The sequence below is a fragment of the Cucumis melo genome, chromosome 1, assembly GCF_025177605.1.
Source record: "Cucumis melo cultivar AY chromosome 1, USDA_Cmelo_AY_1.0, whole genome shotgun sequence".
Taxonomy (NCBI): domain Eukaryota; kingdom Viridiplantae; phylum Streptophyta; class Magnoliopsida; order Cucurbitales; family Cucurbitaceae; genus Cucumis; species Cucumis melo.
Genome location: NC_066857.1, coordinates 32,653,334 through 32,715,217, shown reverse-complemented (window position 1 = coordinate 32,715,217; position 61,884 = coordinate 32,653,334). Strand labels below are relative to the sequence as shown.

General features: G+C 32.5%; 9 protein-coding genes and 2 long non-coding RNA genes across 12 annotated transcripts; 5 read left to right on the top strand and 6 right to left on the bottom strand.

Moving 5' to 3' along the window:
• Positions 1-1,991: 1,991 nt before the first annotated feature.
• LOC103492832 (dol-P-Man:Man(5)GlcNAc(2)-PP-Dol alpha-1,3-mannosyltransferase) lies at positions 1,992-7,063 on the top strand. Its single transcript, XM_008453379.3, has 13 exons — positions 1,992-2,212; positions 2,297-2,331; positions 2,604-2,741; positions 3,438-3,506; positions 4,272-4,429; positions 4,504-4,570; positions 4,672-4,725; positions 5,012-5,100; positions 5,279-5,395; positions 5,831-5,964; positions 6,095-6,173; positions 6,493-6,549; positions 6,652-7,063. The coding sequence occupies exons 1-13, from the start codon at positions 2,071-2,073 to the stop codon at positions 6,818-6,820; spliced, it is 1,308 nt and encodes a 435-aa protein (XP_008451601.1). The 5' UTR covers positions 1,992-2,070; the 3' UTR covers positions 6,821-7,063.
• A 1,185-nt stretch (positions 7,064-8,248) lies between these two features.
• On the top strand, positions 8,249-12,029 carry LOC103492833 (heat shock factor-binding protein). Of its 2 annotated transcripts, XM_008453380.3 has the most exons (5): positions 8,249-8,468; positions 10,816-10,869; positions 11,083-11,106; positions 11,173-11,215; positions 11,707-12,029. In XM_008453380.3, the coding sequence occupies exons 1-5, from the start codon at positions 8,466-8,468 to the stop codon at positions 11,850-11,852; spliced, it is 270 nt and encodes an 89-aa protein (XP_008451602.1). In that variant the 5' UTR covers positions 8,249-8,465; the 3' UTR covers positions 11,853-12,029. The 2 variants fall into 2 exon arrangements, with proteins under 2 accessions (XP_008451602.1, XP_050943150.1); XM_051087193.1 differs by lacking the exon at positions 11,083-11,106 and having other exon boundaries at positions 8,315-8,468; positions 10,816-10,893.
• A 59-nt stretch (positions 12,030-12,088) lies between these two features.
• On the bottom strand, positions 12,089-12,427 carry LOC103492893 (rapid alkalinization factor). Its single transcript, XM_008453438.2, has one exon. The coding sequence runs from the start codon at positions 12,425-12,427 to the stop codon at positions 12,089-12,091; it is 339 nt and encodes a 112-aa protein (XP_008451660.1).
• A 2,318-nt stretch (positions 12,428-14,745) lies between these two features.
• On the bottom strand, positions 14,746-16,101 carry LOC103492834 (desiccation-related protein PCC13-62-like). The gene is made up of 3 exons (XM_008453381.3): positions 15,881-16,101; positions 15,509-15,740; positions 14,746-15,147 (listed from the first exon to the last, which is right to left on the bottom strand). The coding sequence occupies exons 1-3, from the start codon at positions 16,099-16,101 to the stop codon at positions 14,746-14,748; spliced, it is 855 nt and encodes a 284-aa protein (XP_008451603.3).
• Positions 16,102-19,709: 3,608 nt separating this feature from the next.
• LOC107991160 (desiccation-related protein PCC13-62-like) lies at positions 19,710-21,359 on the bottom strand. Its single transcript, XM_017045561.2, has 3 exons — positions 21,055-21,359; positions 20,613-20,847; positions 19,710-20,207 (listed from the first exon to the last, which is right to left on the bottom strand). Exons 1-3 carry the CDS (start codon positions 21,357-21,359, stop codon positions 19,824-19,826), a joined length of 924 nt encoding a protein of 307 aa, XP_016901050.2. The 3' UTR covers positions 19,710-19,823.
• A 2,570-nt stretch (positions 21,360-23,929) lies between these two features.
• On the bottom strand, positions 23,930-24,989 carry LOC127148574 (desiccation-related protein PCC13-62-like). The gene is made up of 3 exons (XM_051082656.1): positions 24,841-24,989; positions 24,447-24,639; positions 23,930-24,304 (listed from the first exon to the last, which is right to left on the bottom strand). Exons 1-3 carry the CDS (start codon positions 24,987-24,989, stop codon positions 23,930-23,932), a joined length of 717 nt encoding a protein of 238 aa, XP_050938613.1.
• Positions 24,990-28,231: 3,242 nt separating this feature from the next.
• Positions 28,232-31,608, bottom strand: LOC127148571 (uncharacterized). Its single transcript, XM_051082655.1, has 5 exons — positions 30,953-31,608; positions 30,369-30,642; positions 29,805-29,888; positions 28,777-29,373; positions 28,232-28,576 (listed from the first exon to the last, which is right to left on the bottom strand). The coding sequence occupies exons 1-5, from the start codon at positions 31,606-31,608 to the stop codon at positions 28,232-28,234; spliced, it is 1,956 nt and encodes a 651-aa protein (XP_050938612.1).
• A 3,447-nt stretch (positions 31,609-35,055) lies between these two features.
• On the bottom strand, positions 35,056-36,567 carry LOC103492894 (desiccation-related protein PCC13-62-like). The gene is made up of 3 exons (XM_051082654.1): positions 36,263-36,567; positions 35,870-36,101; positions 35,056-35,441 (listed from the first exon to the last, which is right to left on the bottom strand). The coding sequence occupies exons 1-3, from the start codon at positions 36,565-36,567 to the stop codon at positions 35,376-35,378; spliced, it is 603 nt and encodes a 200-aa protein (XP_050938611.1). The 3' UTR covers positions 35,056-35,375.
• A 1,092-nt stretch (positions 36,568-37,659) lies between these two features.
• LOC127150170 (uncharacterized) lies at positions 37,660-38,225 on the top strand. The gene is made up of 3 exons (XR_007822203.1): positions 37,660-37,775; positions 37,865-37,921; positions 38,161-38,225. It is a non-coding gene; the product is annotated as an uncharacterized LOC127150170 (long non-coding RNA).
• Positions 38,226-39,042: 817 nt separating this feature from the next.
• LOC127150169 (uncharacterized) lies at positions 39,043-40,756 on the top strand. Its single transcript, XR_007822202.1, has 3 exons — positions 39,043-39,135; positions 39,603-39,650; positions 40,706-40,756. It is a non-coding gene; the product is annotated as an uncharacterized LOC127150169 (long non-coding RNA).
• A 14,902-nt stretch (positions 40,757-55,658) lies between these two features.
• Positions 55,659-57,444, top strand: LOC127148562 (uncharacterized). Its single transcript, XM_051082646.1, has 5 exons — positions 55,659-55,745; positions 55,997-56,083; positions 56,143-56,514; positions 56,620-56,985; positions 57,049-57,444. The coding sequence occupies exons 1-5, from the start codon at positions 55,659-55,661 to the stop codon at positions 57,442-57,444; spliced, it is 1,308 nt and encodes a 435-aa protein (XP_050938603.1).
• Positions 57,445-61,884: the final 4,440 nt, after the last annotated feature.

Sequence of the window (61,884 nt, the reverse complement as noted above, 5' to 3'; positions counted from 1 at the left end):
AACTAAAAATGAACCATGATATATACGATATATTTATAATTTCTACTATATTAGCTATATATTTAACTTATACTGGGTCGCATAGATCATCAATTTTCATCTAGAGAAAATATAACAAAATAAAAAATTAAAAAAATTAGAATTATGAAAAAAAAAATGTATTTAAAAAATTATTATTGTGATTAAATTAAAAATGCATTTGGAATCACTTAGAAACAATGTCTTTTCTTTTTATTAATTATCTTGAGGTCGAGTTATTGACTTATAATGTCATCCCGAAAGTGTGTTATGAGTTTAAATATTATTTACTTCAAAACGAAAAGAGTTAAAGGCTTCCTATACTTTTGTCTAAATAAAATAAAGCTTAGGATGGTGAACACATTCAATCCCAACCTCAAAACAAGTACTCTGGTGAGCAATCGATGGTTTATAGAATAAAATTAAACAAAGAATTGAGATCCAAAAACCAAACATTTTATTTATATATTTGGGTAGAAACATGTGTCTATCATATATAAGATTTAATATAAAAGGCATCATAAATAATTTTGGTAGCAACATGTGTCTATCACATAAAATAAAGTTGCTAGATTAGTATGAAGATAATATTTGATTGATCATTAGTCTATTCTTTTTTTGGACTGTCATGGACCGCTATTCCAATGTTTATCTACACTTTGGACACCCTACCTTAACTTAGGGGCTAAGATATCTTAAAAGGATGTACTTCAAATCTTCACACTCTTCCTTCCTTTTTTTAATTCTTTTTTTTGACACGTGAATTGACATAATTCTGTGTTAATTTGATAATTAACCGTTTGTCGAACTATGTTTATTTGATTATAGTGGATGTTTTGTTGCAGTTATTTTCAAGGAATTGAGTTGAAAATTATTATAAGTAACAGTAATAATATTATGAAAGACAAAAAAATCTTTTATAGGTACATCTAAAACATATCAAATTATAATTCATTGTTTTCAACACGAAAATTAATACATATAAGACCTATAACTTAGTTTGAGAGACTTTGATTATTAATTTAAATAGTCTTCCTATTTACATCAATATCATCTACATCAATATATATTTTATGACGTGAAATATAGGTGTCTTAATCTTTGGATTTGACAAATGTTGTATGTTGATAACTCTATATTTGACACTTTTTTATATTTATGTAGTAAAGGGAAATACATATAGAAAAGGTTTACTTTTTATTAAAAAAATTATATTATTTATCTAATTCGATCATGTCAATTTTATCATATTACTCGATTTTAATTTTTAATATTTAAATACAAATTTAAAAGTTATGTATAGCTCGAATAAATAAAAATCAACCTTAAACGTATAAAATACAAAACACTAAATTAAAAATGTCAACGTGATTATAGTCTAATCGATAAAATTGTAAGTCCCATTTAGAGCACTAAATCATTATTTATGGATTATGATAAATTTCATACTATTCAGTGGTGTTTATAACATTACATTTGATTTCTTTTCTGTTTTTATTTTAGAGTAAATTTTAATAGAATTAATTAAATAGAATAAACTATTACAAAAATATCCAATTGATATTTTACTAATTATTCAAATAACTACACAACGACTATTTAGCATTTTAATTAATAAATTAAAATTAGGAGTTTGAGTAAATTTGAATTTAATAATTTATAATTTAAATTTTCAAAATTTTATCAAATTAATTACGAATTTTTATTTGATCATAACAACTTTATTCTAACTTTGAAAACGGTGGAAAGAAAATTCTTTTAACTTTTTATAAAGAATAGGGATTAAATTTATAGTTAAAACATTTATTTTATTTTTGTTTTCACTTTCATTTGAGAATGGATCAAAATTATCGTCATAAAGTAGTTGAAGAATTAGGGTTACGGCTCAAAACAAATGCGATTTAGATTTAAAACCCACATTGGGTAAAAAGCCCAATTTGCAGCCCAATCCAAAAATGGCAATTTCCATCGGCCTGCTTCTCGGACCAGCGCCGTCTCTGTCAACGGAATCCCAGGTCAGTGGACGGAGGGCTTTGGACGACGGGGAGCGCCATGGCTACCAAATCGGCGAAACCTCCGAGGAAATTAGCGATTTCCAGCTACAAATATTGTCGAAATCCAAAGCTTGCATTTTCGTTATTTTTGTTACTGGCTGATGCCATCCTTGTCGCCCTTATCATCGCATTTGTCCCCTGTGAGATTAAATTCCTTCTCATTTCTGTTCTTTAAAATGAATTTTCGATATGCCCTTTTGACGCCATTGATTGTTTGGTTCCAGATACTAAAATTGATTGGGACGCTTACATGTCACAAGTAAGTCGTCTTACTTGTAGTAGATATTTTGATCGACCCCAATTCCCGAGATAGTTAGCAAGAATTATGAAATTACTGATTGTGATTATAGCAAAAGATGTTGAAGTTACAAATTAAGTGTTTGGGAATTATGCCATCATTTTGCTGCAAGTCAAGGATTTCTTGGACATTAGTGGCTGTTCGTTTGATCTTGTACCATTAGTTTCAATATAGCTTTACCCCTCCCTGGGAGGGTTTAATGGGTTTTTCATCATGGTATTATTTTCAAGCAGGTAAGTGGATTTTTGGGAGGGGAGAGGGATTACAGCAATTTGCAAGGAGACACTGGACCTCTAGTTTATCCAGCTGGGTTTTTGTATATTTATTCTGCTATACAGTATGTCACTGGAGGAGAGGTATATCCAGCACAGGTAATAGTTTGCACTTATATAGATCATGGAACTGTCATTTACATTTGGGGAAAGAGAAACTGATATTTAGTTTCTTTTCAAAGTTGTTTGTAAGAACTATAGTTTATGAATTGGGAAAATTAATGATACTATGTAAAAAATTACCATACTCTCTCACATGCAGAGAGGGATAAGTCGAGGTTATCATCCAAGAGTATTACTGCCATTTTCCAATGTACAACTGTAGTCATAGGCAAGATAAAACACTAGAACGAAGACATACATTTATTCATATTGGCCATCTAAAATCTCATGTTCTAGTTGAAATTTTTCCTTATTCGTTTAAAAAATTACTTTATCCATTAGAATATTAAATATAGGATACATATATTCTAATGTATCCATTAATGAACTAGGTGCTCAATTGATATTATTATAAACCAAAACGGTCTTTTAATAACTTGGTCGATATGTTGGCAATGCAGATACAACAGACATTTTATAGAAAGTATTTCAAACATTTCTTCGCTACTTTTTGTTCTAAAAAAATGCAATAATCTTTTTAAGTTGTTTCACCTTTTATTTGCTGGAGAGGTTGCTCTCAAATCTCAGCATCTTCACGGATATAAAAAAAAAGTGGGTTTCCTTCACTTGTGCCATATGTACTCGGAGAATATTGTTTTTGTTCCAGGTTGTAATAATCTTCTATTAAAGCAGATTCTTTTCGGTGCCTTGTACATTATAAATCTGGGAATTGTCTTATTCATCTATGCAAAGACCGATGCGGTAAGCATTTATCTTCCCTTCTTTTTCTTGTTCTACTTCTTTTTTGCTGCAGAATATAAACTACGTGCCTTAGTACAACTTAGTGGGCAACACATGATTTGTTACAGCCTCGACCTTATCTTTGGCTAACACTAATTATGAGAAGAAAGTAGTAGTATATGTCCAAGTAGTAATTTTAGATGGCAAACGAGTAGTTTAATCTATTTGAAGTTGTTCCATGCCAATTTCCTACATGGTCTTGCTTCATTGATCGCTTTAGCATGTATTTTATGGTTTCTTGTCAAGTACTTAGTATGAGCTTTATTATACGTTTCTTCTTTGCACTTATTCGGATGTTGACAAAAGACATTCTTCCTTGTGCTTTGTGGTTAAAACTGGATTTTTGTAAGCCATCATGGGTTGGTCTAGTGGTAAAAAGGGAGATATAGTCTCAATAACTAACTAAGAGGTCATGGGTTCAATCCATGGTGGCCACATACCTAGGAATTAATTTTCTACGAGTTTCCTTTCCTTGACACCCAAATGTTGTAGGGTCAGGCGGGCTGTCTCGTGAGATTAGTCGAGGTGCGCGTAAGCTAATCTTGAGTCTCACAGATATAAAAGAAAAAGTGGGTTTTCGTAAAATCATTCAACACTGGCCTTTGCCTTGTCATTGGAATCTTTACTCCCTCTTCATCTTGGCCTGCTTGTTTGGATTGGAGATGTAGAATGTCTTTGCTATTTTTTTTAATATTTTCAAATCCTTTCAAATTGACTGTCTCCCAGCTTCCGTTCTGGTCTTTTTGCTTACTCTCCCTCTCCAAACGAGTGCACTCCATCTTTATGCTCCGTCTATTCAATGATTGCTTTGCCATGACTCTTCTTCATGCTGCATTGGCCTTAGTTCTTTTACGAAGGTGGAACCTTGGATTAATCATCTTCAGGTATCAATATCTACGTTGTATCCTTTTAATTTTTATGTTACTGATTTTAACTGTTTAATTATCTATTTATGCAGTTTTGCGGTTTCTATAAAGATGAACATTCTTTTGTATGCTCCACCTTTATTACTTCTGATGTTAAAGGTAGTTTTTGTTATCATTTTATGGTTTCTTACCTTAATTTCCAAATTTATTCTTGTTCGAATTATTTGTTAATTGTTAAGATACTTCAATCTACGTGACAGGCTTTAGATATCGGTGGAGTGATAACAGCTTTAGCTGGGGCTGCTCTTGTGCAGGTGCTTTGTTTCCTATTTTAATTTTAAATGTCAGCAGCTGACTGTCTTCTGGGTTAAAAGGGATCTTAATCTTGGACTTGTTTATGACATTTCTCGACATTTATTATTATTAGTTTCACCTTCAAATTTGTTTTATAGTGCTCTCATGTTTGCCATGAGTTGCTACTAGCTTGATGTACAGAGTTTGTATTTCTATAAGGGGCGAGTTTTATTTTTTAAATCACTATTTCCATCATTGAGGATGCTTTGTCATCTATTTACACTTGTTTGTTCATTGGTTTTGCAGATTCTTTTGGCACTTCCTTTTATAGTTTCACATCCATTTGCATACGTATCAAGAGCTTTTAATCTTGGGCGTGTCTTCATCCACTTTTGGTACATCTAACTGTACTTCAAAGCCCTGCTAATTTCGAAGAACATCTTATACCTGTATTTATTAGCTATTTTCTAAATGGTACAATATAGTTGATTTAAGAGAAACTTCTCTTATTGTATTGTCTTCTTTTGTAATTTTGTTTCTTCAATTCAAAGTGCTTGTGCTTTGGTGTATCAGGTCCGTTAACTTCAAGTTCGTCCCTGAACCAATATTTGTGTCGAAGCAGTTTGCTGCTTTGTTGCTGATTACTCATCTGATATTGTTGGCAGTTTTTGCTCATTACAAGTGGTGCAAGTGAGTGCTTTACCTTTAACTAACTGACAGTAAAGTAGAGACTGATGTTACTAAGCTGATAATATTCTATTATGAGACTGATAGGAGGGGAAGATTTTCTGAGGAAACACTGGTCATGAATTTTATGAGAATCTCGTTTTTGGAAATTTGATGTCTAATTGCAAAGGCAAAAATATCCCTCTTTTTTGTTTTTTCTCTTTAGGTTTATATATATATTTATCTTTTTTAGTAGAGAGAGAATTTGTATCACAAATGTGCTGATCTTTAAGACATACTTTATGCTAGTTGAGTTATTCGCATATTTTATTGGTCGGTAAATGTTGTCAATATATCAGTTGGCCGTTCGGTGGGTTATGAGTCTTATTGACTACACTAGTTTATCTTCTGGATTATGTGCAGCACCGGTAATATTTGATATTGTTCACTTTCTTCCAGGCATGAAGGTGGGCTTTTCAATTTCATCCATTCACAATTTCTCTCCATCAAACATAGATTGGCTCTTGTCAGTTCCTTTCCCAAGCCGACGTCTAAGAACTACAAGCCATCGATCAAGTTACTCATGGAAGAACGTAAGTTGGCAGTAAAACGATATTTGATGTAAATTGTAATATGATGATTTGTCTTATAAATTTCATATAATCTTTTTTTGGTGTCTAATACCCTTCTCTTCATTTTCTCTGATCGATTTCTTTGGCTCAGATGTTGTAACAACAATGTTTGTTGGGAATTTCATCGGTATTTTGTGTGCTAGATCATTGCATTATCAGTTCTACTCATGGTAAGCTCAAGTAGCTCCAGTTCTTAGCAATTAATGGAAAAGGATGAATCATATCAAACCACTTTTTGATGGCTACATCTCATATTCTAATTTCTCTGTTTGGGCACGATCCATGACTAAGCTTTTAGACATTACTTGTTCAGGATTTTTTCTATTAGATTATCTCATACTCTCACGAACACACCGTATTATCCTCAAGCAATGTTGTCCAAACTCCAAAATTTCATCCGTATAATATCTAGTTATCATGATCATATAACTCATCAGACCTGAAGTAGTGTGGTATTGGCTCTAAACGTCAGATTCCATTATGCTGCAGGTACTTCTTTTCGATTCCATATCTGTTGTGGAGGACGTCGTTCCCTACTTTATTACGGTACCTTGCTGAATACCTCATCTTTCTCGTCCGAATTAATTTGAGCACATTATTACGGTATCTGGTTTTTATTTTGTTGTTTTTGGTTTCTTTCTTTTGCAGTTTGCTTATGTTTGCAGGGATAGAGTTTTGTTGGAATGTCTATCCCTCTAATATGTACTCCTCCATCTTGCTTCTAAGTCTTCACCTACTTTTGCTTTGGGGTTTGTGGTCTGGTCCAGCAGAGTATCCTTATGTTCACAGTGAAGCATTAGACAGAAAACAAAAATGAAAAACACGCACTTCCTTCTTCCTCTTGCAGATGGGTCTTGGATAATATCGTATGACTACGGGTCAACTTCAGGTTGTCGAGCATCAAACTTGAGCCTGATTTAGCAAACTTGAGCCTGATTTAGGTTAAGTCTTTGGACACACCCTTGAAAGCTGCTGTTGTCTTTACTCTTGTTTTCTGTAGGTTCACTCTATATTATTAATCATAGTGCTGCTAAATGAAAGAAAAATCATAATTTACACAGTTGTGCTTGGGGTTTTTGAGTTCAATATTGCAATTTGAATTTGAAAGTTCTAAGATTCCAAGAATTTTGATATCTTAAGCGAGTGATATCGTCCAACATAATGTTGGTTTTGGAGACATTATGTACAAAAATAGACCCTAACAAACTGAAATTAATAACCAATCATATTGTCTATAGTTTGAACTTTGCTTCCCCACACCAAAAGGAGAGGCCAAGGAAAAGTGAACTTTGAACCCAACTGCCTGTGTGCTTTCCCTTCACCCTTCATGACATAGCAAAAAGGTTTATAGCAATGTCAAAATGTTTTCAAATTTTGAAAATTTGAATATCATACCTCCAAAACTTTGCATAGTCTAAGGACTAAAATACCCTTTGAATATCCATTGCTTATGTATTCTTTGGGAAATATGTTGGATTATAAACTTCCTCCATTTACTTTAAGCATTATTACCTACCAAAAAATTGTTGAACTTTAAATCTTCATGGTCTTTAAGAATTGTGTTTGTTTTTTGATTATCATTTTTCATCAAATAAATTAATTAAAGTAATTCTTTTAAAACTGAATTTTAAATGATGTATATATTTTTAGTTTTCAAAACATGATTTAGATTTTGAAAACACCCTGGCAAAATAAATAGCAAAATTAGAAATTCTTACAACTAATGTTTATAACCTTTTTAAAAACAATAAATAAAACGACTATCAAATGTTCAAAAGAATTTCAATTCCATCTAAAAAAATCTTGAATCATATTATAGTCATGCTACTTACTAAAAAATTACTACTAGATTGGTTGCATTATTTAGCAAGATTGTCAGAATAATGATTAAATTACGAATTTAGTCTTTAAAATTTCAATAATCTAATTTTCATCTATTTGGTCCACAAACTTTAAATATTACGAACTCATTTCCCGAGCTTCTAAAAAATTCTAAAACTTAGCATTATCATGAAACACAAAATCAAAAGCTCATACTACATTAGACATAAAATTTAAAATCATATTTGCAAAATAAATTAATTTATAACAATTGAAATTTTCTTAAAGAGTTACAGTTTACAAGATCAAAATTTTATGGATACAAAAATAAAAAATTTAAAAGATCTATCAAACAATTAAAAAGATTCAAAAGCTAAATTGATGAAAACTTCAAAGTAAAGTTGGGAGGTTAAACTAATAATTTAACATTAAACATTATTACATAATGGCCAATGGCAAAATGGTAACTTTGCAAAAAAGTGTGGGGGCAAAATGGACATCCAACCCTTAAGCACAAGCAAGGCAGCCATTCCCCATATTCTCAATCCTCATTCATCACCCGCTCGTTAACTTGACGATTGGGCACCGCGAATCTTACAATAAACTCCCGATTGTTTCTTGAAGATCCAGTTTTTGCAGCAATGGTGAGCATTTTTCCTTCTTTAACCCATTCCCATTTAATTACGCTTTTTCACTGTTGAATGTGAATGCCATTGCTCTCGTGTTTCCATTTCGCTAGCTTAGATTTGAAACTTTTGAAACAACTTACACTTCTTTATTGATTTCTGCTTTGAATTTTTATTCATGTGGTTGTTTAATGATTCTGTTTCAGCTTTAGTTGCTCAATCGTCTTGTAACTTTTTGCTCACTTTGAACAATGCCTCATTAGATCACTTTAGGTTTTAGACACTATGACGTTGGTTTGGGGTTCGGTTACTCGTGACTCTCTTGTGGGGTTCATGTTTCTATTGATGTTTGTAAGATTCGTCTTCTTGGTCGTGTGGTTAAATTTAGAGATTTGAATTTTTTTAAAAAATTTATTTATTTGGTTGATGTCTGAATGCCATGTGATATGTTGTAGTTTTTTTTTGCTCAGTGGCTGAAATGAATCACTCACTGCTGAGGAAGTTACTGGAGATTTAGCATTTTTATAAGATGGAAGAGGTTATTTTTAAGATTGATTTTTAAAACTCTTACGAGTTGATTGGGTATTCTTTTTGGTACAAGTTTGTGTAAGGAGGGTTTTGGGTTTAAATTGAGATCTTTTATTTGGTCAATTGTCTCTGGTTGATACGCTTCTGTACTTGGATTAATGGAATGGGTATAAGTAAAACATTTGCTGCTGGTGGTTTAGGTGCCATCGTTCTTTTTCCTGGTGGAGGTTGCTTTATAGGTTGGTGTTTAGAGGGGTAGATGGGGACTTAGTTGAAGATTTCCACGTGAGAAAGTATAGAGGTCAATTCACCCGTGTTTAGTTTGTAGATGATAGATGATACTGTTCTTGTTAACTTGAACCAAGCCTGCATATCTTTGATGTCAATATTTGGCATAGAGGTGTCTCGGAGAAGTATTTTTTTTGGAGTTTAAAGTTTCTTATTTGCTCTATCACTACCTGGGTTTTTTGATGAGTTCACAATCCTCAGTCTTTTTTTGTTTTGGCTTTGTCGTGGGAAAGGTTGAAATGATTTTATTATATTTTAATATTTTAATTTTATATAAGAAACCTTTATTTTCTGAAGTAGGGAGGTTAAATTTCGTTCAATATGTTTTTGTTTTAGTCCTCCTCTATTTCTTATCCTATTCTAGTTTAGAATTGATTCTTTCATCTGTAGGAGGGTGGAGAAATGGATTTTTTATGGAAGGGTTAGAGGGACTGAGTGTGTTGGGTACTTAATCACCTTGGAGAACCACAGCCCAAAAGCGAATTGATTCTTTCATCTGTAAGAGGGTGGAGAAATGGATTTTTTGTGGAAGGGTTAGGGGGACTGGGTGGGTATGTTAGGTACTTAATAACCTTGGAGAACCACACCCCAAAAGCCAGCTACCGAAGTGAGAGAGCCAAGCAACTTAAGAACCACATTCATGCTTTGATAATCAATAGTGTTTACTTGTGGATCCTCTCGTTTTCATATGATTGTCCTTTCCCTTTTATCAAATCCCTTACTTTTCTCATGGGTGGATTATCACCATTGACTATATCCAAGATTGTCTTCTGTCCTTCTAGGCCCTTATGGTGCAAAGTGTGGATCATTTTCTTTGGTGTTTTTAGTTTTTGGAAGCACTTTGGGACACATTTGGGGAGGTTTTTGGTGTCCAAGTGACCCGTAGGAGTTTGGATAAGGCTGTGATGGAGTAGATCACTAGGTCTTATACCACCCTCTGTTCTGAAATTGAAGGATGGCTCTTTAGCATGTTGCTCTCTCTGTGATCTTATGAAATATTTTATGAAGTATCTAGCCTGAAAGAACTAGTAGGATAGTTAGGTACGGAGAGTTTTTTGGGAGGAGATTTGGACCTTGTTTAGGTTTGCCTCCATTTAGGTCCTGGTTATGAAGGATTTTTGAGCTTATGCTTTATCACTTTTTTTTTTTTTTTTTTTTTTTTTTTTTTTTTGTAGTTATTAGCTTTCTTTGTATCCCTTTGTATATTCTTTTAGTTGTGGCTATGGCTGATTTCTTTTGGGAGGATAAAGGACATTTGATTTCCAGTGGCCAAGACATCAGTTTTCAAGGTTGTTTTAATCATTATTTATCTTTGGAGTGCTACTGATTTCTGTTCCCTCATGGTTTTACAACTGCCGATCTGATTGTTAAATGTAATTGTCACAACTGAAGATGTTTGCTGCTTGATCTTAATTCTTTTTCAGGATTGTCACCCTCCACCTCAGTGATTCTTATTTGTTTGACTTGTTATTATTGATCGTTTTATTTGGCTGGTTTGTTTCATTGTATGAGATTGTGAAGTGCACATTCTTACTTTTTTATCTTGCAGGATGGGCATGACTCTGAAGATGCAAAGCAAAGCACGGCTGACATGACCATTTTTGTGAGTTCATTTTCTTTTCTTTCGGTGCATTCTTTTTGTTCTTCCCCATTTGATCGTCAACCTAACTTATTGGAAGGTTGGTTCCATGACGTCTATCATTTTCCCCTTGACGAATGCTCTTGTTCTGTCTAAAATTCAACCCTTAAGGCACTTTAATTGTTTTATGATGGTTTATCTTTAAATTGGTGTTAACCTTTTTTTTTTTCTCTCCAGGTGCAAAATCTTCTTCAACAAATGGTGAGTTTTAGTTAGTGTAAGTTTCTGTCAGAGAAATTTATGTCTAACAATATCTTTTTTATGCAGCAATCTAGGTTCCAAACCATGTCCGACTCCATTATCACAAAGAATATCCTTTCAAAATACTTGTATTTATTTTTAGCATTTCCCTAAAGTTGGAGTTATCATGAGTAATTTTTTCTGATAGGCTTGCATACATTTTGAGTTGTAACTGCTGCAAAATAGATCATATAATTATTTATTTGTTAATATAGACTAGATAGGGCAATTTTCTGAGTATTATCATTTTTCTTTTCACTCTAGCTAACAATGATCTAGTAAAAGTTACATGTAGTTGAAACATTCTTATAGGGGAACAATATTAATGATTTTGAAATGCATTCATTGAATATTTATGAACCTTATTTTTTCTAATGAGGCATTTGAAATCAGTACAATCTGAGATCCTCTATATAATTCACCTTGGTTGCTATTTAGAATGTTTTGACTTTCTAATACAACTTTGGGTTTCAGATACATTGGAAGAGAAGTAGATTGTAGGATAGCTTTATTGTAATTAGTTAACTTATAGTAAATAAGCTTTCTTTAACTTGAATATACTCGATGAGATGGGGAGCCGCATAAATGAATTGGAGCAGAGCATCAATGATCTAAAGGCCGAGATGGGTGTCGAGGGCTCTCCGTCACCACTACCTCCATCAAAGTCAGTTGCAGATGAAGTGAAGAAAGATGAAGGTTCTGCCTAGAAATAGTTGAGAGTGTTCATTTTATTGATGAGTTTGTTGCAATATTCTCTTTTTGCTATTGCCTTTGTGAAGTTGAAACCAATGCTTAGAATGAAACAGAAAAGAGCAATATGATATAAACTTGGACTTGCTGTTTCTGCATGATTTCTTATTGATAATATAGTGATGATTATACTCTATGATGACTTCATACAACTACTACTACCCATATCTGGTGAAACAGTAAACACAGCTAGTTAGCTTCGACAACGAGAAATAGCATTACAGCCACGGTCATAGGGGTTTGCCTCGGCACCTGGCTGACAGTTGTAGTAAGATGCTCCTTTGCGTGAGCATGGCACTGAGTTGGCCCTGAGTGCATCGTAGCTTATGTAGTTTAAATCTGCTAATATGCGTCTGTTGATCTCAGAGTCCATCTCAAATTCAATATCTTCCTTCATGCACTCTGCCATGGATCCGTGACAACGAGCATGAGCTCCACCTAGGACCCAGCTCGGGGTCGTGGCCGTGGAGGAGACCGTCAGGATAGCAACTAGTAAGAAAATTGGAAGAAGAAAAGAAACCTTGGCGGCCATTGTTGCTTTCTCTCTTGCTCTTCCCGGTATGTCTATACAATCCACTTCTTTAATCATTTATATTGAAATACAAGCAAGTTACTTGGAATTGGTAAACAGGATCTGGTAGCTACTTCTATTTTTATTACTTTTTTATTTTTTCTATTTGTTATATTTGTTTTGTTTTATTCTATAAGAATGTGCTCTTGACTTCTTATTTAGGTTTGCAGTTTGGAATTGTCTTATTAATTTGGCAATATCCATATAATGAAATGAGTTCAAATTAGTTTTATTTACACTTTATTTAATATCAAAGCAAAGACTTGTAATGGATGGGTGTTGAGAACAATCAATTTGGGGAGTTTTTCATTTATATTATTGTTTCAAAAGTCTAAAGACAGGCTGGAAGCTTTGATTTAAATTATAAAATGCTAATAAACTCAATAAAAAGTAGAATCAAGGATTATATATATAAGTATAAAAAACATAATAAACTTGTGTCTTTTCATGGGTATATCAGTCCTTACTTTTTAGTGTTTATTTAATCTTGAAAATATAGAAAGTTTCAATTATGTTATTGCCTTTTGCCATACCTAATTAATATTTAATATTAATATTGGTTGATGGGCATTAACGTAACAATTTAAATTAAATATTATTTTAGTTTGTGTACTTTTTAAAACTTTGAATTGTTTGTGCTATTGTACTTTTGATATGTGTAATCACCATCAACATCTCATTTTTAGTGATCAAAATTTTATCATGACACTTCATTCACTAAAATTTTGAATTGTAACAATATGTTTGTGATGAAATGGGTTTTCATTGTGCATATAAGTTAAATTTTTTTTTGGTCCTGTTTAGTTAAAATTTTAGAGTATTTTTACCTCATTAAGAAACACTTCAGAAATTATAGACATAAATGAAAAAAAAAAACACTTAAAAAAGTGATTTTAAGAAAAATCATTTTATTAGTTTTCTCTAGGAAACACATTTTTAATTTTATTTTTGGTAGTAGGTTTGTTAGTTTAATAAAATTCATTAAGACGGTTTAATATTGGCTTTTTCATCAACAACTGCAAGAATTATATAAATTGATATTTCATTTTGACTTCCCATTTGGTAGGCTTAAATTTTAATTTCAAACTGCATTATTATAATCCATTCATATTAAACCACAACAATTCTTCCATTTTATCAAGGTGGCCAACAGTTAATTAATAATTAGTGAAAATGAAGAAATACGTTGAGTTTTGAAGAAAAGATGCAACTTTGAGTTATTTATGGTATGTATTTAAGTTATAAATTATTTTAGTTTGGACAGAAAATAGTAAGAAACGTGGTGGTAAAGAATAGAAAGAGGATGAACGTAAAATTATAAAAACTGTAACAAATAGTGAATAAATAATGAAGTAAAGAAAGCTTCGGAATAATTATGTTGATTGTTGCTAATTGAGAATTACGAAGTAACATTTGCTGTAGTGCTCGGTGGTTTTGATAGAATGGTTGGAGCCCCATACGTGGAGTTAGCTATTATATCCCACCTGTCAACATGTAATTTGGAGCCTAAACTAACCCTATATATTGGTACTTTACTAACAAAACCATTAAACTTAACCATAAAATTGATTAGATGACAGACTAGTAAAAAATTACTTTGGAAAAAAAAAAAATCAAATATTAAGAGGACTACCAATCCCTAGATTTAGGGCATAGTTTTCCGTGGTTTTTAAGTTTCAAAATGTTGCACTTTTATCGTTACTCAAGCTTTGAATTTTAATTTTAATTTAGTACACATATTTAGAAAATGTTACAATTTTATCTTTGAGGATTGGATTTTATTTTAATTTAATTCTTAAACTTCAAGATTTATATTTCTAGCCTCAAATTTTCGGTAAATTCTCTATTTCAATTACTAGCATTAATGCTATTAATTAATTCAAAAGAATTAAAAAAAGTATAGTTAACTAAGTTTTACTATTTTTTTAAAAAATTAATTATAAAATTTTACTTCATAGTTGCTTTAAATTAAATCCCCAGATATTAAGGGCAATATGACAAACAAAACGAAATTATACGGTAAATCTTAAAACATTAATTAGGATTAAAAGGCAAGTATTCATGCATTCCTTCAAAATTGTTCCATCATAATTTGTACGTAAGAATTTTTTTGGAATATTTTAATATTTTTATGAGAGTGATGAAAAGAGATGCTAGATGATATTCAATATATAATTTTCATTTATATATTTCTTTCAAAAGTCAAATTTCCATCTTAATTTATTACGTATAATATATATTATTTATAGATTTGTTTCACATTATTGGATCTTCAACTTTTAGTTACGTTGCTTCCAATTAGGAAGCTTCTTGCTATGGAAGCTTCTTGCAATCAAACCATTAGCACCTTTTGGAAAGAAGGCCCCAACCTTACTTTCACTACCACTTGCATATAGTATCCGTAAGAGCTCTCGTACTGTTTGAGAATATGAACGAGAGTAAACGTCTGCAGCAAGAATGTTGCTCTCGGTTCGATTCTCTGCCCCGAGCGACCGAGGTACGATAATTCCTTCATCTTTGAGTCCGCAATTCGCCAACTTGTTTGCCAGCGTCGAGGTGCGATTGGTGAACTCTGCCACTGTTATATTATATGGATGTACTGTCTCATTGGCCCTCTGGTAGAGTAACGTTCGTATAACGGCATTCTGCCCGGACTCTGCACCGAGCAACGAGGCTGCTAGCTGCAAAAAAAAATACTACTAATTATTGTATGGTTCTTCTACGTCTAGTTTCTAATGTTTAAAACTCTCATTTTTTGGTATGCATGTTTAGGTTAAAGAGGAATAGAAAGAACGTGAAGGACTAACCTCTCTATGATATCTAAATTATAAAAATATTTTTAATATAATGAACCAACTCGCTGATCAAACCAATGCAAATATGGCTCGTACGTCTTTCCAAAAGAGTGATCGACATTCAAAACTTTGACTTTGAATTGCCTTTTATCATATTAGGTTAGGATCTTGGTACGACAACTAAACTAAAAACAAAATGGTTATCAAACACATCCATGATTTTAAACTTTTCTATTGCCAACTTTACCTTGCGAGATTGGGGAAGGAGAAGCAAAGGGGTTGCTCCAACAAGTCCAACAAGTCCAGTGTAAGGGAACAAATTGGCAGCAAGTAGAAAATTGATGGAATTTGAATATGGATCAAATCTTGGTTTCAACTTAAACCCTATTGCTTTGTCAAATATATCTGAAAATACTTCTTTACTTAGATTCAACAATGGCCTTTTAATTCCTCTTCCACCAGCTGCCTCAATTACAGCCCTGAAATTCACATTTAAAAGCAAAAAAAAAAAAAAAAAAAAAAAAAAAAACTCTCTCATAATTAATATATATTGGTCTTTATATATAAAACCCTATATATATGTGTGTATGTGTGTCCACAAATTAATTTAATTAATTACCTTAGTTGCCCAATTTCTTGATTTCCAAATTCCTCGGCCATCTTAGCAGTAACATGATCTAAATTGGCCTTTTGAGCACCAATTGGTGGTGGTCCTCCAAATGCTAAATTTGGATTAATGGAGTCGATCCCTTTCCCAAGTGCAGAATGCAAGAAGAACTCACCTTCAAGGTACTCGAAATTCGAAGCAAATCGAACAACTTCAATGTCTGGTGCTACCATCGGTTGACATTGATCGATGATATTATTACATACTACGACTCGACTACTCGAGTAAACCATGAAGAAAAACCATGGCCAAAAGATAATTGATGCATTTTTCATTCTCATATTGTGTTTTGAAACTCTGATCTCTCAATACTACTCTTCCCTTATGTTTTGCATTTGCTTTATATCTCTCTCTCTCTCTCTTTTATAACCATCTTTGGTGTCCCTTTTCATCCATTCTTTCAAGTATTTAACTATGGGTGAGCTAAAATTAAACTAAAGTTTTGGAATAATTACATTGATAATTGTGTGTGCATGAAGAAAGTAAAAATATTGTTACATTGTAGAATAAAAATTAAAATGCCAAAGTTATACATGAGAGTATAAGTACATCCCAACCTGTTTAAATTTTTAGTTAAAATATCATTTTAGTTCCAACACTATTTATAAATTTTGAGGTTTATTTAATTGTACTCTATGTATTTTTAAATGTTCAATTTTCATCTCTATATATATTTATTAAATATTAAATTTAGTCTTTTAAAATTAAATAATATATTTGACAATACTTTTTTTTTTAAAATTTTAAAATTTTGAAACAACTATAAATAAGTAAATAAAACTAAATTTAAAATTTATCGAGAGTATATCAACTAAAATTATTATACCTCATAGTAACACTAAAGAAAAAAAAAAAAAAAGACAAGAACGATATTCTAATTCTAACGAAGGAAAGAAAAAGATAGAAAGGCTATTCATGTGATTATCTTTCCAAGGATGGATATCATAATTAAAAGGACAGCCTAACATACATACTAAATTCATGTTCTCTACCACAATAATGACAAATTTTGTTCACAAAAGAAATGTAGTCATTAAAATTGATCTTGAGTATTTTTTGTTTGTTTCTTTTAGTTTAATAATTGTTGGGTAAAATCAAAATGTTTTGTGTTTTAGGGTTAGCGTTCACGGAAAAACAAAATTTGCTACATGATAAATTATGGTTGAATAATTTTTTGGTGAGATGCATAAAGATAATGTCAGATGCACCAAAGTATTTTTCTTTGTCTCAATCTACTTGACTTAAAGGGGTAGTTTGACCCATGGATTTGGAATTGGGGAGCCGTTTGATATTTTGTTTGGACACTTGGAATAAAATTATCGAGATTAAGAAACCAAACTCATGATTTTGGGATATGTTTTTTTTATTGAATATTAGGTTTTAGAAAAAAATTTACTTCAACCTCATCAATGATCATTGATGACCGTTGGCAACAAACATTCGTTGACTTCATGATCAACCAATGATGATCGATCATGATCAATCAACGATCACGAAGACCAGTCGTCTTGACCGCTGACTCCAGATCGTCATGACTGTTGATTATCGATCGTCTTGACTATCAACTATTGATCACATCTTGATTGTTGGTGACCTATAATTTTGGGCGTCACTGTCGTCTGATAAACATCTAGATCGTTTAGGCAACCCATCATTATCATTAATGATTGATCATTGTCCCTATTAACAAACGGTCACAATGATGGTTAATGATTAATAGCCATGATTCGAGGTGACCGATTGTCATGTCGGTCGACAACCAACCAATTGCCTTAATCAATATTGATGACTGTTGATTGTTTTCACCCATATCGATTGACGACCATCTTCACCAAGGATTCCTACCCTTTTTCCCATGGGTTTGAATAGTAAAGACTATTTAAGCCCATGGATTATTACCTTTTCTTTTTGTTCATTCTAGAAAATTCGTCAGCCAACTTCGGACACCACCCTCAGTTACCATTGTCGGCGACCACTAGGTGCCATTTTCGACAACTTCGTTGGTGAACTTCCAACCACCAACTATGGCAACTGTTGCCAAAACCTTGAAAAATTAATAAAAAGGAATTCTTGAAAAACTTTGTTTTGAGTCATTCCAAATACGTCTTTAACTTAATTGCAACAATATTCTTTTAAATACATTTTCTCATTCTTCTATTTTTTTTTTAAGTTCTATGTTTTAATTTTTTTTTTAAGAGTAAACAACGTATGTTAAGGACAATAGGACTAGAAGGGATACCCTAAAGCCGAACAAGACGCAAAATATTATTATTATTATTAATAATTATTAGTAGATCATCTTTTTTTAACTATCTCTTTTATCTTCTTTTTTTTTAAATTAATCTTTCCTTTATTTTAGGAAGTTTCGTTTATTTTGTTATATTTTTCCTAAGTGAAAATTGATGACCTATCTATTGCGATCTCAAGTATAAATTAAATATTTATATTTATAATATAGTGGATTGTAAATATGTCGCATATACTATGATTTATTTTTAGTTTGATAACATTTTTAATAACATTGAGGTGTTTCAATCAAGTGTTCAACAAGTTCCTATGCTTTCTGGTAATAGACGACCTAAGAAGTAGTTGACGTAATTTCTTACATATGAAGGCTAGTTGCTCAGTTTTGACCCAATCACCCCCAGATTCACGATGACCATGATTTGGACGGTGAGAGCTCACTACGTGCGGCAGAATGCGATTTGTTGATACTCATTGCCAGACAAAAGTAATCATTCTGGCATGAAAATTTTCGATGGAGAAGTGTATAAAATAAGGGAGTTTTGCGCAAGTTTTAGAAATAATTAATCTAAACCCTCGTCTAAGTAAGAGCTGAAAGAATCAAAAGGTGTTTAATGTTTTTAGCGCATGATTTGGCGTTTTGAAATTGATGTTGCAAAATGAATTTATGCCTGTGTTCTTGTATTCCCCAAAGGTTTTCTTAAAATGTTACTCACTAAGCTTTAAGCATACATTTTAAGTTTTCCTTCCCCAATTAAGCGAAGTGAGGAGGCCGCGTTATGAAAGTGAGTCGCTGCATTGTGCTCGACGTTAAGAGCTGGACACAAGTCATTGGAGCTTAAGTTTAGAAGTTTAAAGTATAAAAATTCTTTAAGCATTAACTTGTAGTTGTTCTAAGCTTGTTAAAGAATGAATAAAGATGTTTAAGTTTTTAAGTGTCGCGTTCTCGTATTGCAAAGCAATTTCGCATTTCAGTTTCAGTAAAAGCTAAGTTTAAGACAGGGCGTTTGCATGCGCCTGGGAATGCGAGGAGCGGACGCGCTCCGGGTGGTGGGGGGGTTGATATGAGTCATTTGTATGGCTAAACTGTTAGCACCACACATGCGACAACACCCGTTTAAAAGTGGTGACAAAAAAATGTAAATTTTAAAACATATACATACCAAATTGAAACGAAACTCAAATCTTCAAAATAAAATGGTATCATTTTAAAACTTTTGAACTGGACACTAACTTGAAATGGTGTTTAAAATCTTTTTTCTTACTAAAATAGTAAAAGTAAAAATGAGTTTTCTGAAAACACATTTTTTTTTGTTAAGTTAATCTAAACCAACTCCTTTCAAAGCTACTTAAAATTTGCATGTAGTATCAATTATTTATTATCGTACCCTTATGCAGCTAGCTCAATCACACACATATATATAAATATTAGTTTTTTTTAATTCAAATCTTAACCACATATATTTCCATATTAAAAGTAGTAATAAAACTCCAATGTTGTTTCACATAATAATCTGTTTTTTAAAGAAACATTTCAAGGGTTTGTTTTTTGGATTACATATAGTATTAATAGTTTAGGACTGATTCACCATATCATCAGCCCTTTAAACTTTAATTTTATTCATATATAATCTTAAATTTGAGTTCGTTATTAGTCGTTTCTTGATCTCCTGAAACGTTCAGCAATCCTTCCATTAGCACCTTTGGGAAAAAATCCACCAGGAACACTTTCGTTGCCAGATCCATACACTATGCGCAACACCTCCTGTGGCGTTCGCGTATACATAAGAGAATTAACATCGGCAGCTAGAATGTTGATCTCTGTTCGATTCTCTGCCCCGAGCGACCGAGGAACAATGACTCCTTCATCTTTTACGCCACATTTTGCTTGCCTGTTTACCAACTCTGCTGTCTTTTTCGTGAACTCCGCCAAGGTTATTTCATAAGGAACCACCGTTGCGTTTGACCTTCGGTATAGACGACCTCGGAAAACAGCATTTTGTCCAGCCCTCATGCCTAGAAGTTTTCCTACCAGCTACAAAACATGTACAATAATAGTCAAGTTTTGCATCATGTTACAAAGTTTAGTCACTCAACTTTAATGTACGGCCTTTGAGAATTTCAAAATTTTTAAATTTTGAAAAATATTACACTACTTTTACTCTTCAATATATACTATATTGAGTTTGATTCTTAGCGATTGTGTTAATGTCTATTAACTAACTAATTATTATTAGACTGTTAAATTCAATGGAAAAAAATCTATCAAAATCTGTTGACCAAATCAAAATTAACTTCAAAATTCAAAGATAAAAATGTAACATTTTGAAACAATCAAATGAAAACTAGACGGACGGAACAAGAATAATATATATATGTATGTATATATATGTGTGTTTTTAATCTTATTTAGGAATTTAAAGGACCGGGTGATGGTTACCGAGAGGTGGTCACGATCACGAATCCTCGGGATTGCTCCATTTAGGAGGAGAGATGCAGTGTAGGTGATGAACTGAGCAACAATGGCATGCTGGTCGGGGGCGGCGTAAGGGTCGAAGGGAGGTGTGAGTGGGCAGCGAAAGGCGCCATTGACAAAACTTCTTGCTATTGCTTCTCTGCTTATATTCAACAATGGCCTTGGAATAACTCGTCCCCTTAACGCCCTTGCCGTGGCTCTAAACAAAAGTTAGAAACATCCCCAACTTAATTTTAATACCGTTAATTAAGTACAACTCTGAGCATATAAATATATATTCCTTGAAATCTATTCGAAACAAAACTCAAAACGGAATACTGTCGAAACTAGCTAGATGAGTTGTCAAAACTTGAACAACTAAAATTTAATACGTGTAACATTTTGAAATCGATCGAAAAAAAATTACCTTAGGTGGCCAATTATGATAAATCCGAAATCCTCAATGGCCTGACGGTAAAGAGGATCGAAGTTGCCCCTTCGACAGCCAAAAGGAGGTGGACCTCTAGCTGCTAAAGAAGGATCAAACTGATCACAGCTTTTACCGGTAGCACTACACATGAAGAATTCACAAAGCAAGTAGTCGATATTCATATGAAATTGAAGCATGTCATTGTCACTCCCTATTGTTGCTCTGCATCTATCATGAACCACATTACTCAACACCACTTCTCCACTTAAACTTACCGACAATAGTAATAGTAATCCCAACATTTTTATTCTTCTTAATGAAAATGTGTTTATATTTTTATTTTTATGACTTTTCTCACTTTCATACACACACATATATATGCCCCTTTTTATATACGAGATTTTTTATGGACCCTTGCGTCCCTCTCCGCATTCTTCCTTCATTTTAGGATTTCGGGTCTACCGTTGTAGATTTTATTCCAAGGATGTTTGCAAAGGTAGAAAATAAAAAAAGAAAAAAAAAGAAAAAAAATAAAGAAAAAGAAAATTATGATAATAGAGCCTATGTCACAACATTTTTTAAATTGCAAAAGTAGGAAATTTAAAAGCGAATAATCCTTTGGTAGCTCTTTAATAGTTTTCTGATGGCCGTTTCATAGCGTTTTAAGCCGTCTGATATCATTAATTATTTCATATTTTCCATATTAGCAATATGCAAAAAAATGTGCTATGAACTGTTTTCTTTTCATATTTTTTTGTCATTTGATGCAATTTCCTTTTATTTAGTCGTATTGATCTATGTATTTTTAAATGTCTAATTTTCGTCTCTATACATATTAATTAATAAATCTTAAATTTAGTATATTTTAAAGTTATATGTTTGACAAAGACTTTTCTTTTATGAACATTTAGAAACAAGAATAAATAATTAGTAAACAAAAATTAATTTAAGATTTATTGAAAGTAATTCGAACAAACTTTAGACTCGGTAAAACTAAGGAAAAAAAATGACAAGAATGATATATATTATTCTAATTCTAAAGAGAGAGAGAAAAAAAAAAAAGAATAGATAGAAAGGCTATTCATGTGATTATCTTTCCAAGGATGGATATCATAATTAAAAGGACAAACTAACATACATACTAAATTCATGCTCTCTACCACAATAATGACAAATTTTGTTCACAAAAGAAATGTAGCCATTAAAACCGATCTTGAGTAATTTTTGTTTGTTTCTTTTAGAGTTTAATAATTTGTTGGGTAAAATCATAGTATTTTGTGTTTTAGAGTTAGGGTTAGGGTTTACGGAAAAACAAAATTTGCCATATCATAAGTTATGATTGAATAGTTTGGCGAGATGCATAAAGATACGTGATGTCAATGCACCAAAGTATTTTTCTTTGTCTCAATCTACTTGACTAAAAGGGGTGGTTTGACTCATGTGTTTGGAATTTGGGGGCTGTTTGGCATTTTGTTTGGGCGCTTGGAATAAAATTATTGGGATCAAGAAATCAAACCTATGGTTTTAGAATATGATTTTTTTATTTTTTATTTTATTGAATGTCATAGGTTTTAGAAAAAATTTCACTTCAACCTCATCAATGATCATTGATGACTATTGGCAACAAACATTCGTCGTCTTCACGATCAACTAATGATGACCACTCATGATCGATCAACGGTCACGAAGACCAATCGTCCCGACTCCGGATCGTCTTGACTATTGATTATCGATCGTCTTAACTGTCAGCGATTGGTCACATCTTGATTGTTGGTGACCTATAATTTTAGATGTCAATGTCGTCTGATGAACATCTAGATCGTTTAGGCAACCTATCATTATCATTTATGATAGATTGTTTGTCCCTATTAACAAACAAAATCGTAGTGATGATCAATGACCAATAGCCATGATCCTTGGCGAATGATTGTCATGACAGTCGACGACCAGCCATCTTAATCATTAACGACTATTGACTGTCTTCACCATCAGATGCACCAAAGTATTTTTCTTTGTCTCAATCTACTTGACTAAAAGGGGTTGTTTGAGCCATGAATTTGGAATTGGGGGCCGTTTGACATTTTGTTTAGACACTTGAAATTAAATTATGAGATTAAGAAACTAAACCTATGAGTTTGGAATGGTTTTTTTTATTGAATGTTGTAGGTTTTAGAAAAAAATTCACTCAACCTCTTATATATATATCAATGATCATTGACGATGATCGTTGGCAACAAACGTTCGTCAACTTCACGATCAACCATTGATGACTGATCATATGATCGATCAACGATTACGATGATCAATCATCTTGACCCTAGGCTCCAAATCATCTTGATCGTCGATTATCGACCGTCGGTGATTGATCATCTTGATTACTGACGACCTACAATTTTGGATGTCATACTGTCATCGTGTGAAAATCCTAGATTTTTGGCAACCCTTCGTTATCGTTTTTCATATTAAAAAGAGTAAAAGTAAAGATGAGTACTTTTTTGGATATTAAAACATTTTTTTTCCTTAAATCAATCCAAACCAACTCATCTTAAAGATACTTAAAATTTGGAATGCAGTACCAATTATTTATTTTCGTACCCTTATGCAACTAGCTCAATCATATATATATATATATATATATATATATATATATATATATATATCAAAACTTAACCATATATATTTCCATATTAAAAAGTAGTAATAAAACTCCAATGTTTCATATAATTTGTTTTTTAAAAGAAACATTTGAAGGGTTTGTTTTTTGGATTACATATAGTATATTAATAGTTTAGGACTCATTCATCATTTCATCAGCCCTTTAAACTTGAATTTTATTCATATAATCGTAAATCTGAGTTCGTAATTAGTCGTTTCATGATCTCAGGAAGCGTTCAGCAATCCTTCCATTAGCACCTTCGGGAAAAAATCCACCAGGAACACGTTCGTTGCCTGATCTATACAGTATGCTCAACGCCTCCTGTGGTGTTCGTTCATACATAAGAGAATTAACATCGGCAGCTAGAAAGTTGGTCTCTGTCCGATTCTCTGCCCCGAGCGACCGAGGAACAATGACTCCTTCGTCTTTTATGCCACAATTTGCTAGCCTGTTTGCCAACTCGGACGTTTTGTTTGCGAACTCTGCCAAGGTTATTGCATAGGAAACCACCGGCGCATTCGACCTTCGGTATAAACGACCTCGGAAAACAGCATTTTGTCCAGCCCTTATGCCTTGAAGTTTTGCTGCCAGCTACAAATAATGTACAATAATAGTCGAGATTTTCTTTATGTTACAATAATAGTCAAACTTTAGTAAATTTATTTAGGAATTTAAAGGGCCGGGTAGTGTTTAATGGGAGAAGTTCATCACAATCGAGAATCCTCGGGATTGCTCCGTTTAGGAGAGAAGCAGTGTAAGTGATGAACTGAGCAACGATGGCATGCTGGTCGGGGGCGGCGTAAGGGTCGTAGGGAGGTATGAGTGGGCGGCGAAAGGTGCCGTTGATAAAACTTGCGATTGCTTCTCTGCTTATATTCAACAATGGCCTTGGAATAACTCGTCCCCTTAACTCCTTTGCCGTGGCTCTAAACAAAATTAGAAACATCCCCAACTTAACTTTAATACCGTTAATTAAGTACAATTCTGAGCATATGAATATATATTCCTTGAAATCTATCTGAAACAAAACTCGAAACGGAATGCTGTTGAAACTAGCTAGATGAGTTATCAATACTAGAACAACATTTTGAAATGGATAGGGACACCGGACAAGAGAAGAAAATTACTTTAGGTTGCCAATCATGATTAATCCGAATTCCTCAATGGCCTGATAGCCAACAGGAGGTGGACCTCCAGCTGCTAAAGAAGGATCAAACTGATCACAGGTTTTACCCGTAGCACTACACGAAGTATTCACAAAGTAAGTAGTCCACATTCATACTCAATTGAAGCCTGTCAGTGTCACTCCCTATTATTGTTGCCCTGCATCTATCATCAACCACATTACTCAACACCACTTCTCCACTTAAACTTACTGACAATAGCAATAATAATCCCAACATTTTTATTCTTCTTCTCATCGATCTTCTTAATCAAAATGTGTATATAATTTTATTTTTATGATTTTTCTCACTTTCATACACACACACTTACATATATGCCCCTTTTTTATATACGACATTTTTATGAACCCTTATCCCCTCCCCCATGTCAAGAGTGTAATAAGTTTTTTTAATTATATTGATTTGTACGAAACTAAAATGAACAAAAATATTTACAAAATATAGCAATAGACAACTGATAGAAGTCTATATTTTATAAATATCTTAAACTGTTTTACCTTTTAGAATAATTTTTCTATCATATTCTTATTTTGTAATCTATTTTATATGTTACTGAATTAAAAGGAAAAAAAAAAAAAAAATCTCTCCAAAGTTGGTAGCATTCCATTTTTCCTTTTCGTAGTACGTACACAGAAAGAATTATAAAGTTAAAAATCATTTTTTGTTGTTGTTCAATCTCTTAAAATGATTTTGACTATTTAGAGTCTTGCATGTATTGATTAGAGAAAAATGTGTTTAATTTTTTTTTATTTGAACTCTTTTGATAAATACGAAATTGTTACCAAACATGACCTTAGATTTATATTTCAAAAGATTTTTTTGGTAACCATTTCATTTTTTGTTTTAAAATTAAGTCTATTTTCTCTCCATGTTTTACGGTATGATTAGAATAAAATTGTTGAATTCCTAGCCGACCATTTGTATAATATAGATAACAAAGAAAGAAAGTTGGAGATGAAAGTGATGTTTATATGCTTAATTTTAAAAAATAAAATGATTATCAAACATAAACTCCTGATTTTTGGCTTTTAGTTTTTGAAAACTATAAGCAATAAACATTAAGTTTGTTATACATAAAATAAAAATAGACACTTAATTTTGAAAAGATATTTTATAATTAATAGGAATTGATTTGTTTCAAGTTTGGATTAAATTAATATTGTAAATTACTAAATCTTTAATTTAAGTAAATTGTTACTTAAGTAACAACAACCAAAAATATTTTTAATCTACACTGTATCTATAAATAATTGGGATTAAATAAAGTTGATTTAAACATTTGACATAGTAAATTAGTTATTTAATTATAAATACAATAAAAGTTGGGTTTTTTAAGAGTAATAAAAAACCCATCTATTTATTTAATATCAAACACAATTAATTTTTTTACTTATATTTTATAGAAAAATCAAATATAATAAATTTTATAATTTAATGATTTTATTTTATGGAACGTGAATACTATTTTTATATTAGAAAAATCCATTCTTTTAAATTACTTTTTTTTTAAGAAAAGAAATAACGACAACAACAATTAATAATAAATTAATTAATAAGATTTTGATCATTCATCACGCCAAACCAAAATTAACTAAGTAGAGGTTTGAAATAGGAATTGTTAGTTTAAGGACGAACCATCTTTCATAATTATGATTTTTCAAATTGATTTAGTATTCAATTATAATTAATTATTTAATTAAGTACGAAATAATTACTTATACGATTACATCTCAATCTTCATCATTCTTCAACTTTTGAATACCCTATTAATTTACTCTTTAAATTTTGCATTATTGAAACTCATTTTAGCCTTTCCATTGAATTTTTTTTTATATATATAACAAGTTGATAAAAGAGAAAAAGAAAAAGAAAGGAAGAATGCACACATGCATCATCCGAATTATCTACGTTCTCGATAAAAAAATCATTTAAAGATAAAATTTATTACAAATGATCATATCTTGTTTATTGAATTATGCTTGAGTTGGTACTAAAAGATGAGGTGTGTATATATACTTTTTCACCTTTTGACTACAAAGTACAATAAAAATAAGAGACATAAAAGAATTTATATGCACACACTAATGTTATAGAAATTACATAGACATAAAAGAAACTAATAAACTCGGTTATGTGAAAAAATGTTATAATTACAATAAGAATCTTCTGAAGACTCTTACCACCATTAACACCGTACCTCTTTTTACTCTCAAACAAGAAAACGTAATAAAAGTAAGTACCCCACACTTAAAATTGATTCTTAACTAAAACTATAGTTTAAACTCAACCATATATACTCATATCATTTAATATACAAACTTTCCATATATTAATTCAATGTATTTCTTTTGATCAAAATGAAATTTTGGGTTGAAAATAAAACTCAAAACTGAGAATAGTTAGAAACTTAGAAAAGAGTACCATGTTGAAAAAGAGAGAGAAGAAAATAATACATGCATGTTTAAGATATTTTTGTTATATATTTATATGTATATATACATCAATGATAATTGGACAGTACGTCCACACTTGGGTTGAGCTGCTCGATATTCATGAAACGATATATTATCGATATATATGTAAACTGTAAAGTTATTTTATTGAATATTTTCTCTTGTGTCTTTACATCAAGGAAAATGGGAGATAAATACACGTTCCTATGAGATAAGAAAGACAACAAATAATACAAAATAAGATAATATCTTCAAGATAATATCTTCTTAATTACAATAGAATATATATACATTAATATCCTCCCTCAAACTCAAGGTGGTAGAGTAGCTGTCAGCTTGAGTTTGGTACGCAATTGATTGAAGCGAGTAGATGGTAAGGCTTTGGTGAAGATATCAGCTGGTTGCTCAGTGGTGGAGACAGGTTGCAAAAGAAGTATGTTACTCAAGAGATGATGACGAATGAAGTGACAATAATTTTCGATGTGCTTTGTACGCTCATGGAAACCATCATTGTGGGCAATTTGGATGGCACTACGATTATCACAATGAAGGAGAGTGGGGCCTTGCTGGGGAACACCCATATCAGCAAGAAGTCAACGAAGCCATAAAAGTTCGGCGGTAGTATCAGCAAAAGCACGATATTCTGATTCAGTACTAGAATGAGAGACAACACTTTGTTTCTTACTACGCCAAGAAATGAGAGAATCGCCTAAGTAGAAGCAGTAGCCTGTTGTAGAACGCCGATCAGTGGGATCCCCAGTCCAATCTGCATCAGAATAGCCAGATAATACGAGAGAGGATTGAGAAGAAAACTGAAGTCCATGCCCTAAAGTCCCCTTGATATAGCGAAGGATACGCAGTACGACAATAAAATGGATGGTTCAAGGAGCAGCCATAAATTGGCTAACAATGTGACCAACATATACAATGTCTGGGCGAGTCACTGTTAGATAGATGAGACTGCCAACGAGTTGCCGATACAGACTGACATCTTCATGAGGAACACCATCATAAGGTGTTAGATGAACATTGGGATCTAACGGCGTTGAAGCTGTGTTAGAGTTAGTGATTCCTGAGCGAGCTAAAAGATCAGAGGCATATTTAGCTTGGGACAATAAATACCCGTCCGAGCATCGAGAGACTTCAAGGCCAAGAAAGTAGTTGAGAGATCCAAGGTCTTTCATTTCAAAATGTTGACCAAGGTAATGTTGGAGATCGGATATGGCCTGTGGATCATTACTAGTGATAATCATGTCATCAACATAGAGAAAAGAAGAACAATACCCTAGAGTGTGTGGCGAGTAAAGAGCGCAGTGTCATGAGGACTAGAAGTAAAACCAAATTGAGTGATGGTAGAGCTAAATGTGGCAAACCAAGCTCGTGGAGCCTGTTTGAGGCCATATAGTGCGCGACGCAAGAGACACACCTTGTGAGGAGAAGAAAAAGTACTAGGAGGTGGCTTCATATAGGCTTCTTCAGAAAGAGTCCCATTAAGAAAAGCATTTTTGACATCCATCTGAAGAAGAGGCCACTGCTTGACAGCAGCAACAGCTAATAAACTGTGAACAGACGTCATCCGAGCCATAGAAGCAAATGTTTCTTCATAGTCAATACCATATTCTTGGGAATACTCTTTTGCTACAAGACGAGTCTTATAACGCTCAATAGTACCATTACAGTGAGTCTTGATTTTGTAGATCCACTTACAGCCAATGGGTCTTTTACCAGGAGGTAAGTCAACATAGTTTAAAGTGTGCGTCTTTTCAAGAGCCTGTAATTCATCATTCATCGCTTTCTGCCATAAAGGGTCAGTACTAGCCTCTTGATAAGAGGTAGGTTCAACAAGGGAAACGATAGTGGAAAAACAGTGATAATCTTGGAGATGAATAGGAGGTTCCCTTACTCGAGTAGAACGATGAGGAGGGGTGTCTGGAGTAGGTTCAGAACTACCATCAGAGATGGACGACTGGTCCGAGGTTGTCGAAGTAGGTACAAATTGAGCAAGCTCATTACCAAGAGGGGACTTAGAGAGAGGAAAAAGGTCAATGATATGTTAGTGAAGAGAGGTTGAGGACTAGAGAAGGAGGCGTGGAAGGAGGACAAACGAGAGAACATAGTGTGCTCCCAAAATGTGACATGGCGAGATATACGAAGTCTATTGGAAAGGGGATCCCAACAACAAAAACCTTTATGTTCTGTGCCATAGCCAAGAAAACAACAGAGGAGGGCACGTGATTCAAGTTTAATGTGTTCATGAGGATGTAGGAGAACAAAGCAAGCACAACCGAAGGTTTTAAGATTAGAATAGTTGGGAGGAGTACCATATAGTCTTTCGAATGGAGAGATGTTCTGAAGAACGGAGGAAGGAAGACGATTGATAGTATAGACGGATGTAAGAGCTGCTTCACTCCAAAATTTCTCAGGGCATGAGGCAGAAAGAAGGAAGGGACGTACTGAATCAAGAATATGACGATGTTTGCGCTCAGCACGTCCATTTTGTTGAGAAGTGTGAGTGCAAGAGCGCTGAACAAGAGTGCCCTGTTGGAGAGAAAAGATAGAAGAGTGGAGTATTTATATCCAAGGCATTGTCGGTGCGAAGGGTTTTGATGGGACAAGAGAATTGGGTGCGAATCATATTAGCAAACTCAATATAAGTGCAAGATAATTCAGAGCGGTGTTTGAGAAAGTAAATCCATGTAAATCGAGAGAAATCATCAATAAATAAAACATAATAGCAATAACCATGGACAATGGAGGTAGGGGCAGGGCCCCAAATGTCAGAATGGATTAAATTAAAAGGTTTATCAGATATAAAAGTGGATGTAGAAAAAGACAAAGCAGGTTGCTTAGCAAGTTTGCAATTTAAACAATTAAAAGGGATAAACTTGGTAGTACTGTTTAAATGGTTAATAGAAATTAAATGACACAATTTTTCTGGAGAGGCATGACCAAGACGAAGATGCTACTGATATGTATCAGAGTCAGTGACAGGGGCAAAGATGGAGGAAGGAGGAGGACCTGAAGTGATAGGAACTCAAACAATCTTCCCACTTTGCGACCCATCCCAATCGTCTGTCCCGTCTGCGGATCCTGAACCTGACAACCATTGGGAGAAAAAGAGACAGTTAAGCCAAGGTCGCACAATTGACCAACAGATACTAGATTAAAGTTTAAGTTTGGGACACAATAAGTATGTGAAAGATTCAAACTGGGAGCATTAATGGTGCCAATGTGGGTGATATTCATACAATTGCCGTCAGCAGCATAAATGGGAGGTAAAGACTTAGCAGGACTAGAAGTGTTCATAAGAGAATAATTAGATGTCATATGATTACAACAGGCAAAGTCAAGAAGCCATCGATTACCTGGTGAGACGACAAGTGCAGAGGAAGATGATGAAATTAACTGATTTAGCAAACTTTAGAGATCACTTATATGAAATTGGGGGGGGGGGGGGGTGGGGTGGTAGGATTATCTGAAGTAGCACAACAACAGAGGAGTTCCTGGGTTTAGTGAAGTTCTTTGCTCTTGTAGAATAGCTTCGAGGTCGAGGTGGTTTTATGAGACAATTATCCAGAATACGACCTGGTTTATGGCAGTACCTGCATTCTATTTTAGGACAATCAATAAATTTATGACCAGTGAGCTTACAACTTTTACAAAATGTGCTTGATGCTCCAGGTGGTGAATAAGTGCTGGCAAGAACAACATCAAAATGTTTAGTGAGATTGATGCCAAGACGTTTTTCTTCAAATAATATTTCTTGGATAGCAGCATCCAATAAGGGCAAGGGACTGCGGTGTAACAAGGCAGCCCTAACAGATTCATATTCTGAACGAAAACCCATAAGGACTTTAATAAGACGAAGATGATCTTGACTGATTTTAGCTTGATCAAGTTGAGTCCAGATAGGTTGAAGCACGACTAGATACTCATTGACTGATTGACCAGCTTCTTGATTAAGATTAACAAGGTTATTGTGCAACTGATAGAAATGCGCTAATCCAACGGACTTAAATCGTGTAGACAGAAAATCCCATAACTCCTTAGCATTTTCAAAAGCATCAAATTGTGTATGGATAGCAGGAATTGATGTGTTACTAAGCCAGGTGATAATCTGATGATTTTTGCTATCCCATTCTTCAAGGTGTTCGATAAATTTGCTATCATCTTCCTTGTCTTGTTTGGTCGGTTTGGTAATATCACTCGTGACAATAACATCTTCCTTGTCTTGTTTGGACCTTGGCATAAGGTCCATCGGGAGAGGAACTCCCGACGCCACTTTGGCCGACACATGTCATGGCATTGGAAGAGGCATTCCCGACGCTGTGTTGGTACGACGTCGGGAATGCCTCTCCTGACTCATTTCTCCCGACATTGTTTCTGACGCCGTGAAAAATATCGACATATTCTTTCCTGACGTTTTTTCACTTTCTTCGACGTTTTTGTGCGTCGGGAGTACCCCCGTCTCTTGTAGTGTATGTGATTATATCTATTATTCACTTATTACTGGTTATATCTGATTATCCACCGATTATTGATTATATCCGATTGTCTACCGATTACCATATAAATGCCAATGATAAGAGTTTTTATTTGATTGTTGTCTGATTATTGTTTCATTATTATTTGATACTGATTGTTATTTAATTGTTAATAAAAATACAACCACCCTGAATAGGCACATACCAACCCATCACACATATTGGTGGAACGTATGGAAGATTGACACTTTCTCTGCGATCACTATATGAGCCGTGCATTTCAGGTGAAACTTATATATTGTAATGATTATTTCATTCAACTTTTTGTATGTATAAAACATAAACAATTGTTTAATTTTCATGTAGAAGCAATCACAGACGAACAAGGCTGCTAGACAAAAGCAGCCTTACAATCATAGCAGCGGATCCAAGTCGTTTCTACAACGGCAGCACGAGCTCGCTGAGCAACAAGATCAACCAGTCGCGGTTGTGTGGAGTTATTCAAGCAAACACACGTACTAGATGACACGTTTGTTTCGCAGGTCGCTAAGGATACACATGTAAGTTCAAGCAATACTTCTGTCTTATTATGTAGTTTTATTTGTGTCTTACTAACTTAATTACGAAATTTGTTGCAAAATCAAATGCTGGAACTCCAGTCCCAGCTTACCTAGGGTTTTCAGCCACTCTCTAGGGACGAGATATGTGAGACCGTTTTGAGTAGACAACCATGCTACTCAAAAGGTCTTGGTTGGGGACCTAAGCCCAAGTCCCGCAAGACAGCCAGTGCTAGTAGTTCTTCAACCACATTTCCGCAACCCAGGGAGTACGAATTGCAACAGGACATGATTAAGCAGCAATGAGTCGAGCTTGATGAAACTAAACACATGATTGAAGAATAGAGAAATACATCGGAGATGTTGACTTCACAAATGGAACAAATACAGAAGCTTATAGAAGAAATGAGTCGGGCACAGAGAGGATCATGATCCCTTGCGGTATGTATATATCTTTCCATTAGTAAGTTTTTTACATTACATTATTCAATGATATGCATATCTAATAAACTTACTTTTGTATCATTGTAGGTCTTGACTAGGTGTAATATGGCGTACGCGGTTTGTTAGGAGACGTACGTAGTTTTTTAATTTCTATGTATTTTTTCCGAACATTTACTATATTATGTACTTTTTGGAAAATTCGTAAACATGAATTTTTTTTTGGATTTGGTATTTTATATCATTATTTACTAATTTATTGTTTATTTTCTATAATTTGATTCAATTTAAATCGAGTTAGAATTGAAAAAGAATAATATGATTGAATAAAAAATAATTAACAAAAAGGAAATTGCATCAAATGACAAAACAATTTAGAAAAAAATAGTTCAGATAACTATTAGACGATTATAGGAGGGCTATCAAAAAGCTATCAGAGGGTTATTTGCTTTTAAATTTACTACTTTTGCAATTTAAAAAATATAGTGACATGAGCCCTATTATCATAATTTTTTTTGCTATTTTTGTAAATGCCCCTTAAAAAATAAAAAAATAAAAAAAAATATTTTAAAAATATTTTCTAATGCAGCACATACGTCGATAATTGGAAGCCGTTCCCGATGCATTTAGAATGGTGTTAAGAACACAGTTTCCGACGTTGCGCCGGGACGACGTCGGGAAATGTCATTTTTTGACATCTTGCCAATGTCGGCAACAGAGATGTCAGAAGACATCCACTCTCGACGCCGTGTTAGTAGCATGTCGGAAAAGAGTCTTTCAACGCATTTCTCCCGACACACTTTTTGACGTCGCTTTCTACGTCTGGAAATCAGTTTTTGACTTATTTCAAGCATACTCCGACGCTTTAATGCATTAGGAATACCCCAACTTGTTGTAGTGTTGCCCGCTTAAAGAAGATGAGATCGAAAAAGAAAAATGGAGATGAAGGAAGATGGAGAATCGTAAAATGGAAGATGGAAAATCGAAAAGCAAAAATGAAATATGGAGATTACTGGAACGGGTATGGAAAATGGATATTTATTGTTCTGATTTTGATTGGACAAGTATGTAGTTGTAATTATGCTTCAACATTTATTAAAGTATAATCATATTTATTTTAGCTTAAGAAAGTAACTTGCATTCTATGTATATAGAGATGTTTTGGGTTTTTACAAATTCTTATTAATTGTATTTCTTTTTCGTTTTTCCATTTTTGAAAAAAAGGTTTTGCTATTTTTCAAAATGACAACTTCAAAATTGCTATTATTCTAGTTGACTCTATTATTATTAATGAAGTAGGAGTGATGAGGGTGCTATGAGAGTGTCCACCTTGTAGAGATGCTCAGATGCACCCAACTCACCTATTGTATATTTTTTCAGAAAATTTGAATGTAGTACGAATTATTTATTTTATTTTCGTACCCTTATGACCTGTTAAGTGAAGGAAAATTTAGAAAGGAACCAACAATTTGTTTAAGTGAGAGAGGTAAGAAAAATTTGTTAAATTTTTGGAATAATTTCTCCAATTTTTCAAAAGCCTCAAAAGAATGTTCAAATCATATTTTTATATAAAAATTACATGCAAAATGCATGAAAAATTTTCACAAAAAATCAACACCTCTCATTCTACTTAATCTTAGTGGACTTGTTGTTTACATCACATGTAAACACTTGTCCCATTAAGTGTTAGTGGGAAAATCCATCTATGGAGCTAGCTTAATCATATATATATATATATATATATATATATATATATATATATATTTTCACCATTATTTTTTTATTCAAAACTTAACCATATATATTTCTAAATATTAAAAACTAGTAATTAATAAAACTTCAATGTTTCATATAATTTGTTTTTTTAAAAGAAACATTTGAAGGATTTGTTTTTAGGACGTTTGCAAAAATAGCAAAAAGATTTATGATAATAGGACTTATGTCACTACATTTTCTAAATTACAAGAGTAGCAAATTTAAAAGCAAATAGCTCTATGACAGAAGAGTTATTCGATAGATCTAATTATTTGTCATATTCGTCATATTTATGCGAAAAAAAAGAGTTGCTGTCGACTTATTCTTTCTAAATTTTTTGTCATCTAATACAATTTTCCTTTAGTTTTTTGGATTACATATAGTATTAATAGTTTAGGACTGATTCACCGGATCATCAGCCCTTTAAACTTTAACTTTATTCATATATAATCGTAAATTTGAGTTCGTTATTAGTCGTTTCTTGATCTCCTGAAACGTTCAGCAATCCTTCCATTAGCACCTTTGGGAAAAGATCCACCAGGAACACTTTCGTTGCCAGATCCATCCACTATGCGCAACACCTCCTGTGGCGTTCGCGTATACATAAGAGAATTAACATCAACAGCTAGAATGTTGCTCTCTGTTCGATTCTCTGCCCCGAGCGACCGAGGAACAATGACTCCTTCATCTTTTACGCCACATTTTGCTTGCCTGTTTACCAACTCTGCTGTCTTTTTCGTGAACTCCGCCAAGGTTATTTCATAAGGAACCACCGTTGCGTTTGACCTTCAGTATAGACGACCTCGGAAAACAGCATTTTGTCCAGCCCTTATGCCTAGAAGACTTGCCGCCAGCTACAATAACAGTCAAGTGTTGCTTTATGTTACAAAGTTTAGTCACTCAACGACGTTAGTCGACGGCCTTTGAGGCTTTGAGAATTTCAAAATTCTTAAATTTTGAAAAATATTACGCTACTTCTACTCTTCAATATATATATATATATATATATATATATATATATATGTGTTTTTAATCTTAAACATGCTCATAATTTTTGTTTAAAAAAAAATCAAAATTTCTCTGTTGATTATTAACGACTGCTTAGAAACGGCATGATTTCAAGAGATTTCAATTCATAAACAAATTTTAAATGAAGTTTGAAATCTCTTGCATCTTGTTTTTCGCTTAAATTTTATTACTTAATACATTCATTTAATTTATTGAATCCAAACGTAGAGTAAATTTATTTAGGAATTGAAAGGGCCGGGTGGTGTTACTTTACCAAGCGAAGGTCAGGATCGAGAATCCTTGCGGTTGCTCCGTTTAGAAACAGAGCAGCGGTGTAAGTGGTGACCTGAGCAATGATGGCATGCTGGTCGGGGGCCGCGTACGGGTCGAAGGCAGGCGTCAATTGGCGGCCAAAGGCTGTATTGACAAAACTTCCTATTGCTTCTCTGCTTATATTCAACAATGGCCTTGGAATAGCTCGTCCCTTTAACGCCTTTGCCGTGTCCCTAAACAAAAGTTAGAAACATCTCCAACTTAATCTATTTGAAACAAAACTCAAAACGGAATATTACTAAACTAGCATAAATATTGAGTTATCAAAACTTGAATAACTAAATGTGTAACATTTTAGAGTTAATAGAGACAAAAAAAAAAAAAAAAAATTTACTTCAGATGGCGAATCATGATTAATCCGAATTCCTCAATGGCCTGACGGTAAAGAGGATCGAAGTTGCCTCTTTGACAGCCAACAGGAGGTGGACCTCCAGCTGCTAAAGAAGGATCAAACTGATCACTGCTGTTACCAGTAGCACTGCACACGAAGTATTCACAAAGTAAGAACCCTAAATTCATTTCAAATTGAAGCTCGTCATTGTCACTCGCTATTGGTGCTGTGCATCTATCATCAACCACATTGCTCAACACCACTTCTCCACTTAAACTTACTGACAATATTAACAATAATCCCAACATTTTTATTCTTCTTCTCATTGACCTTCTTAATAAAAATGTGTATATATTTTTACTTTTATGATTTTTCTCACTTTCATACACACATATATGCCCCTTTTTATATATACGAGATTCTTTTACGAACCCTTATCCTCCTCCCCCAAATCTTAGGTAAACTCAAGTGTAATAAGTTTTTCTAATTATTTTGATTTGTACGAAATATTTTCAAACATAGCAAAATAAACTAAAATATTTATAAAATATAGTAAAATATGTGATTCTATTTGTGATAGACACAACTTATTGACTTCTATAAGCGTATATCAATAATATTAATAAAATTTTAAATTTACTATGTTTTGTAAATAGTTTCAGCCGTTTTACCTTCACTAGAAGAAATCTAGTCTTTAATGTCGGTTGGAAAAAATGAAAATGAGCTTTAATGTCGCTTTTTTAAAAAGCGGATGTTTAATGTCGGTTTTAAACGGACATTAAAGAGGGAGCTTTATCCTCCTTTTGAAAAGCAACATTAAAAATTCTTTTTAATTTTATTTTTATTTTTTTTATTTGTAATAAAAACTAACTATTTCTCTCTCTTACTTTACTCTTTCTAAATGACCCACACAATTTCTTCCTTCCAATTTCTTCTTCTCTTCTCATTCTCATCTCACACTGTTCCCTTTCTTCTTTGAACAGTTGCCGCCGCCACCACCATAGTCGTCCTTCGTGCCCATCCCGTGCCTGCCTCCACTGTTGTCACTCTTCCCTTTCTTCGATCGTCTTTGTGCTTGCCACCACCGTCTGTAGTCCTTTTCTTCAACCACGTTTGTGCCCAGCCCTCACCACCACCGTTGCACGTCCGCATCTGTCTCACAGGCTCAAATCTAGTCTGCTTGTGGCTAGATATGTTGCAAGAGCGCCGATTAGCTGTCATCCGAAAGGTTCAATAGGTATCTGTAATAGATCTTTAAAGTATTTTTGAATTTATTTCTAGTATCAGTTACATTCTTTTGGATGATGAATTGTTGTTTTTTTTGGATAAAATGTTCATTAATATATATATATATATATATATATATATATATATATATATATATATTTTTTTTTTTTCTTTTCAGTCTGTGTTGCTTCTTGATGGAACTCCAGATGTACACTTTCGTCGAGCTTGTGGCGGGCAAAAGCTTAGAAACATGATGTTGGATTCTAATATTGACTTGTATGGACCTTATGTGAGTTTTCCCGTTCATTAACTTGTTGAGGAACCTGGGGTTTCAATTAGTTTTGATTACTGTATTATGGTTTTGATGTTGTTTTACAGTCGAGATTTCTGTTGAACTGTGCTGGTGGAGGAACCTGTGGGACTTGTATGGTGGAGGTGATTTTTCTGCATTAGATCATGTTCTCAACAGGATTTAATCACTGCCCTTTTCATTTCTACTATCTGAATCATTGTTTATTTGATCATTATGGTAAAGTTGTTCAATTCATGACTTGGATAGACCGACTTAGAAGGTAAAAGAGTTGAGATTGTTGAAGGTAAAAGGTAAAAGGTAAAAGTTGTTTAATCCTAATGTTCTGCTACAAGTATCCTGACTGAAAATTTTACCGTTTCAGATTGTTGAAGGGAAAGAGCTACTGAATCCTCGTACAGACATAGAGAAAGGCAAACTCAAAAGGGTAAAAACACTGATTCCATTGGCATTATAAGCTGAGAAATCAAAATGAGTCAATAACTATTTATTTGTTTGTTCTTCTTTCTTTTTAGACTTTATTTCTAGTATCAGTTACATTCTTGTATATTTAGTTTTTTCTTATAACAACTGGTGGTGAGTGTAGATATCATTTTCAACCCTTGGATGCTTATTTTATTTTTTCTCATGCATATATTTCTTGCTTCTGGGTTTTTTATCTGAAAAACTGACTATTTTTGAGTGCCTTTATTGTAATCTCATTAATTTTTGAACCAAGTATATTATATATTGGTATGGATGTTGGAGTTGAAGCAGCCATGGACTTATGTTTTCTTTTTAAAAATATTTTTTATTTGAAAAGGCTGCTTACGACTGTACTTTTTGATTGCATCACTTCCAAAGTCTAAGGTTTTGCAATGCACAAGAAGATTTCAAAGCCCATTCCAAACAGCTTCTTCATTGTACTAAGAGATGGAAGAAAATGGATTATAGCAAAAAAAAAAAAAAAAAAAAGAAGTTAAGAACAAAAAAAGGAAAGGAAGGGTACATAATGCCAAAAATCAAGAGTTTTGAAGAGAGAGAAATAAAAAAAGAAAAAAGAAAAAAAGTTTTAGAGAGAGAGTTTCAAGTCATTCTTCTATTTTTCAAGCTTATCTTGTACCTCATTTCTCTAGCTTTTATTTTTTGTTTGTTTGTTTGATAAGCTTTAGAAGAAGAAGCTTGTTGTGGGTAAGTTCATTCTAAAGTTTTGATCAAAGCTCATTATTATTCACAACTTTACACGTTTCCACTTCTTGTAGGTTGTCTAACATGCTTAAGGAACTTTTTAAATTGGTTCTATGAGCTTGCCTAATCTCCAAATCAGAGCTTAGTCATAAACGTAACTTTTGTTTTAAAGGTTAGAACACTTTCTTCTTATAACACTTGCATAATTATGCAATTCGTTATCAAGTAGTATTTGTTAAAGAATTCATGTGTTTGTGTACTTTGTTTCCAACTCTTCTGAGCAATGATGAACTTTCTAAAGAGGCATATATTAGTTGCTCTTACGATGGAATATCTCTCTTTTATTCTAAACATGCATATGAGCATGTTTAGCATGTTATAGAATATCTCTAATAACATGCATATTAGTTACCAAGTAATTGCATGTAGATGTTTGGAAAAACAAGGTTGTGATGTAGTTCACTTCTTTTTAATATAAATGATGACAAGTGACATTTGCTCTCTTTATTGAACTGTCATTTTAATATTTCTGTGAAATATACTTCAAGTTTGCTCCCTTATTGAACAAGATATTTCATTGAATTTGAAGCATTTATTAGAGCTCATCACAAGTTCTTTACTTGTTATTGAATTGTACAGGCATATAATCGTTGTAGCATCGCTCGAGTTGCAAAATAATTGAACCAGGTATGTATTGAAATTGTTGTTTATTCAATTGTGCTTTTGTGAACTATAATGTTTTCTAATGTGCATAATGAGTTTAATGTCTAACAACATTTTTATAGGGAGGAGGAAGGAAACCATGGAATAGTATCGACTTTATTTGTGCACATGATGGTTTCACTTTGGCTGATTTAGTGACTTATAATAGTAAACATAATTTAGCAAATGGTGAAGACAACAATGATGGTGAAAATCATAATAATAGCTGGAACTGTGGAAAGGAATGCAATCAATTGTATGCCTCTCATACGATCATCGTTGATGTGGTATTAAGATAAAATCATTGGATCTTAATAACAATAGGCATACTTTAGGATTAGGTATTGTTTATCAAACAAACCAAAACCTCTTTAATGCCTTATGATGGTTAAAGCTTAATTCCACTAAGGGTTTTAGAATCATGTTGGACTCCTCTGCAACATTTCTTTTCCTTAAAAGATATTATTATTAGAATCAAATTTTCATAAGATAGTATGATTATTCTTGTCTAAAAGCCTTTACCTTTTACCTTTTAGTATTCAATTGGTTCAAGTCACTCACATATAGAATGAGTTTAGGTTTTAATCTAGTTCATCAATCAATGTTATTATTTTTGTTTTCTATTTAAGAAATAACTAATAAGTATTAAAGACTCTTAGTTTGTATTTATAAGGATGAGTATTAATCTTTCTATGCAGGCATCTCTAGAGAGCTTCTTATTCCTTTTGCTTAGTTACTCGATATGATTATTATTTTTTGCTATGTTTTCACCTTTACATTATGTTGTTTTGTTGAATGTATGGTAACTCTTTGCTAAGGGAGGGAGATACTTTTGTGGGTCAGTTTATTCTTTGACAAAAAAAAAAAAAAAAACATATTTGTTTCTATAATTCTTTTGTAAATGAGAACAATTCCTTAAAAGTGTTTAGTGTGAATGCATATTTGTTTCTGCAATTCTAAAGATTAAATGATGCTTCAAATAGATTGTTGGTTGTTTGTGTATTTTGTGTTGATATTTTTGTTATGAAATGCAATGGTAGGAAAGGGAAAGGCCTTTAATAACACTAGAGTGAAGCGGTCGATTAAGGTGCCCACGATTGGTAACAAGCTAGCAGATATGTTGATTATTAATGGAGGAAATATGGCCAAAAGCCAATCAAGGGTTCTCCACACCCAAGGTATACAAATATGATTGCTTTACTTTTCATGTGTTGATGTTGCTTATTTATTTATAGATTGATATTGGTTTTCATAATCATGTTAGGTAAAAAATGTTGGCAGGCAATATTATGAGCTAATCAATTACAAGAATTCATAGGTTGCCACATAAAATGTTTTTTTTTTTTATTTGGAAAAAGGATTGTATATGATTGCATCTATGGAATATTTCTAATATTAGATTGAAGAAATTAGGAAAGCCTGATGGATGTGGTAGACTAAAGCGAGTTATATGGATTGGGGTGTGGAAATAAAATCTTGAGAACTTTTCAAACAGCTTTGTTATTCTATATAAATGGTTTATTTGGATATTGTTTGTAGATAATTGAAGTCATATCGGGTTGAAAGCTAAGCGATTGTGCAAAGATGGCCAGACGACCGTTGAAAATTGAAGACTGAGAAGGCGTTTAGGATTTTAAATTATTTAATTCTTTTATTATGATCTTTTTTCATGTACTGTTGTAGAATGTATATATAAACATACTATTAAGATTTTATTTTGTGTATTCAAATGTAAAAGACAAATATTATAGTTTCTAAAATAATATGAATTTCATTGATTTGTTGGCGTGTGAAAAACATATTTATCTACATTGACCCAATGTCGGTCTATAGAACAATAATGTAACAATTAAATAAAAATAAATTTGTAAAAATGAACCCAAAAACTAGGCTTTAATGTCGGTTTTAAACCGACATCAGAGTTCAACCGACATTAAAGGGCTTCAATAACACCATCAAAGATGTCGGTTGAAAACTGACATTAAAGGCCTTTAATGTCGTTTTTAAACCGACATTAAAGCCCAACCAACATTAAAGGCCTTTAATAACGCTCGCAAAGAAGTTCGTTTTAAAACTGACATTAAAGAGGCCTTTAATGTTGTTTTTAAACCGACATTAAAGTCCAACCGACATTAAAGGGCTTCGGTTTAAAACTGACATTAAAGGCCTTTAATGTCGTTTTTAAACCGACATTAATGAGGCCTTTAATGTCGTTTTTAAACTGACATTAATGAGGCATTTAATGTCGTTTTTAAACCGACATTAAAACCCAACCGACATTAAAGGCCTTTAATAACGCTCGCAAAGATGTCGGTTGCCAAGTGACATTAAAGTCCTTTAATGTCGGTTTAAAACCGACATTAAAAGTCAGATTTCTTGTAGTGCTTTTAGAATAATTCTCCTAAAATATTCTTGTTTTGTAATCTATTATATATGTTATTGAATTGAAAGGAAAAAATTTAAACGGTCTCTCCAAAGTTTATAGCATTCAATTTTTCTTGTTCATAGTACACAAGAAAAATTATAAAATTAAAAATCATTTTCTTGTCGTTCAATCTCCTAAAACAATTTAGTTTCTATACTTTTAAGATATGACAATTCAATCATAACGATTTAGACCTTATCATGTAAAGTTATTATTGCAATTTAGAATCTTGTATGGATTGACTAGAGAAAAAAATGTGTTTAAAAAAAGAAGTTAATTTTATTTAAACTCTTTTGATAAATTTTCTTGTAAATTAAACTTTGAAACAAATGTCTTAAAAACTATTTTGAGTAATTGTCAAACACTATTTCTTTTTTCAAAACGACGAATCATTTTTAAAATTAAATATTAGAAAAATAAAACTCAAATTAAACTAACCCTTATAAATAGAATTTCTTTCATAAATAGATCCATAAATTTATTAGGAACCCAAATATATTTATAATCTACAAAGATTATTACTTTACTTTTGTCAAATAAAAAAAACGTTCAATTTTAATGGAATATTTTATAGCAGGGGTTAAATAATTGTTACAAATTTGAGAGTATACATGGGGTAAGTGTTACATTATTTATGATTTTTTTTAATATGTTAGTGGTAGAATTAAACCTTTGATCTTAAAATCTATGCCAATTGAGTTGTGTGCTCATATTGTACGGATCGTAAATTATTAAAGTAACGATCCAAACTTTTAAATTAAGGTAAAGTCATTACTCAAAAGATAAACATCAAAAGACATTTTCTTCAAAAGATGATAACTAAAATCTTTATAAAATTAATATCAATAATTCTTCGTAAAACATTTGCAAATTCAATACAACACCGTAAAAACATAATCCGGTGTCTTTTGATGTTTATCTTTTGAGCAATGACCTTAGCTTAATTTAAAAGCTTGGGTCGTTACAGTTGGTATCAGAGCGTCAACTTTTAGCTTCTGTAGACTAACTTACGATGTGAGTCTTTGATTTTGTCCCTATGGCTATTGTGATCCTTTGTCACTCACTATGTTTTTATGATACATGATTATAAATATGTACATGACCTTGCTTGTATTAAATTAGAATTACATGAATGTTAAGATTTAATGATGAAGGATTTGGTGGTGAAATTTAGAAAAAATATACCCACGTAGAGGTGCTAAAAGGGATAGTCGAGTAGGGAAAATAGTAGGACGTGATCAGTCTGTTGAATTGTTTTGTGATTGAAAAATCTAAGAAATAAGTTATGTTGGTGGTTTTAAAGAGAGCCAAATACATGGTTAAGTTCAAGTATATCAAGCACATCGAATTGTGTTTAGAATTAAGATATTGAGGAAGGAACAAAGAAAACTTTAGTGCATAGTAGTTGTCTTAATGAGACTTCAAGAAACTATATTGAGTTTACCATGAAGAATAAAGTAACTGGTTTAAAGTATAAGTGACGAACTCTTTTAGAATAATTAGCTAAGTTGATGTCATTAAATTAAAGAAAGTCAATGACATGAGTTTGTACTTGATCAAGGAAAAAAACAAGAAAAAGAAAAACTAATGAGTTCTAAATAAAGTTAAATGGTGGAGAATACCTTACTAATGGTAGAAGTATGAAGTTGGAAAATAGAATGTAGTTTTTAAAGAGTTATGAATTAAGTTTTACTTGGATAAGTGAAAAAAAAAAGAAAAAAAAGAAAAATTTTCTAGTCGTCTCGTACAAAATAAGTACAAAGGAAAGAAAAGTATTTAAGAAAGGTAATATTTTGAATTTTTTTTAATAATGTATTTTTTAAAAATAATGTCAAAAATAGGATAAGGCAAACTATTCACAATAAATAAGGCATATTCTTTCTCTTTACATTATTTAATATTCAAAAATTCAAATTCCAATTTTTAAAAATATCTTTCTTATTAAATATTTTTTCAAATTTCAATTTTCAAATTTCAAAAATTCATTTTCTTATTTAATATCTTTTTCAAATTTTAAATTCCAATCTCTAATTTTTTTAAAAAGATATATATTAACAAAATATGTTATTAAATATTTAAATCTTCACATTTCAATTTTCAAAAATATCTTTCCTTATTAAATATATTTTAAAATTCTAATTTTCAGTTTTAAAAAATATTTTTCCAAATATTAGAATTTGTAAAGATCGAAATTTGAAATTTAGAAAGATATTTTTTAAAATTGAAAATTAGAATTTTAAAATATATTTAATAAGGAAAAATATTTGTGAAAATTAAAATTTGAAAATTTAAATATTTAATAACATGTTTTTGTTAATATATATCTTTTTTTTAGAAAAATTGAAGATTGGAATTTGAAAATTGAAAAGATATTAAATAAAAAGAATGTATTTTTGAAAATTGAAAATCGGAAATCGTTGAAATATATCCCTTTTTTTAACCGGGGATTGTCAAACATGCCCTTAGTCTTTATATTTTCAAATATTTAACCATTTAATCAATAAATTTTAATAACTAATGATTTAATCATCGCCGCTGTCCTAAAGTCAAATCTTTTATAGATTATAAACATCAAGTTATACATAAAATAAAAACAGACACTTAATTATATGAAGAGATTTTCTTTTATCATGTAATTGAATTGTTTCAAATTTAGATTAAATTAATATCGTAAATTACTAAGCTTTGGGTCTAAATTGTTAAAGTTTTGATAAAGTACATTAACTAAATCTTTAATTTAAGTAAATTGTTACTTGCAAGTAACAACAACCAAAAATATTTTTAATCTACATTGTATTATAAATAATTGAGATTAAATGAAATAAAATAAAGTTGATTTAAAAACTTGACATAGTAAATTAGCTATTTAATTATAAATACAATAAAAATTGGGTTGTTTTTTTGGTGTTCTTAAAAAAAATATAACAAAGTAATTTCAATAATTGATTGTTTTTTTTGGGTGTTGTCATTATTTCTTTTCTTAAAAAAAAAAGTAATTTCAATAATTAATTGTGTTTGATATCAAATAAGTAGATGGGTTTTTATTACTCTTAACAAAACACAGAGTAATTTTGTAACGCCCCAAAAATTAAGATAATTTATTGGACGTTATTTTGAATCCATTTAATGAGAATTATTTGATTTATGTGGGAATTGAAATTAATTAAATATTTGTTGGATGAATATTTAATTAATTAGAGGTTTTGGCATGTGTTGTTTGTTGAGATTTTGATTAGATGGTAAGTTAAGAGAATTAAGTAAAGTTGTGGACTTTTAGTGTTGTTGAAGTTGAATTTAATTAAATAATTATGGATGTTATTTAATTAAATTGTGGGGTGGAAAGTTTGTTGGAGATTTAATAATTATATGTATATGTGGAAATATATATATAATTATTATGTTAATGGAAAAGATAATTATATTTGTTGAAATATAATTATTTAAGGAAAAGATAGTTGTATTTTGGAGGGAAAAGTTAGTTTTGGTGGACTTGGATTTAATTGAGTATATATATATGGATATCTATATTTAATTAATAATTTGGAAAAGTGTATTTAATTATATTATGGAATATAATTATATTTATTTGGAAAAGAAAATAATCCATGAAGAGAGAGATGATTGATTTTGATTGGACGAAAAAGATATATATTTATAAGAGAGAATAATGGTTTAAATAAATATATATTTATTGTAGATTTTGGTGAGAGAAAAATAATAATAATAAAGAAGTATTATTATTATTATTAATGGTTATAAAAGCCTAAGATTAAGGCATTGATTTAGGAAAGATAATGGGAATAAAGATATATGTATATTTTTTTGGTATTATATATATATATATATCCTAAAAGGAAAAGGAAAAGGAAATAATAATAATAATTATTATTATTGTTATTATGTGAGTCTATAAATAGCATTGGAATGCTTAAGATGGAAATAAATGAAAAAGAAAAAAGTTCTTTATCTTCTTCTCTAAGATAACCCTCTACTGTCGCCACCTCAGTTGAAGTTAAGATTGGTCTCTTTGGAAGCTTGAGAATTTAAAGTGATGAATTTTTCATCAAGGATAAGAGGATTTTTCAACCTCCATCTGATTAACCTTGGTAAGCCAATAAAATTAAATTAATATTTTATTAATTTAATTTTGGATCTATTTAGAGTTTTTGTAAAGGTTCAATTGGCTAAACTTTTTAAGATTTAAATCTTGAATTTTTCCCAATCAAGGTTGAATTGGTTTTAACCCTTTTTTTAGAAAGTTAATTAATTTGGGAGAATTTTTGGATGTTAGCCAATTGCTAATTTCATTAATTAAGATACTAAGTTTGTCTTTTATGATTAGGACAAGTTAATTGGAGAATTTTTACTGTCAACTAGGGAGTACCTTGTTTGGCTAAAATCTCCAGGTAAGAGATTCTCCTACTAGACCTTCGAACTGAATTTAAGAGACCGCATGTAATTATGATTATGCATTGATGGTAGCTAAAATGCATAACTTGATGCTACTGATAATGACTGTCATTGTATTGATGATTGATGATGATGACTGATGTGAAATTAATGATTGGTAGATTGATGTTGATGATTGTTAATGCATGATATATTAATCACATGATTAAGGACGTTAAGATTAATACTCATGCCATGTTATGATGTTATATTATGCTACATGCTATGGATAGGGTGTTCTGTTAACTTTGTCTATTAGAGCCGTACCTGCATGGGTGTCCTTCGGGATCACCACCTATTTAGGACTGTGTGGTCCGACGGGACGCCAATCTAGCATGTATATAGATATGATTCGAGTGATTCGACGGGGTCCTCGCATCCCGATTGTCTTAGTGTTACCCCCGGGTTCACTACAGACCAGCATGTCCTAGGTGCTCCCCCGGGACACCGAAGACCAGATTTTCGTTCCTACGGGAGCGCATGTTGTACGTGTTCGGGAACGTGCCAGAGATTGGGTACCATTTTCAGGACTCTAATGGAAAGTTAACAGACACCTAGCGGGACTAGTAGTAGGTCCCTTACTGAGTATATGTTTATACTCACTCTTTCTATGTTTAACATTTCAGGCGAAAGTAAAGGTAGACGAAAGCTGGCGAGCGACAGAGAAGGATCCGTGACATGCCATATGGGGACTCAGTTTTGCTTCCGCGTTTATGTTTCAATGTTTTCATATTCCGTTTTTAATGAAAATTTAGTCTTCCCTCGTTTCAAAAAGGTGTCTCTTGTCATTGTTTCTTTTTAGTAACGACCTCAGCTTAGTATAACGACCTCAGCTTAGTATAAAGAGTTGGGTCGTTACAAATTTATACAAATCAAACAAAAATCAAGTCAACATGTGATAAATCGACTACAAGCGCGCGATACATGATCGTGTAGATTTTGATACACCATCTCGGACATATCAATACTTTGAGATGTTCTAGGATGAAAAAATTCTGTTTTTATTTTATTCAATCCTAAGCATGCATTGTCTCAAAATGTCTAGAAATGAAAGACTTCTACCTTTAGTTATTCGATCTTGAGCATTAGTTGCATTTAGATAGACTAAGTGGAGGTTTGAAATATGAATTGTTGGTTTATGGACGACCCATCTTTAATTATGATTTGTAAGTCAAATTGATTTAGCATTAATTTATAATTAATTATTTAATTAAGTACGACATTGATTACTTATACGTTTACATCTCAACCTTCATTATTCTTAAACTTTTGAATACCCTATTAATTATTACTCTTTAAATTTAGCATTTTGAAACTCATTTTACCCTTTCCATTGATTTTTTTTATATAACAAGTTGATATATATTAAAAAAAAAGGAAGAAAAAAGAGGTGTGTACATATGCAGATAAAAAGGTTTTTTTTCTAAAAAAAATGTAAAAAAGCAAACTATTTATACTCTAGAGAAAAAACCCACTAACAAACAAAATTTATTATAATTATATCTTGTTTATTGAATTATGCTTGAGTTGGTACTAAATCAGTGAGTTATATATATATAAATTTTCACCTTTGGACTACAAAGAAGAACAATAAAATTAAGAGACATAAGAGAATTTACATGCAAACACTAATATTATAGAAATTACAAAGACATAAAAAAAAAAAACTAATAAACTCCCTTACGTGAAAGTTTGTTATAATTAATCGTTCACACGATCCTTTTCCAATTACGAAATAGATAAGGAATAAGTACCTTCTAAGCCTTTACTACTTTTCACACCGTCTCTTTTTTCACTATTAAACAAGAAAACTTTCTTTTGATCAAAATGAAATTTTGGATTGAAAATAAGACTCAAAACTGAGAATAGTTAGAAAATTAGAAAGAGCATCATATCGAAAAAGATGGAAAAGAAAACAATGTAATACATGTTTACGATATTTTTGTTATATATCAATGTTAATTGGACAGTATGCCCACACTTTGGTTGAGTGGCTTGATATTCATAAAATGAATATCGTCGATATATATATGGACGATATATATCGTGGATTTTAAAACATAATGTTATTCCAATATCTCTATTACTTGACTTTGTTAAAATCTTGGCAAAATGTCAAGATATTTTCATAGTTTTGGTAGAAATGATAATGACATGTGTGAAACTATATTATAATTACTACATCAGTTATTATTACAACGAGCTCATAGACATTTCTCTTCGGGTAATTAATACTTAGATGCACATCTCAGACATCAACCATATTTGTACATCCATTTCCACTATTCATCATAAAAAAAATATTAAAATACTTTTTTAAAAAGAAAAAACACACTTCGATTGCCACGTGACAAGTTATGATTGAATAATTTGGTAGGTGCATAAAGATATGTGATGCCAAAATGCACCAAAGTATTTATCTTTGTTTCAATCTACTTGACCTAAAAGTGTTTTCTTTTAAAATAAAATTATATAATAGTAATAATAACTATATTTAAATTTTTTATTTTAAGAATTTTCGTAGAAAATGTTTAATTAAAAATGAATTTTAAAAACTTTTTCACTAGATCCTTCTAAATACATTTTTAGTTTAATTATAATAATATTTTTTAAAATACATTTTATCATGTTACTTTCCTTTTTTTAGGTTTTTTTCTAAATTATTTTTATTATTAGGTTATCTTTTTTAAAGTCACTTTTTTTTGTTTTAAATTAATGTTTCCTTCGTTTTAATGCTAATATGTAGGTATGTATGTGTAGATATATAATTAAATATATTTATTTACACCATATGTGCAAAAATCCCTAATTTAGTTTAATAATATTTTTTATTTTCTTATGTTGCTCAATTTAAGTAGCTTGAAGGCAGAGAATTATCTTTTAAACTTAAAAATCACAACGTTAGAAAAAACTTAGCGGTCAAAAAAATAAAAAATAAAAAATTTATTATTTTTTTTCTTTAAATATTATAATTTTTCAATAATTGAATTCAAGAATAGAATACTAGCTAGTTTATTTCAATTTGAAGTTAGCATATATTGTGATTAAAAAAATGATCTTTTTCAAATTAGTTAAAACGACAAAAGTCTATGAAATTTTATTTCAAAATCTAGTAAAATCAAAATATCATATAAATATATATAGATAATATTAAATGTATTAAATGATCATCATAATTAATAGGGGTCTTTTCAAAAATATAAAAAAGCGGCAAAGTATTTACACTGTATAGATCAATTCCGAAAATGGAAAAAGTCTAGAGGCCCAATGTGTAAAATATAAAAAATGCCGCGTCAACAATGCGCGTAATATATTTGGTAACACGATTTGGTATACGATCGTGTAGATTTGACTAATTTGTTACACGATCGTTTAATTAATTGGGTTACACCATTGTTTAGATTTGACTACCACAAATTTAAATCATTTTTTTTCAAGATTTGGTATAGGATCGTTTAGATTTGGTTACACGATGTTTAGATTTGGCTACACGATCTTTTAGATTTGGGCTTCCAAATCTAAACGATTTTTTTTCAAAATTTGGTATACAATCACTACAAGAAAAATGACTTTCCATGACACTTCTAAAGAAGAAAAGTTGAGAGGAGAGAAGAAACAATGGTCATAATATGTGAAAATGCGCTTTTTTGGTGGGAAAAGACGTTTTCAGAAATTCTTTTCCGTGACAGTTATTTGGTGTCATAAAAGAGTTTAGGATTTATTAAAATAAAAAATCCTCAAATTTATTAAATTAATTGATTAAAACATAAAATCTCTAATTTCTCAACCTCTCCCATTTGCGCGACTGCCCGTCTCCTTCCATCTTATACATCGACTCACGCACTTTTGGCCTGATTTGTCTTCCGCCCCCGGTCGGAGTTCCGCGCGCCAGCCCCGATTTATCTTCTGCCACGATTTGTCTTCCTCCCACGGTCGGAGTTCCGAGCGCCCAGCCTAATCTTCCGCCAATAGTCATCCTTCTGTGTGCCCAGCCCAATCTTTCGCTGGTCGTCCTTCTATGCGCAGTCGTCATTTCGCCCACGGTTGAAGTTCTACGCCCAGCCCAGCCCCAATTTCTCTTCTGCCTACAGTTGGAGTTTCGCGCGCCCAACCTCAATTTCTCTTTCGCCCACGCAGTCAGACTTCCGCCCACGGTTTGTCGTCGGCCCACTGTTTCACCTCCGCTCAATCTTTTTCCATATTTCTCTTCCGCCCACATAGTCAGACTTCCTCACGCTGGGATGCAATATTTTGATAGCTCAGAGGTTTTTTATGCTAGTAACAATCAGTTTGTTGGCATCATACCAGACTTCAATTTTGTGGTTTCTTTACAAACGCTAATACTTGGAAGAAACAAGTTTTTGAGGTCACTTCCAGAAGCTCTCTTATGAGATAGGTCAATGCTTTTGACCGAATTAGATCTTAGCCTTAACGAGCTTCAAGGTATTCACATACTATGTTGCCTATATGCTCTTTTTGGATTATTTAAATTGTACTTGATACTTGATTGTTAATACCGAAATTTCAAGTTTGATCTTAAGAAATTGCACGTTGTTTTTCACAAATTTGAAGCACATTGAAATTAATTGGCCTAAATCTGCTAAATTTGATGCAACAATAAATTTAATTGACCTAAACAACAATAAATTCAATTGATCTAAATTTGAAGCAAACAATAAAAACAAACAATTAAAAGCACAGTAAATCAAATTGGCCTAAATTTGAAGTAACAATAAAAGCACAGTAAATCCAATTGGCCTAAGCCTAGGCCTAAGCCAAACAAAATTAAAGTCACCTTAAAATTATTTAACGAAATTAAAACAAAATCAAATTTGAAAAACTACATCATTATAATTGATCACACTCTAAAAAGGGAAGGGAAAGGGACGAAATTAAAAAAAAGTTACCTAAGACCAATTTAACAAAATATTTTTCCTTAGTTTTTTTTCAACCCTCAAAAGGGAAGGGAAAGAGAGGATATTAAAAAAAAGTTACCTTTGATAGAATAGTTTCCTTAGCTTTTTTTTTACCCTTCCAATTGATCTCAAACGTACCCTCCAAACAAAATCCTCCTTTGTTTTTATAGTGGAGAAGTTGGGAGTGAGAGAGAAAATTGGGTTAGTTGAGGGAAAATAGAGAGGAGAGTGAAGAAGGTGGAAGTGATAGAGAAAATTGGGTGAGTTGATGGAAAATAGGGAAGAGACTGATATTCATTTTTTTGTTTTTTTTAAAAGTTAAATAAAATAAAATTTAATTGTAAAACAAAAAGAGAGAATTCAAGATCTTATGGAAGAAAATGAACGATTAATGTTAGTCATATCATCTCTAAAACTGAAGTTGAAAGAGGTTTAGAATGATTATGATCAGACAATTAAATCTGTGAAGATGTTAAACTCAGGAACTAAAAACTTAGATTCAATACTATAGTCGGACATAATAGTTTAAGTAAATATGGCCTTGGTTTTAATGCCTCAATAAGTAGTCTTAAATCTACATCTGAAGTAAAGTTTGTTCCTTCTTTAGTGAAAGCTGAAACTAAAATAACTCGTACAACCACTATTGTTAGCCCTCATGCTAAATCTCCCAGAAGGATTTGTTATTACTATGGTCAAAAAGGCCATATTAGACATTTTTGCTATAAATTATGTAAAGACACATGGTATCAGCAGAAGACAGAGTATGGAAGCCATAAGCATGGTTCTATTTTTTCAAAATGGAACAGAAGTAAAAGAAGTCGCATGGTTTAGAGAGTTAAATCATCTGAAAATTGCAATATTGCCTTTACAACTGTTCAAACCACGAGTGATGCTTGGTACTTTGATAGTGGTTGTTCTAGACATATGACTAGTAACGAGTCATTCTTCTCTAAGTTAAAGGAGTGTGCCTCGGGTCATGTTACTTTTGGTGATGTTGCGAGAGGAAGAATAATAGCTAAAGGAAATATTGATAAAAGTAATCTACCCTATCTAAATAATGTTAGATATGTGGATGGATTAAAGGCGAATCTGATTAGTGTAAGCCAACTATGCAATCAAGGTTACAGTGTAAATTTTAGTAAAGCTAGTTGTGTAGTTACTGACAAAGATAATCATGTTCTTATGAGTGGCAGACGACAAGCAGATAACTGTTATCACTAGACCTCTAATAACTCAAATGTGTGTCAGATATCTAAACAAGACCAAACTTGGTGGCATAGAAAGTTGGGGCACATTAGTCTAAGAAGCATAGATATAGCTATTAAAAACGAGGCTATTGAGGGTATTCCAACTATAGACATCACTAGAAAATTCTTTTATAGTGACTGTCAAATTGGAAAGCAAACTAAAACTTCTCACAAAAGCCTAAAGGTATGTTCCACAAATAGAGTTCTTGAATTACAACATTTGGATCTTATGGTCCTATGCAAACTGAAAGTTCAGAGGGAAAGAAGTATGTTTTGGTTGCTGTGGATGTTTTTTCAAGATTTAATTGGGTCCGGTTCTTGAAAAGAAAATCAAATACTGTTAAAATTTGTATCAGTCCATGCTTAAATTTGCAACATGAAAAAGGGAAAAAGATTATCAGGATTAGAAGCAATCATAGTAAGGAGTTTGATAATGAAAATCTAAATAATTTCTGTGAGTCAGAAAGTATACATCATGAATTTTCTGCTCCCATAACTCCTCAGCAAAACAGAGTAGTGGAACGAAAAAATAGAATCCTACAAGAGATGACTCGAGTCATGATACATGCCAAAAATTTACCCTTAAATTTCTGGGTAGAAGCTGTTAACATAGCGTGTCACATTCACAACAGAATTACTACTCGATCAGGAATGACTGTCACTTTATATGAACTTTGGAAGGGGAGAAAGGCTAATGTAAATTATTTTCATGTATTTGGAAGTACTTGTTATATTCTAGCTGATAGAGAATATCATCAAAAGTGGGATGTGAAGTCAGAACAAGGAATCTTTCTTGGATATTCTCAGAATAGTTGAGCTTATAGAGTTTTTAATAATAGATTTGGAACAGTTATGGAAACAATCAATGTAGTGGTAAATAATTTTGAATCAACTGCCAAACGAACTAATGACGAGGATGATGAGACTTCAAATATGCTTGTGGATTCTTCTACAGTTCCTATGGAAGTACCTAAAGTTGATGCTTAGACAGTTGGTGCTGATATACACTCAAAAACGATATCTAAGGAAGTTGTATTTGATAACTCTGAATTTGTTTCTTCTGCACATGTGAGAAAGAATCATCCAGCAAGCTCTATAATAGGTGATCCTTCAGCTGGAATTGTCACTAGAAAGAAAGAGAAAGTAGATTACTCGAAAATGATCGCTGATTTATGTTATACATTTGCCATTGAACCTTCGACTTTTGATATTTTTCTTAAAGATGAATATTGGATAAATGCAATAATGCAAGAAGAACTACTTCAATTCAGGCGTAACAATGTTTGGACATTAGTTCCCAAGCCAAAAAGAGCGAAAATTATAGGAACAAAATGGATCTTAAAAAATAAGACTGATGAAGCAAGGTGTGTGACAAAGAATAAAGCTCGCCTAGTTGCTCAGGGTTATGCTCAAGTCGAGGGGGTTGACTTTGATGAAACGTTTGCACCTGTTGTCAGACTTGAAGCTATTGGCTTGTTACTCATAATATCTTGTATTCAAAGATTTAAATTATATCAAATGGATGTAAATGGTGCCTTCCTGAATGATTATTTAAATGAAGAAGTGATCTATGCTGTACAACCTAAAGGATTTATCGATTTTGAATATCCTAAGCATGTGTATAAGCTTAATAAAGTTTTATATGGGCTTAGGCAAGCTCCTAGAGCATGGTACGAACGATTGGCGATTTATTTAAGTTGTAAAGGATATTTCAGAGCAGAGCTGACAAAACATTATTTATTCACAGAACAAATGATGAACTCATTGTTGCACAAATCTATGTTGATGATATCATATTTGGAGGTTTTCCTCAAGATCTTGTTGATAACTTCATTGATATCATGAAGTCAGAATTTGAGATGAGCATGGTGGGAGAACTATCGTGTTTTCTGGGTCTTCAAATCAAGCAGAAAAGTGAAAGTATATTCATATCTCAAGAAAAGTATGTCAAGAACATAGTTAAAAAATTCGGGTTAGAACAGTCTCGACATAAAAGAACTCCAGCTGCGACACAAGTTAAAATTACCAAAGATACTAATGGTGCAAGAGCAGATCACAAACTTTACAGAAGCATAATCGAAAGTCTATTGCATCTAACTGCCAGTCGACCTGACATCGCTTATGCTGTTGGGATATGTGTTCGTTATCAGACTGATCCTCAAATGTCACATTTAGAAGCTGTTAAAAGGATCCTCAAGTATGTTCATGGAACAAGTGATTTTAGAATTCTGTATTCCTATGACACAACTTCTATCTTGGTTGGATATTGTGATGCCGATTGGGCAGGCTCTACTGATGATAGGAAAACCACCTCTGGAGGTTGTTTCTTTCTTGGAAATAATCTTATCTCATGGTTCAGTAAGAAACAAAATTGTGTTTCCTTGTCTACAGCTGAAGCTGAGTATATAGCTGTAAGGAGTGCTTGTACCCAATTGGTTTGGAGGAAAAATATGTTGCATGAATATGGATTCACACAGGATATTATGACTTTATATTGTGATAATATGAATGCCATTGATATATCAAAAAATATGGTTCAACATAGTCGAACCAAATATATTGATATTAGGCATTATTTTATTAGAGAACTTGTTGAAAATAAGGTTATTACACTGGCTCACATTCGATCGAACTTGCAATTAGCAGATATTTTCATTAAGCCACTTGATGCAAACACATTTGAGCATTTACGTACTGGCTTAGATGCATGTCGCATTTAACTCCTTGAGCAGCTAAAAAGATGGAACATGTTTACACGTTCAAAAATATTGATGGTATTAGCACCGTCTTTGGAATTAATTGCCATCTTTTTGGCACTTGAAGAGTATTTGTTTTAAGAAACTTAATCATTACTTGTTATTTAAACTGGCATTATCTTGTTCGTTTCATCTTTGACGTTCTTTCATTTTTTTTACTTTCGAAAAATTTTGATATATGCTATGGTGTAAAGTGCATTATGGTGAATACTCGAAAGGGTTCGTATATGGTGAAATCGTTCGAAGATGAACCTGAAGCTCAAATTTCGTCGTCTTTTGTACAAAAGGTGAAGATAAGAGGACGTCAATTTAAAAGTACTCCACCACGGAGACCTTATTAGCTCCCATCCAAAGAATCTCAAGCGAAGGTTTCAAGCAGACTGCCTAAGTCTGTTCCAGAAAATGTTGATTCTTCTAATCCCGCGTCTTCAGTTACACATGCACTGAATGTTCCTGAGACTTTTCTATTTGATATGGATTCAGATGACCTAGATGACGTACCTTTGGCTCGATTATTGAAGAAGACTGCTGTCTTCAGGTTGCTGTTGAAATGCCTACTGATCCTTCAGTGTCTGTTCATTCTCAGGAAAGCTCGTCAACTGAAAGAGTGTTTGTTTCTACTCCGGTATTCAGCACACTTCTAATGTTCAACCTGAACCTTCAATTCACTCTCCTCTTTCATAGTCACTTCCCTCTGAACCGAATGTTGCCCATGCATCTATTCCTGGTGATGTTTCTGCTGCACCTGAAGTTAGAACTAATGTTCATAATGATAAGGATGAGTTGGATCCTCATAATCCTAACATTCATTTTGAAGAAGTTCCTGCCGCTGCTGATAATAACCCAACTGTTCCACCTGCTTCTCCTGAAATCCTTGTGGCATCACAGCCAGCAAAGAGAAAATCTCAACAAAATCGACGTAATATAACTACCAAAACTGGCAGAAAGAAGATTCCTCCTAATATTTCATCTGTTCCAATCGATGGAATATCCATTCATCACGAGGAGAATGTTCAACGTTGGAAGTTTGTGGTCCAACGGAGGTTAGCAGATGAGGTAAATGTCTCTGAAAAACATCAGTTCTGCATGAGTATCATGAATCTTATTGAAAGGGCAGGTTTATCCAAAACTATTTCAAATGTCAAACCATTTTATCCCTAGCTTATTAGGGAGTTTATAGTCAACTTGCCTGATGAATTTAATGATCCTAGTAGCCTGGATTATCAGACCGTTCATATGAAGGGTTTCAAATTTGTAATTTCTCCTACTGTGATAAACAGTTTTCTAGGAAATGTTGTTGCTCTTGACTGTTCTCCGTCATCTCCTTCAACTGAAGTTTTGGCTTCTATTTTATCTGGTGGGACTCTGTCTTCGTGGCCTGTCAATGGGATACCTGCAGTTGCTCTGAGTGTCAAATATGCAATCCTGTATAAGATCGGTATTGCCAATTGGTTCCCATCATCCTATGCCTCCAGTGTATCTGCTGCCTTAGGGACTTTCTTATATCGAATTTGTAATGACGACAAGGTGGATATAGGCGCTTTTATATATAATTAGCTCTTAAGGCATGTTGGTTTGTTTGGGGTTAAGATTCCAATTGCTCTCCCACGGTTCTTTTCTAGTATGCTCCTTCATTTGAATGCTGCTGTGGTAACTACATCTAATGCTCCTGGACCTAATCCTAAAACATTGTCCCTCAGCTACAGACTTTTTCAAGGCAGTCATGTACCTAATATTAATCATGATGTGCATCCTTCTCCAGGACTGTGCATCTTCGATAGAAGTGACTGGGATGAGTTTGTTGATGGCTTCTTTGTTGATCGAGAGTTAGCTTCTAGAATTGTTAATTCACTTACCGCTGAATCTCGAGCTCTGTCTAATTCCATCAATCTGTTGTCTGAACGACGACTAGAAGTTGACTCTCTCATTCGTCATTTGAAGACTTTTGCACCGTCTACCAGTCAAAGGTATCATGGATCTGATTGATATTTTTTTTCTGGTTAAAAGGGGGAGTAGCAGCAAGTTGCAGGTTGGATGGTGCTGTGGCTGTGGGGTGCTATGAGTGTGTTGCTAATGTTGGTTTGGTTGAGTTGCTGCTGTTTAGTTTTTAATAGAACTTTCTTCTTGTTTTGTTTTTGTTTGATCTTTTGAAAGAAAGTAGGAAGACAAAAGTAGTTGTCCCTATAACTTCTAACTTTTGTTGTTTGAAAATCTTCTGTGCTTGAAATGATGATTCAGTTTGGTTAAGTGCTGGAAGCGTGTGATGTTAGATACAATGATCATGTGGATTTTGTTATGACATGTTAAACCCTATCTGTGTCAAAAGATGATGATGTGGAAGCGTTGTCTTGAACCAGAAAAGAAATTTCTTTTAGACAAAAGGGGGAGTTTGTTGAAGATCTTGTCTAAAAGATATTATTAGATTATTCTTTTAAAAGATAAGATAATTAAAGGAAAAAAAGATTCTCCTTTATTTTAGGAATCTTGCTAATTATCTGTGAAGAAATAAGATTATACATATAGATCTTATATGTATAAATAGGGTTTTCGAAGTTAGAAAACATGCACGGAAAAATATTAAAAAGATTATTTACGGCTGAAGGTTATTGAAGAATTGGTTGGAGAAGCTGCAGGAACGAATCGGTATTATGATCTTATGTCTATAAGATCAGCATGTTGATCTAAGTCGATATTGTTGATGAGTAATGAAGAGGACGAGACAGTGGTCTATGTGGTCATAGTAATCTTTAGAAGTATATAAAGATATTGTCGAAGACATTCACGCATGCATTCAGGGGGAGCCTGAAATCAGACATCATGGAGGAGAGTTACTCATGCATTCAGGGGGAGCATGGAGTCTGAAGCTAATATGCATGTTATTTAGTCATATAGTTGAACAGAGTTTATATGTTGTATCGATGTATATTGACTAAAGTGAATCTTAAAAAAATTACTCATCAGGGTTGTGCACAGCTCCCTAGACGTAGGCAACATTTGTCGAATTGGATTACCAAAGTTTCTTGTGTTATTCTCTTTTGCTGTCCCTCTAGCTATTACAATAATTATTAACATGTGGATTAACTGAAGGTTATTTGATTATCTCACATTGTTTTTTCAGCTATGATTTCTTTCCATCGTCTTTCTTCTTTTCTGATTCTTTTTTTTACGTCGTTTAATCTTTCTATCGTATTTCTTCTTTTTGGTCTTTTTCTTTAATTTTTCGGCCTCTCTCGCGGTTTCAAAATGTTACATATTTATAGTTCTTTGAGTTTTACACTTTCAACCTTTTTTTTGATTTTGTTTAGAGCCACGACACAGGCGTTAAAGGGACGAGTTATCCCAAGGCCATTGTTGAATTTGAGTAGTGCAGAAATAGGAAGGTATATCAATAAGGCCTTTGAAAAGCCACTTTTCCTCCCTTCAACGCTTACGGCGGCCCACGCAAGTTTACCATCGTTGCTCAGGGCACCATTTACATTGTTTCTCTCCTCCTTAACGGAGCAACTTCGATGATACTCGATCATGAACTTCGCTCGGTAAACACCACCCCTCTTAAATCCCTTAATTGTTTTTTTCTTTAATTTTTTAAAATGATACTTGGATTAGTAGGTGCACCGAATATCACCACTAGATGGAAACTCCTTAATTAATTTACTTTCGATTTGAATTCAAGAAATGATTTTTGATCTTATATATCATTTTGAATCGAATGTATTAAGTAAAAGAATTTAAGCAATACAGGATGTGTGAGATTTTAAAGTAACAAACAACAGAATCCATTTAAAATTTCCTTATGAATTGAAATCTCTCGAAATCATGCCGGTTTCTAATAAGTCATTAACAATCAACTGAAATTTTGATTCTTTTTAAGAAAACATCATGAGTATGTTTAAGATTGAGGTAAAATGAGAAGTAATATATTTGTGTGTTTTTTTTGTCTTCGGTCTAGTAACTTTTAACTTTTTTAATTTAGTTGTTTCAAAATGTTACGTTTGTATTTTTAATTTTAAGGTTAATTCCAATTTGGTCATTGTATTCTTACATTTTTACCATTGAATTTCGATTGAAGTTTTTATTTGAGTCTTACCTTTCAATAATTTACACTTTTATTCTTTGACTTTTTTTTTCCTATAAAACTCAAATTGGTATTTAACTTTAACTTTTCACTAATTATTTTATAAAATAATTATTCTGAGGTCAAAATGAAAAATATCAAAGTGTAAATGTTGAACATTTTGAAACTTAATTAACTAAACAAAAATTATACTCAATATTGAAGAGTAAAAGTAGAGGTAATATTTTCAAATTTAGGGAGTAAAAAGGTAAAGTAGATCACAAAAATGTAGGAAGTAAAGTGAAAAGATACTTTTTCTTAATTATTAAATTCATATCTAATAAATCAATTAACTTTCAAAGGCCCTATACTAAAGTTGAGTGATTGAATCCATCATTGTACATTTTTTGTAGATTTCAGCAAAAGTTCAAAGCATAAGGGCTGGACAAACTGCTGTTTTCCGAGGTCGTTTATACTCAATGGCGAACGAGATCATGGTTCCATATGGAATAACCGTGGCAGAGTTCATGAACAAGACGGCGGACTTGGCGAACCGGCTAGCAAAATGTGGAGTAAAAGATGAAGGAATCATTGTTCCTCGGTCACTTGGGGCAGAGAATCGAACCGAGACCAACGTTCTAGCTGCTGATGTTAATTCTCTTTCATATACACGAACGCCACGGAAGGTGTTGCGCATAATGTATGTATCCGGCGACGAAGGTGTTCCTGGTGGAGCTTTTCCCAATGGTGCTAATGGAAAGATTGCTGAAAGCTTCATGAAATCAAAAAACGACTAATAACGAACTCAAATCTACGATTATATGCATAAAATTTAAATTAAAATTAAAAGGGTTGACGATATGGTGATTCAATCCTATATGTAATGCAAAAATACTATATGTAATGCAAACAACTAATGCTACATGTGATGCAAAAAACAATCCCTTCAAATGTTTCTTTAAAAAACAAATATTATATGAACAAACATTCGAGTTTTATTACTACTTTCTATTTTATATTGAAATATATATGGTTAAGATTATTCGAATAAAACTAATGTGTTATATATATTATGAGATTGAGTTAAGCTGCACAAGGGTACTATAAAAAAAAAGTGATTGATACTACATATGAAACTTCAAAACGAGTTCATTTGGATTAATTTAAGAATTTTTTTTTGTTTAAAATTACTCATTTTTACTTAAACACTCTTTGAAGAAAAAAGAACTCTTTAGAATATATTTAAAAACTATTTTGAATAATTGTTCAACATTACTTTATTTATTTTCTAAAGTTAAACACTTAGGGCCTGTTTGGGGTTAGGGTTAACATTGCGGGCTTAGGTTAACCCAACCCTAACCCCCGTTTGGGTCAAGGATTATGGAAATCCTAGTTTTAGGGTTTGCATAATCCCTTTTTATCCCTTTCTTCTTCCAAAATGAATGTGCCGAAACCTCCCTTCAAGTCGTGTTGCCGCCTCCCTTCAACCCGTGTTTTCGCCTCTCTTCGATTATCTTCTTCTTTCAGTTCCACCTCTCTTCGATTATTCTCTCTATTCTCTTCCATTTTTGATTTCAATCGATCCCCATAAATTTCCTTTCATTATTTTTTCCGAAAACACTCCTTCCAATTGAAAACCCTTTGAACCCGTATTTCTTCTTTTCGGCTTCCGATTTCTGTGCTTATTCTTCTTCATATTCTCTTCCATGTTCGATTTTGGTCGATTCCTTGAAAGGGAGTTCAGCTGGTATGGAATTTTTGGCTAAAAAAATTCCATATCCCCGTTATTATCGAAAAGGAGTTTCATACACGGATCCCACACCGATCTACATCTCTCTCATTTGTGTCTCTCACTCCCGAAAACGTAAGTGGGTTTGTTGAAGGCGGCCCTCCACCGACGTTGCCTCCAAACCCCTTCCCGTTTTCTCTTTTTTGCGTGTTCTGTGTGAACATGCATGTGCGTTTTCCCCTTGAAGCAAGTCTTCCTTGCCGCTCGATGTAACCCACTTGTCGCTGGTTGTTAAACTTGTCATTTGAGCTTGTCGTTCACTGATGTAGAACAGGTTCTTCTTGGTCTTCGCTAGCAATGGGTCTAAACCGAGCATGGTAGGGAGGTATACTTCTGTTTGAATACGATTTTTTTTAACACAGCCGATGATGAGTACCTGTATGCACATACATTTGAATCCATGTTACATTTCATACATTTTTTGGCTGATTTTGATTCACTGATTTTGATTCATTGATTTCGATTTATATCAAATTCGATTCATATTTTATTTATGCATTTTTACATATATCAATTCAATACATTTCCATTCAATGATTCATTTGTGTGAAATGTATCCTTTTTTTTGTCTGAATTGTATTCA

Excerpts from the sequence above, each read along its gene's own strand:
- LOC103492832 (XM_008453379.3), top strand. The coding sequence starts at position 2,071 with ATGGCTACCAAATCGGCGAAACCTCCGAGGAAATTAGCGATTTCCAGC. Across the intron at positions 3,507-4,271 it reads TCTATGCAAAGACCGATGCG|CTTCCGTTCTGGTCTTTTTG; the intron begins GTAAGCATTTAT and ends ACTGTCTCCCAG. Across the intron at positions 5,396-5,830 it reads GCTCATTACAAGTGGTGCAA|GCATGAAGGTGGGCTTTTCA; the intron begins GTGAGTGCTTTA and ends ACTTTCTTCCAG.
- LOC127148562 (XM_051082646.1), top strand. The coding sequence starts at position 55,659 with ATGGTGAATACTCGAAAGGGTTCGTATATGGTGAAATCGTTCGAAGAT. Across the intron at positions 55,746-55,996 it reads CGTCGTCTTTTGTACAAAAG|GTTGCTGTTGAAATGCCTAC; the intron begins GTGAAGATAAGA and ends TGCTGTCTTCAG. Across the intron at positions 56,084-56,142 it reads GAGTGTTTGTTTCTACTCCG|TCACTTCCCTCTGAACCGAA; the intron begins GTATTCAGCACA and ends CCTCTTTCATAG.
- LOC103492833 (XM_008453380.3), top strand. Across the intron at positions 10,870-11,082 it reads CGGCTGACATGACCATTTTT|GTGCAAAATCTTCTTCAACA; the intron begins GTGAGTTCATTT and ends TTTTCTCTCCAG. Across the intron at positions 11,107-11,172 it reads AAAATCTTCTTCAACAAATG|CAATCTAGGTTCCAAACCAT; the intron begins GTGAGTTTTAGT and ends TTTTTTATGCAG.
- LOC107991160 (XM_017045561.2), bottom strand. The coding sequence starts at position 21,359 with ATGTTGGGATTACTATTACTATTGTCGGTAAGTTTAAGTGGAGAAGTG. Across the intron at positions 20,848-21,054 it reads ATCATAATTGGCCACCTAAG|AGCCACGGCAAGGGCGTTAA; the intron begins GTAATTTTTTTT and ends ACTTTTGTTTAG. Across the intron at positions 20,208-20,612 it reads GTGATCGTGACCACCTCTCG|CTGGTAGGAAAACTTCTAGG; the intron begins GTAACCATCACC and ends CATGTTTTGTAG.
- LOC103492834 (XM_008453381.3), bottom strand. The coding sequence starts at position 16,101 with ATGGTAGCACCAGACATTGAAGTTGTTCGATTTGCTTCGAATTTCGAG. Across the intron at positions 15,741-15,880 it reads CAAGAAATTGGGCAACTAAG|GGCTGTAATTGAGGCAGCTG; the intron begins GTAATTAATTAA and ends TGTGAATTTCAG. Across the intron at positions 15,148-15,508 it reads TCCTTCCCCAATCTCGCAAG|CTAGCAGCCTCGTTGCTCGG; the intron begins GTAAAGTTGGCA and ends TTTTTTTTGCAG.
- LOC103492893 (XM_008453438.2), bottom strand. The coding sequence starts at position 12,427 with ATGGCCGCCAAGGTTTCTTTTCTTCTTCCAATTTTCTTACTAGTTGCT.
- LOC103492894 (XM_051082654.1), bottom strand. The coding sequence starts at position 36,567 with ATGTTGGGATTATTGTTAATATTGTCAGTAAGTTTAAGTGGAGAAGTG. Across the intron at positions 36,102-36,262 it reads ATCATGATTCGCCATCTGAA|GGACACGGCAAAGGCGTTAA; the intron begins GTAAATTTTTTT and ends ACTTTTGTTTAG. Across the intron at positions 35,442-35,869 it reads TCGATCCTGACCTTCGCTTG|CTGGCGGCAAGTCTTCTAGG; the intron begins GTAAAGTAACAC and ends CTGTTATTGTAG.
- LOC127148574 (XM_051082656.1), bottom strand. The coding sequence starts at position 24,989 with ATGTGGACTACTTACTTTGTGAATACTTCGTGTAGTGCTACGGGTAAA. Across the intron at positions 24,640-24,840 it reads ATCATGATTGGCAACCTAAA|AGCCACGGCAAAGGAGTTAA; the intron begins GTAATTTTCTTC and ends AATTTTGTTTAG. Across the intron at positions 24,305-24,446 it reads CTGCTTCTCTCCTAAACGGA|CTGGCAGCAAAACTTCAAGG; the intron begins GCAATCCCGAGG and ends CATTATTTGTAG.
- LOC127148571 (XM_051082655.1), bottom strand. The coding sequence starts at position 31,608 with ATGGACCTTATGCCAAGGTCCAAACAAGACAAGGAAGATGTTATTGTC. Across the intron at positions 29,374-29,804 it reads ATCGTCATATTCTTGATTCA|TCCCCTCTTGGTAATGAGCT; the intron begins GTACGTCCCTTC and ends CCTCTCTCTAAG. Across the intron at positions 28,577-28,776 it reads CTTTTTCTTCTCCTCACAAG|GCCATATCCGATCTCCAACA; the intron begins GTGTGTCTCTTG and ends AATGATCCACAG.